This window comes from Muscardinus avellanarius, assembly GCF_963383645.1.
Source record: "Muscardinus avellanarius genome assembly, chromosome: 2".
In the NCBI taxonomy this organism is placed as follows: domain Eukaryota; kingdom Metazoa; phylum Chordata; class Mammalia; order Rodentia; family Gliridae; genus Muscardinus; species Muscardinus avellanarius.
In genome coordinates this window covers 2,483,912-2,555,806 of record NC_137787.1, presented here as the reverse complement: position 1 = coordinate 2,555,806, position 71,895 = coordinate 2,483,912, and the positions used below count along the sequence as shown (strand labels likewise).

The following is a 71,895-nucleotide window of genomic DNA, read 5'->3' as shown; positions in this document are numbered from 1 at the left end:
ATCTTTTTTTAATCTTCCTGCACCTTAATTGTTTTTTGTTGTCTTGTTGGATTGCCCATAGTGCCAGAATAATGTTCAGCATAGAAAAAATAGGTTTATCTTTGTCTTCTTCCTTTAAAGATAGAAAAATGTCAGCCAGGTAAGGTTATTCACACTTGTAATCCCAGTACTTGGGAGGTTGAGACAGGAGGATTGCAGGCCCAAGGCTGCAGGTACAAGACCAGTTTCAACAATGTAGTGAGGCCCTGTTTCAAAATAAAAAATAAAATAAAATAGGGCCAGGCATGGTGGTGCACACTAATAATTCCAGTACTTGGGAGGCTGAGACAGGAGGATCGAAGGTTTGTGGCCAGCCTCAGCTATGTAGTGAGGCCCTCCTCAGCTTAGTGAGACCCTGTTTCAAAATTAAGAATGAAAAATAGGGCTGGGTGTGTAGCCTGGAGGTAAATGTTCTTAGGTTCAATCACCAGTACAAAAAAAAGTACAAAAAAAAAAAAAAAAGGATGGAAGTGTAGTGTAGCTCTGGGGATGTTCTGCGGGGCTATTCCGTAAAACACACACACACACACACACACACACACACCACCCCACCCCTAAATGTCTCCTAGCACTTTATTTACTATTTTCTAAAACACTTGAATATGAACTATAAACTTAATGATATTTTATCCTTAATATCTTATAATTATAGTCTAAGAAAAAGGGCATTGGTCTATGGAACCAAAGTCGGGAAATTTAATATTGATAATACTGTTATTTATTTATTTATATTTTTGGTGGTACTGGGGGTGGAACCCAGAGGCTTTCTACCTCTGGGCTATCCTCCCAGACCTATTTTATAATTTATTTGGAAACAGGGTCTCACTAAGTTGCTGAGAGCCTCACCAAATAGCTGAGGCTGGCTTCGAACCTGTGTGATCCTCCTGTCTCAGCCTCCCAAGTGCGGGATTACAAGTGTGCCACCACGCCCGGCCTGTTATTTGTTATACCACACACATATTCACATTTTACCAACTGCCTCATAAGGTCCTAAGATCCTCTACCACTTTTTTTTTTCTTGATTCAGGACCCAATGAAGAGTCACATGTCACAGGTGGCTGTCAACCTTCTTTCTTCTTTAATTAAGAACAGTTCTCCAGCTCCTCCACGCTTCCTTTTTCTTTATCTTTTGGAGACTTTTTGAAGAACATAGGCCAGTTTTTGGAAGGAAGGCAAAACCTTCAATTTGAATTTTTAAAAAGAACACACAAACTTGTCCCTAACAGAATGTTTCTTGAAGAGTTTTGTTAGATATGTATATAGGACTAAGAAAATCACCTTCTCTTCCTATCTTGCAAGAATTCTATTCCTTACTCACTCGTGGACATTTAGTATCATCAAATATAATTTCTTGCATTATTTGGTCACCATGTGATTTTCTTGTTCTGTTTGCCTGGTGGGTTGCAATACAGTCCTAGATGTTCTGAAGCTAAGCCATCCTTGCATTCCTGGTATACATCTAACTTGGTCATGATTTACGTTTTTCCCAGGCATTTTGGGATTATATTTGCTATTATTTTACTTGAGATTTTTGAGCCTGTGTTTATAATTTTCCTTCTGTCTTATTTTGCTACCATATGAATGCTTGCCTCGTGGAAAGGGGGTATTTTTTTCTCCTTTTCTAGTACATGGAACATATTAGTAAAAATATAAACTTCAGTAATTTAAACTTTTAAAGAACATGTGTACAGCTGAGCACCACGGTGCATGCCTGTAAGCACAGTACTTGGGAGGCTGAGACAGGAGAACTGCAGGGTTGAAGTCAGCCTAAGAAACTTAGCAAGAACTTCTTTCAAGAATAATAATAAAACAGGCTATGGGGTGTAGCTCAGAGATAGAAGACCCTGGATTAAAAAAATTGTCCACCATATTTAAGATTTCAAACATGTTGGCCCTAAATTACTCTTTTGTTTTTGCTTTTCAATGTCTACTTACCAGGATTTATTTTTATTTCTAGTTTTAATTTCTTTCTTTCTTTCTTTCTTTCTTTCTTTCTTTCTTTCTTTCTTTCTTTCTTTCTTTCTTTCTTTTTTGGTGGTACTGGGGTTCCTGGAAACCCTTCTACCTCCGGGCTACACTCCCAGACCTATTTTTTATATTTTTATTTGGAAACAGGGTCTCTTAAGCCAGCCCAGCTGGCTTCGAACCTGCGTGATCCTCCTGTCTCCACCTCCCAAGCTCGGGAATCACAAGCGTGCGCCACCACGCCTGGCTTTCATGCCTTATTTCTTTATCAATCAAAAAGTAGAAGCTTTAAAAGCCCTTTGTAAAGAATCAGCTTTTGGTTATTTGTTTCTCCTCCTTGCTTCTTTACTTACAATTCCAATAATTTTAATTTTTATTATTTTCATCTTTTGTTTTTTGCTTTATACTGACTTATCTAAACTCTAAATTCTTAATTCATTAACTTTAAATCTTTCCTGTTTTCTAAGATGCATATACACTTACTATTTAAAATTCCCACTACTGTGTCCTTCATCCATGTTCAACAGTTTTTGTATATAGTTCTTGACACTCAGTTTGTTTATAATCTCCATTTTAATTTCTTTCAGTCCCATGAATTAGCAGTGTTATTTAGTTTCCAAATGTATGGATGTATTTTAGCTGACTTTAAAGTCCTGTTTCTAAATTCATTGTCAGCTACATGTTTTCAAATCTTGGGAAATTTTCAAGACTTCCTTTGTGATCCACTATGTATGTATGTGGTCAACTTAAAAAGCATACATATGCCAGCCTCAGCTACTTAGTGACGCCCTATGCAACTCAGTGAAACCCTGTTTCAAAACAAAGAATAAAAAGAAAAAAAGAACTGGGGTGTAGCTTGGAGGTAGAATGCTCCTGGGTTCAATTCCCAGTACTGCAAAAACAAAACAAAACAAATACAAAACGCATACATACATATGTGTTTGAAAAGAATGTGCAGTCTGTATTTGTGGGAAAATTGGATAATATATATTAGGATATATGTTATATAATGGCACTTCTGTATTTCTTGCTTTTTTTTTTTTTTTTGCAGTACTGGAGATTGAACCCAGGGCTACTCTACATTTGAGCGACATCCCAGCCCTTCTTATTTTAAAACAGGGTCTTGCTAAGTTACTGCGCACTGCTGGCCCGGAACCTCCCGTCCCAACACAGGGATTACAGGTTGGTGTTACCACCCCCGCTTAGGCCTACGCATATTGTAAAGCTTAATTATCTGCTGACAAGAGAAGGATGGTAAAGCCTCTGCCTCTGATTATGGATTTGTCACCTTCTTACAGCTGAGTCAATTTTTGCTTTGTATACTCAGAGGCTGTGTTGTGAGATGTGTGTGGGGACTGAACTCTAAGCTACACCTCAAACTTATTATTTTGAAACAGAGTCTTGCAAGTTCCTGAAGCTGGCTTCGAACCTATAATCCTCCTGTTTCGGCCTCCGAAGTACTAGGGTTACAGGCCTGCCTCCCCATGCCTAGCTTCCTATTAAGGCGCGCTCCTTTCAGTGAGCGCCTTCAGCGTGAGCACTAGTTCTTCAGCTGTGGGTAATCTTCTACGGCTCCCTCCTCCAGACTGTGATTATATGCATCCTGGAGACATTCAGTCAGCACTTCATGATCTGGTTGTATTTCTCATCTCTATTCTGCTTACTGAGTGATGTCCTAAGGTCTGTGTTCTAATTCATCAATTCTCTCTTCAATAATATCTAACGTATAATTTAAGTCACCTAATAATGTTTTGGGTTGTTATTTCCCTAACTATGCCTGTTGGTGCTAGGATGGCCAGATGGGTCCTTCTTAAACCCAGCGTTTCTGTTCTTACGCAGTGGTCCCTATTCCTCCTGTTGCCGTGAAGTCCGGCTACTTAGTGTAACGTTCTTTTCACATTCTCCTCGTCTCATCAATATGAAACTCCCATCGGTTTGTTCTAGTAACTGCTTTAAAGCAATAGATTTTTTAAAAGCCTTTTGTACTTTTATTTAAAAGCTTACTTTGGACGAGCGTGGTGGCGCACGCTTGTAATCCTGGCATGCAGGAGGCTGAGACAAGAGGATCGTGGTTCGAGGACAGCCTCAGCTACTTAGTGAGTCTCTCAGCAATTTAGTGAGAACTTGTTTCAAAATAAAGAAAAAAATAGAACTGGGAGTTCGTCTGGTGCAAATTTGTGTTTAATGGCATAAATAAATAAAGTTGTATGCAAGCACTAGTATCGAACGTATTTATTAAGAGGAGGGTCCCTGCATGTAGATAAAGTAGGTCTTCAGGAAATTCAGAACAGGGTCACAAACAGGTCATCTGTTACAGAGGGCATTTAATAGCCTCATTATTCAACTTCACCTGCAGTAAAAGATCGAAGATTAAATGAAGATAACAATGCTATCTCTTCTCACTAGTCACAAAAGGCGAAGGGATGGTGATCAGTGGCGGCGAAGCTTTCGGGGGCAGGCATCCTTTCGCTGCGGTAGGAATTTAACTTTTCAGGGAATCAATTTAACCGCAGAAATGACACCAGGGACGCACTCAGTGAGCCATCTCGATACGTTTCAGGAACAAAACACGTCTACAGAACCAAAAAAGGCTTTTCCTTGGTGTATTATACACATGGGTGGCAAATTAAATTATAATACATTTCGCTTCCAAGAAGTTTTCTTGACGGAGGAAAAAGCTCCCGAACACAGAATTTTAAAGCAAAACAAATGCACTCTTAACAAGGCAAAAATGTGCACGGAACGTCATCTGGACAGAAATACATGCGCATGTCAGGAGCAATTTCTTTGATGGTAGGATGGAGGGGCGGATCCTTTTTATGTCTCTTTGTCCTTTTATGTGCTTTCCAAGTTTTTTACAATGTGACGTTATTACTGTAATTAATCTAAAACATTTACGCCATAGGAAGCAGCGCTTTCTGCAAGAAATGCTCTGTAAAAAGGTGACTGGCCGCCACGCCAGTGCTCTGACCAGGGCGGCAAGGGCGCCCCTCGCCCGTGTCCACCTCCGTGAGCAGCCCGTCTTCACACAAGGCGCCTGTGCTGGCCGCTCCCGACTCTCCTCTCGGCCCCAGCATTGTGAACAATCCCATTTCTCAGGCGGCTGGTTCTGGGTGTTCTGTTAGGAAGTTCTCTGGTCTGAGCAGAGGTGGGGTAGAGTGATGCTCAGGGCGGCCTGGCTCTGGACGACCACGGCAGGTGCTGTTTGGTTTTTAATCTGAAATGTATAGCTGGTGTGATTTTGGCCCCCGGGGGACATTCGACAGTGTCTCGTCGCAATGGGTGGAGTGCCGTGGGCATCGAGTGGGTGGAGGCAGAGGATGCCACCAGCATGTTACGATGCACAGGGTGTCCCACAGTGAAGGACTGTGTGACCCCGAGCGTCAAGAGTGATGAGACAGATTCTGAGCTATAAAGGTACTTACGGGCTCTTGTTTTCAAAGCCCAGAAACTTTCGTAATTGTTTCTTACTCTTTAGCACGCCCCAAATACTATCGACACCTTTTAGCCAATGCATCACAATTAGATTGATTTTTGCAAATACATTTTAAGCTTTAAAGTATTCTTAGTAGAAATCATAGCATCGAATGGCTTAGGAAAGCTCCCCCGCTCTTTGATGATGGAGAGGAGAGGTTGGAAGGCCACTGGGAGGGACTGGAGACCCGGGAGGGAGCTTGTGTGGGGCATCACCGGTCCTCCTGGACAGGGTGGTCCCTTGTCTCCGCCATGAAGGTTCTAGAAGCCCGGGCCAGGCCCTGCAGTGTCCTTCCCTCCCCCTGCTCCGTTTGTCTGCGGAGGATCGTCGAAGTCGACGGGAAGCTCATGCAGGAGATTCTCCTGCGAGGGCAAAGTGAAGACACATGTTCTGTCTCTGTTCAAAGCAGTAACACATGAGAGTCTGCCTCATTTACGTCATTTTGCATTTCCGTTAGCAACATCCTCCGCGTGAAACCACCCGTGGGCTGAGGATGCCGCTGGACAGCTCCTTGGCCCCATCCCAGGGGCCAAGGAGACAGTGTGGCCTGAGGAGGACCCTTGAGGCTAGCCGCGAGCCCGTCCTGGGACTGAGAAAGACACCTTACCTTTCTGTCTCGCGTTCTTTATCTGTCAAACAAGGAGATGGTGTCCGAGTCCCACTAGATTCTCTGCCTCTAAAACGCATCCTCTGAAAAAGACGAGCGCTGTCAACTAGCGGCACAGGACACGCTATAAACTATTCTTTCAACACCGTTCCCCCTTCAGATTTGGAAATGGATTCAATTTTCTTTCCAAAGTTTTTCTAAAACACAAGTGGTCTGACTCATGAGTTAATATGGGTTTATTTGGGATGATTTTAGAAGGAAAACAAGTTCAAAGCATCGTTTGATAGGAAATGAAACCAGAAGTTAGTTGCATATGGATGTTGAAAATAAATTTGCAAATTTAAAGGTATGACGAATTTTGATTCTGCCTAGTGTTTCTTGAAGAAAAAGGAGGGGGTATAAAGAACAAAAGACTTCGGGATCTTCACATTTGGTTGTTGCGTTTTTATTTAATTAATAACTGTCTTTGGCCGTTTTTCATCTGGTAAAGTAACCTAACCAGGAAACAATCAGGAAAGCATTACTCAACATATTGCCAATAAATGAGAACACAGCAAATGAAGACATCTGAGTTCGGTTGTCCTTGATCTTTTCATGGACCATTAGGAATAATTTCCACAGGGTTCTTGCAGGTGGAGGAAAAAGCTGGAAATGGTCAAACTTTGAGTCAAAACAAGAAGGCAGAGCAGGGAACTGGTTGTGCTTGCACCGAGCAGGAGCTGCCACCCCCAGGAGGATCAAGTTCAAACCCACCGTCACGTGGCGCCAGGGTGCTGCTCTCGGCTCCGGAGGCTCTTCCCAGCTCTGGGGACGTCTGTAATGGCTGCTGGGTCTAAGGACAAGACCTTAGGGTTTGGGGGGTCGTTTTGGGACAGTTTAGCATGCAGAGTTACAAGGTGCAGGCCTCTTCCTTGAGGTGTACACTCTGTATAACATGGGACTCTGCACACACAATGGATTGAGCCCCATGGTGCGGGGTCATGGAGCACACTTGAGATGCCTGACCACATGACCCTTCAGATCCGGGTCTAGAGGCCAGAGGCAGAGAACTGCGGCATCCGTTTACACACAGAGGAGCCTCCCTTGCTGGAAGGGCCACCGGGCAAAGGCTGTGGGCTGCTGTTAGGAGTGGGGGCAGTCCCTGGCTAATGACCAGAAAGGAGTTGGGGACCTTGGTTACCCAGTCCTCAGGAGCTGAGCTCGGCCACCAACCTGAAAGAACATGGAAGTGGATTCTTCCCCATCTGAACTTCCAGATGTGACCTGAGCCCAGCTGACCCCCCACCCCCGGCTTCAACGTCCCCCTGAGCCCCTGTGAGGACCAGTCTCGTGTTGCCCGGACTTTTCACTCTCAGAACTCAGGTTCAGGGATGGGTGTGTTTTAAGCTGTGACGTTTGTGTTAATTTCTCATGCTATAATGAAAACGAAAATAATGCGGCAGACATAGGATTACTGTGTTTTAATTTTTGAGACAGGAGAAAGTTACTGTCCCCACACGCATGCGTCACCCCAGCGGGAGCTCGGCCTCTTGGGCCGACAGCTCCCGACAGCCTCCCGTCTGTCCGCCCTGGCATCTCTCGAGTCCACTTTGCACTTTAAACACGGGAGACAGACACGCCCCAGCATCGCAGGCCTCAGGTTTGCAACTGCTCAACACCATGGGGCCATACACTGCACTTTGGGACCATAATTTGATCAGCTGAGTGCAGACAATTGAATTAGGAGGTAGCCAGAGGCTCCCGGGCTCTTAGGATCTTTATGGTGTGGTTGTCTACGTCCCCCTCCGCAGGGGGTCTACGCCTGAGCACCGTGAACACAAGCCAAGGGGCTGCCCCTCTCAGTGCTGGGCAGCCGTCATGTTGGCCCGGTCTCTCCTCGTCCCTCGTGTGCTGGCCACATAATGAGTGTGAGTCGGCTACTGTCCTACCAAGGGATCTGGACCGGTTATAGTGGACAGAGGGAGAGAGCAGTTAGTCCTGAACCAAGACCAGGGACCAGCGAGGGCAAGGGCACTCTGTCTTCACAGGATACTTAGTAGATACAGTTGTCTTTTCTTATTTATTTGTTTATCAATTGTATGTGTTTAAATATGCTGTGTGGTTGTAGTTTTACTATTTTTTTTGATGAACAATGGTTGTCAGTTTTAATGTAGCCCATTGTACCGGTCTTTGCTTTATGGCTAGGACTGCTTAAGCAATATTTACACCACATGCACTTAAAAATACATTCTCTTATGGTAATTCCAGATTTAGATCTACATATGTGTGCAATTAGTTTCTTTGTATACTGTGAGGTAAAGGTCTAGAATCTTCTTTTTTCCATACAAGTATCTAATTGACCAGTACTATTTATTAAGGTAAGCCTTTTGTCACTGCTCTGTAGGGTTGCTTTAGCCACATATCAAGTTTATGTATATACTTAGTTTCTTTCTGGATTTTCTGTCCTATTCCACTGGCCTGATTTTTAAAAATTCTTTTGTCAATGCAACTGTCTTAGCCACCATAGCTCCTATATTCACCAGTGCAAGTCCTCCCAACACTAGGATTTTATTCTTCGATGTTACCTTGGCTGTTCATGGTCCTTTGTATATTCACACATATCTAAAAGTTATGAGCCCGTTAAATTCATTACCAAAAACATGTTGAGGGTTTGAACAAGATTAAATTGAGTCAATAGATCAAAGAACTGACATATTTTACAATTTTGAGTTTTTAAATCTATGAACATGGTATACCTCTTCATCTATTTAGGTCTCCTTAATTACTTTCAATAATATACTGTAAAGTTCCTTTTAGGTATGTTAGAATATAAAATATTATTGTAAATAGCATCATTTTTATTCCAACTTTTCATTGTTGCTTGTATATACAAATAATTTTTTTTAGTTTTATCTAGTGATTTTGCTAAATTTGTATTTTGGTTCTAATAATTTAAAAGTAGTGAACTATTTTTTTCCATGAGTATAATTATCTGCAAACAATGACATTTTAATTTCTCTACGTTTTAATCTGTGTACCAGTAATTTTGGGACTTATTCTTAACATAATACATTCTTGCCTTATTTTAAGAGATAGGATCTGCATCTGTAGCACAGTATCAAAAGTAGTGATAGTGGAAATATTTATATTTTCATTTTTGATATATTTATATTTTCCTCTTTTTTTGTTTGTGTGACATTGAAAATTGAACCCAGGGACATTCTTCCTCTGAACCCCCTCACTCACAGCCCTGTTTTATTTTTTACTTTGAAACAGAGTTCCTCCACGTTAAGACATGCTGTCCTTGAACCTGTGATTTACCATCTCAGCTTCCCAGGTACTGGGATTATAGGCAAGTACCACTTCACCCGGCTCTATTTTCATGCTTTTAATGTTTCAATATTTTTAGTATCTTATCATTAGCTATAACGTTGCCTATATTTTTTGTAGATGCTGTTTGCTAGATTATGAAAAGTTTGCTACAAATTTCTGAATTGGTGCTGAATTTTCAAGTGCTCTAATGCATTTAGGATTCAATTTTATAATATTGCTCTTTTTATCTTTGCAGTGAATTACTAGGCTTGCATTCTTGGAAGTTGTATGGCAGACTTTGGCATGATGTTTTACCCTTTCTATATATTGACGAATTCTATTCTCTGATGGCGTGTTTAGATTTTTGATCATATTAAAGTTTTTTTTTTTTTAAGTAATTCTTCAAGCTGGGCGTGGTGGCACATGTCTGTAATCCCCGCGCTTGGGAGGCTGAGACAGGAGGATCACACAGGTTGGAAGCCAGCCTCAGCTACTTAGTGAGGCTCTCAGCAACTTGGTGAGACCCTGTTTCCAAGTAAAGTATAAAAAATAGGTCTGGGAGTATAGGCCCGGAGGTAGAAAAGCCTCTGGGTTCCACCCTCAGTAACACACACACACACACACACACACACACACACACACACACACATACACACAGTAATTCTTCATAAGTGGCATGTATTTCAACTATGCAGGAGGCATGCATTTCTGGTCACCTTTTTATTTGTGATATAAGCAATTATTAGTGATCATTGTCTAAGATCCCCTATTTTAATGTCTTTTTTCTGTGTGTACAAAATTATGAAGTTATAATTCTATTATTTGTTATAATTCTATTATTTCTATTATTTCTATTCTATTATTAATGAACAATGTGAATGCTTCTATAAAAATTCTCCTTACCAGATTTTCTTATCCTGAGGTACAGCTTTTATAGGAAAAACAGGATAAGTACATACTCTATTATTTCCTTTTATTTATCAATTTTCTAGTGAGGTAGTTCTGAGTATCCTTTGAGGCTGATCAAGAAGACATTTTAGTGGTATAATTATAAATGTGTGTGTGTGTGTGTGTGTGTGATCTCAATCTCACCAGGGATGAATAGTAAAATCAGTGTTTTTCGGGTTTTTTTGTGGATCTGGGGTGGAACTCAGGGGGATTCTACCTTTGAGCTTCATCCACAGCCCTATTTTTTATTCTTTATTTTGAAACAGGTCTCACTGAGTTGCAGAGGGCCTCATTGAGTAGCTGAGGCTGGCAGGGAACCGGGATCCTCCTGTCTCGGCCTCCCGAATGCTGGGATTGCAAGCGTGCCCACCACATCCGGCTAAAATCAGTATCATTAGAAATCACATTCAGTGGCCACTTTCTGTTCTGTTCTTCACCTTTTTTTTTCTTTTTAGGTTTTTAGGAGTAATGCCTTAATTTTGTGTTATTTACATTATATATGAATCCTAAGTTAGAACTAAAATATAATACTATATTCAGAGAATATCAGCTTCTATCTACTGTAGGTAGATTTGTGAAAATGTATATTTTTATCCTCCCATTTAGAAATATAAATATATACTTAAATATTTTTATATTTCCCATTTTTTCAACGCATGGAAACACAGCATTTTGGAGGAACGGTGCTCGTCTTGGCTTTAAGACCATGGCAGTGTGTAGACACACTCCCTGCATCTATCTAGTCTGCTGTGTAACCACCATCTATTCAAGAGCCCCCTTTGGACAGGCCTTTGAGTTGTTCCCCGTCTTTTGTTATTATGACCAGTGTCATGACGGCTAGTTTTATGACTTTGTGTCTGCGTATTTTTCCCAGTGTACCTCTTGGAATGGATTCCTATTGGTGGAATTGCTGGGTCAAAGGTTAAGTGAGCGTGCAATATTGCTGAGTATTTCGAAATTCTCCAAAGGAGAATTTGCATTCTGTCCCCTCATCTGCAATGTATAAGGAGGGTGAATGTTTTTCCATGGTCTGGCCAAAAATATTTCATCAAACTGAAAAACCCAATATGTTTTCAGATTCCATAGTTGATCATTGTTCTCTGAAAAATACCTGGAACATTTGATTTCACATGCCCGTGCCATTTGATATACAAATAACGTGCAGCAAGAGTTAGCACTCAACCAGAAATTAACGAGCAGATTAAGAGGAAAGGGACTTAGACACGTTATGAAAACAGCTCTAGGAAGGAGAAGGTCTCCAGCCTCCATGGAGAGCAGTGGCAGTGTTACACCTTCCTGTGCACTGTGAGGGTGGCCCGTGGTCGGGTGGGCTAGATCTCTTTCCTGGCCGTGGCTTCCCGCTTCCTGTTCTTCCCCCGGCAGGCCCTGGAGACCTCTCCTGAGGACCTGGACTTGTACCGTCTGACCTTCCCACCCTGCACTGCAGATGTTCCCTCCTGCCGCCCCCAGCCCACGGCCCCCACTCCCCGTCTACCTTGCACAGTTGAAGGGGAACCAGAGACATTGGCTGTTCTTGGGGCTCGGGGTCAGGGCAGCTCGGGCGGGACCTGCTTGTCTGAGCCCGTGCTCTGCAGGCTCTGATTTTAGTCCTCTCTCATTTCAGCATTTTTACTGAAAACTCTGCCTGCTTGTGTCCCCTTTATGTTGCTGTCCAGTATAAATGTAAGATTGTTAAGGGAACTCAGGTTTGTCATAGAATATTTGGAAATAAATGAAAGTATAAAATTACAGAAAGAAAAAAATGTATGAATGCAGCCCGCAGATGCAGCGGTGAGCATCTTGGCCTGTTTACTTCTGAGTGTTTTCATGCTTCTGAGCATAATTGAGATCGTGGCGTACACGCACACTTGCCTTCTAATTGAGATCGTGGCGTACACGCACACTTGCCTTCTAATTGAGATCATGGTGTACACGCACACGTGCCTTCTAATTGAGATCGTGGCGTACACGCACACGTGCCTTCTAATTGAGATCGTGGCGTACACGCACACTTGCCTTCTAATTGCTTTCCTGCCTATTTATTGCTCTTTCTGAGAACACATGGCCTCGTTTATCAATGGCACTGCTCTTTCATAATTTCTTAATTCTTTATCCTTAATGATTTCCTTCCTCTTATATTTTAAAATTATAAATATTTGTCCCTTTTCTAACTATCATAGCTCAGTGCACAGATGATTTATGTTTATTACTTTTGTTCAAAATGAAATTTTAGGGATTGAATTTTCTTACCTCCAAGGTAATAAATTTTTATGAAAATCAGGAAATAGAGTGGGACAAACCCATAGTAATCCCCCTCACTAAGAAACGATGGGTGGCGTTCAGATTCTTTGTTATGTTTATGGGCTGTTTTTCCCTCAGTTCCACCTAACTACAGTTAGTGAACATTTTCTATACCCATGCATGCACGGCTTCAGCTTCACTCTCTCCTTAGCACACTGTTTCATTGTTAATATAGATATGACCTCACTTGCATTTAGAGAAGAGAGGGGTTCGGTTTTCACCACTATCATTCGGGCTTAAAGGGTCCTATTTTTGGAGTTTCTACTACACATGTGTGTCGCCAAACTTTAGCTCAGAATAGTGTCTCCTACCCAGACTTCAGCAGAGCATTACTGGGTCTTCTCACATTTTACTAACATGGGACATTACATACAACAGGCCTTTTCTTTAATGACTAGCAAGACCAAGCTTCCTCCTGACCCACGCAGCACGTGTACCCGTGTTCTCTCCCCTGACCCACGTGGCATGTGTACCCATGTTCTCTCCCCTGGCCCACGTGGCATGTGTACCTGTGTTCTTTCCCCTGAATCACGTGGCATGTGTACCCGTGTTCTCTCCCCCGACCCATGTGGCATGTGTAGCCGTGTTCTCTCCCCTGACCTGCTCGGCATGTGTACCTGTGTTCTTTCCCCTGACCCATGTGGCATGTGTACCGATGTTCTCTCCCCTGACTCACGTGGCATGTGTACCTGTCTCCTCTCCCCTGACCCCCTTGGCATGTGTACCCGTGTCCTCTCCCCTGACCCATGTGGCATGTGTACCCGTGTTCTCTCCCCAGACCCACTCGGCATGTGTACCTGTGTCCTCTCCCCTGACCCCCTGGGCATGTATACCCATGTCCTCTCCCCTGACCCCCTCGGCATGTGTACCCGTGTCCTCTCCCCTGACCCACGCATCACACACAGTCTCTCTTCTCCTTCACCTGCTTCTTGTCCTTCTAATGTCCTTTGAGGAGGAACTGTTTTCATGCGTCTTGGGTATTGCAAATATTGGTTCCATCTTGTCGTTTCTCTTTTTATTTTATTGTCAATATAAAGAAGTTTTGCATGTGTGTTTAATCTGTTGATTTTTCTCTTTATGAGTTTTTTCTTTGGGACTACTCCTAAAATTCTTCATCTCATCTTATGGTTATATAAATATTCAACTACAATTTCTTTTAGGACTTTCATTATTTTTTCTTTAATGTTTAATCAATTAATTTATTTTGTGTGGTACCAGGGGCATTCTACATCTGAGCTATGCCCCTGGCCCTATTTTTTAGAAAAGTTTAAACATGGTCTTGATAAGTTACTGCTCACTGCTGGTTTTCAACCTCTGACCCTCCTGTCTCAGCCTCCCAAATTCTGGTATTATAGGCATGTGCCACCGTGCCTGGCTAATGTTCAATATTTAGATCATGACTGAAATGATTTTAGCTTAAGATACAGATCAGTATGAATTCATAGATGTTTGCTGAGCCCCTCTTAGTAAGTTCCCCGTATATTTCCTGACTGGCGATGCCATCACCCTGTGTACTCAGTGTGTGTTCACACAGATGTGTGCACGCAGATGCGGATCTACCTAGATGAGCCATCGAAACCTTCGGAGATTAAAAAACAAACTGAGTCAGGGGCCTGAGCCGTGTCTGTGAAGATTCCACAGATGGTCTCTGTCCCGGACACCCGGCCCAGCATTGTTTTGGTCCCTGCGGGGTGCAGGGCAGCTCTCCCAGGTCCTCAGGACAGAGGTGATGGTCTCTCCGGGGACCCTGGCCTCATCCCCTCATCTTCTCAACTGTCTTCTTCCCAGGTCTGCCTGCAAGGTTCTGGAGGGGAGACGTTTCCTTCCTCTTCCTTCTGACCCCTAGCATACGAACTGCTCTGGGTGTTGGGCTTCTCATACTAGGCCCCAGGACAGGGTGAGAGTGCAAGTCACTTATCTTGGGGATCCAGGCAGGACTGCAGGTGCGTGCGAGGGAGCCTGGTAAGGACCTCAGTGACTGGTGAGCAGTGGGGCTCCTTCCCATGGGGCCTCTGGCCGACTGTAGAATGTGCCTCTGACTCAGCCCGCTGGAGGGGCGAGGGAGCTGGCGTTGAATCCGATGACTCCCGCCAGCCACTGGGGTGGGGGTGTCTGGTACTTCTGCAGAGAAAGCCTTAAGACAGTGTCACGGGGCCTCCAGCAGGAGGCCACGGGGACCTGGGAAGGCAGCAGCTGGGACCGCTCACTTCCACTTCATCCACTTCTTCCAGGCGTCCCTGACGGCTCGCTGTCCAGGTCCCACTGAGAATACTTTTGAGGTGGGGGATCCCAGGTAGAAGATGCCAGGGTCGAACAGCGCTGCTGGCAAGCCCTTCCCTGATTCAGTCCCAAACATAGTTCCTCCAAACTTCTACAGCACGTTCCAGTGCTGCCTCTTACAGAAAAGAAAAGACATATCAAAAATCTTTTCCAGCAGACTTTGAGCGACTACCCAGAAGCACCGGCTGCCTCTTGCAAACACCGAGGGGTGGCACTAGGTTGCGTGACCGCGAGCATCCTCAGGCCCTGCGCGTGTCCGTCCTGCGGCCCCCGTGTGGGTGTGGGCCGGCAGAGCCAGCGCTTCTCCAGTGGCCTGGGCGGGCCCAGGGTCAGCCTCGCCAGCCAGCCTCTTGGTCATGGCGGCTGCGGTGAGGAACTAGGGAAAAGTCCACTGTGTGACTCATTTGTGATCACAGGAATATTGGTTCTCATTTTCAGAGTTTTTAAACTCACAAATGACTCCCTCCCACAAGCAAACAATTGCCATTTTTATTCTAGAAGGCCAGCCAAGTCTATCATCCTTTTAATCGCTTACCGTATATTAATGGAATACGTGCATTTAATTTGGCTCAGGAGGAGGTGGGTCCCAAGGGGAATATGAGCTCAGTCTGTTTCCTTTCTTGCTGCACAAGCAAATCCCAGATGAGACGAAGGGAAGGCCCTGCTCGGAGCCTCCCCGTGGGGCCCGGCCCACGGGCCAGCGTGCAGAGGAAGGAATTTATACTCCACAGCCACTGGCTGTTCTTCAACTATTCGGGCGGGGCGTTTGCATCGCATATCTTAGTGACAGGGAGGCTGATAGATGAGATCATAAACTAAGGTCCGTTATCATCACTTCACCAAAGCGAAGCAGGATTAATTACCAGGACCCTGGGCTGGGAGCACCCTGGAGGTCGGGAGCTGACTGCAGGCCTTCCATCTCAGGAGATTCCTCCCATTTTGGTGGCTCCTGCTCGTGTGTCATCGGGGAGGCTTGGCTCCGTGGACCAGGACTCTTTGGGCCTAGGAGTTAGAGGCCAGGCTGAGCCACACTGCGGAGGCAGGAGCTGGTCACAAAGGCAACCTCTACAGCGTTCTCAGGAACCCTGGTACAGCTGGGCGCTGCTGGCCTGGCTGGGCGTCCACACACACTGGCTAACCTCATGGAGGCGCCCTGGTCACTCGGGGGCCGGAAGTGATATTTGCTGCTGGTTCTGAGCTATGACTGTCACGGGCTCCAAAGGAAGCAGTGGACAAGGCTCCCAGTCACGGAGACGCCACTCCTCATAGACAGAGACCGAAGGGGCGGCCATGCCAAGGGCCATCCCTGCCCCACCCTGTTGATTAGAGAAGCCCATCTCTGTCTCTCTCGATCCATTTCTAACAATGTTTTTGGCCTTGTGGCAATGGAGGTTAAGTTTTGGGGAGACCCAGGAAGTGAGGTGCTTTGTATCCAAAGTACCAACCTGGTTCAGAAAACCTTGCAATGGAGACTGAGAGTTGGCAAAATATCAGGGACCTAAAATTATATTCAAGGACAAGTAGATGCTTATATATAATCCGTCATGGGTTATAGGGAATGTAGATATGTGTCTCTAAAAATTGTGTTGAATGGCCGGGCGTGGTGGCGCACGCTTGTAATCCCCTCGCTTGGGAGGCTGAGACAGGAGGATCGCACGGGTTTGAAGCCAGCCTCAGCAACTTAGTGAGACCCTGTTTCCAAATAAAATATTTTTTAAAAAAAGGTCTGGGAGTATAGCCCAGATGTAGAAAGCCTCTGGGTTCCACCCCCAGTACCACCAAAAAAAAAAAAAAAGAAAAAAATTGTGTTGCTATTTCTTAGGCATGGAATAAAGAATGGTCTCTTGTCTTTTGTTGGTACTGGAGGCTGAGCCCAGGGGCAGTCTACCTCTGAGCTTCTGAGCCACACCCCCAGTCCTATTTTATTTAGAAATAGTGACTCTATAAATTGCTGAGGCTGGACTCCGACTTGTGATCCTCCTGTCTTAGCCTCCCAAATACTGGGATTGCAGGCGTACATCGCCACAGCCAGCCATGGAATGGGGTCAAATGGCGGTTGCCAGGAGCATGGACTTCAGTGCCCTTGATGTGTGTGTGTGTGTGTGTGTGTGTGTGTGTGTGTGTGTGTGTGTGTTTCCCTCCCACAAGCAGAGAGAGAGAGGGAGAGAGAGGAAGGGAGGGAGGAAAGGAAGGAAGAAGAGAGGGAGGGAGAAGAGGAAGAGTGTTAGAGCAAGTGCAAGTGCCATGCTAGGGCCCTTAGTCCTCTGGGGCTGGTGTTCGATGGCCAGAGGTCCCTGGGACCATCCCAGCTCCCACTTCCCTCCCTGGTACAAGCAGGTGAGTAACAGCTCTTACTTGCCTGCCTGAGGTCGGCGGCCACACCCGGGTCCCTGGGCAGGGCGGGGCCTGCACACATGCTTTCTGGTGGAGCCGCTTCCTGAGACGCTGGGGCCTGGACAGCTCATTTGCTTTTAGAGAACTGGGGCATTCTGCAGTGTTGTCAGGCTCATTCATTATCTATTTTTATATCAAAAACTAAAAATTTTAGGAATTCATAAAAATGGGAGGAAAATGTTGCTGTATGATACTGCGGACAGAGGCTTAATTTCAAAGCATGCACGGACATGTACTTTTCTAACAGATTGGAAGCCAGACGCTCCTCACAGCCCTTGCCAATGAGCAGCACCCCCTCCCCACCGCCAGCCCCTGCACCCAAGCTGCATGCCCCCCGGCCTGCGCTCTCAAGGGGCTTGTTGGCCCAGGGCTAAGGTCACATCCCGCCTTCAGGCGGCCACCAGGAGCGGGTGTTCCTGGACGTCGTGGGGCTCTTGCTCTCTGCTCTAGCCGACCCTCCTCCTTGCTGGGTTGGAGAAGAAAGAACCGCGGGCCAACATCTGAAGAGCCGGTGTCCCGAGGAGGAGCCAGAACCAATGCTCAGCGATACTCAGAGATACGCAGGGAGAAGCAAGTGCATCCATGAGGCTCGCTGCAGGAGGGCTCGCCACGCCCCTGCTGCACCAAGAAGGGGACACGCCTGGCCATCGACAGGCAACGAGCTTGGGCTTCAGGGGAGGAGAAGGGACCCAGCAAATACTCAGGTCATAAAGTGGCAATGCCAAGGGGAGCGATCTGCTGCCTGGACTCTCTCTACTCTCTGTGACGCTGCGTCTCTGACCATGTGCAAAGTGGCTGGAGGGTCAGCTTCCCCGCACAGGCCTTTAGAAAACAGCCAGCTGACAGGAACGCTGGCCAGGTAGAGGGGCGCAGTGACCGGGGTCAGGGGGTCAGTGAGCATGCAGGAGACAGAAGGAAAACGCTGTAACCAGAGACTTTTTTTTTTTCATTAGTTGAAGATAATCTGATTTATTGCCTTTTAAGAGCTAGCTTAAAAATGACTAGAACAGATATGCGTTCAGGAGGTGGCTGGTCAGAGAACAGAATCTAAGAATCCATGACTTTCCTGGATGTCTTACATATCAGAAAACCCAAGTTTATTCCTCAGCTTTGATATGTGTGTATAGAACAGACACATCTCTATACACACACACACACACACACAGACACAAATATGGGGTTATACAGATAACCACTTGCTATTTTCATGACCAGTTCATATATTAAATGTTTTGGGTATTTTTTCCTGAAAAAGCGACATCAGCTTCACAGTGTATTTTCTCATCAGCTTTGTCTTCAAATGAATGAAATGTGCCTCAATTGAAAAAACACATTTTCCTTGTGAGAGTAAGAGAATTCTCAAGCACGGAGCGCAGCAGCCAGCCGCAGCGCCGGGGCACGGCAGACCTCTTCAGGTGAGTACGGCTGCGGAGGGGTGGCAGCCTGCTCCTGGGCGGAGGAGCATATTAAAACATGCCAGTCTCCTGGGAAGGGCTCTCCAGTGCCTTGGGCGTGAAATTCTAACTAAGATCCCAAAAGTCAATTTGGGGAAACACCGTGATATTAAACTCACTCAGAAGAATGTGTGAGAAATAATCAAGACGGAGAAATAGAGTGACGTGATCCCCAGAACCAAACGCCAGGGCATCCTGAAATCAGGATGAGAAAAATAATGAGAAAAGCCCAATGCCAGCGTTAACAGAGACGGAGTTATGGGAAAGTGTAGATCATTCAGAAATGACTCGAGATATTTAAGCATTTATTACATGAAAGGAGATAATTAAATCCGTGTGTGAAAGATGGATTGTGTAATAAATGTTACTGGCATAGGTGGTTACAGTTCTTGAAAAAAAAGGAAGCTAAACTTGGATTCTTACCTCACAATGAAATAAACTCCAGATGGCTTAAAGAGATAAGCGTAACACAATTGAAATGGTAAAGGAGTTCCACGGACATACTGGTGAATATTTTTACACTCTGGGGGTGAAATAAGGCATTTCTAAGCATAACACCTCAGTCAGGAAACAGAATGGAAAAGCGATATAACTCTGTACAAAATGAGACTCTTCTGTTTGGGCCCCGGGAAGGACAAATGAGATACTGACGTCGCTGTCTGTAACAAGAAACAAAGAGTTCCCCTCTAGTTTATAAGCACACCACCCTGCCCAGCCCCGCACCTCCATCAGCACTTACCACGGACGGTCGCTTGTCCAAGCCTCCCCGTGGCCCTGCAGGGGGGAGAGGGGGGCCCCACCGCGCGTGGATATTGGGTAACCGTGACTCTGAGCTCACCTGGCCAATTATAAAAAAAAAAAAATACAGCCAGGAGTGGTGGCGCACGCTTGTAATCCCCGTGCTTGGGAGGCAGAGACAGGAGGATCGTGCAGGTTCGAAGTTTATTGTTTCCAAAAATAAAATAGGTCTGGGAGTGTAGCCCAGAGGTAGAAGGGCTTCCAGGAACTCCAGTACCACCAACAAACAAACAAACAAACAAATAAAAAAAAAACAATGTGTTCACAGAATTGGACATTTGTTGTGAGCAAGTTATGCCATTAACATAGACCAGATAAGCTGGAGTCTTTCCACAATGTCAGAGCTTATCAAATGACAGCCAGTCACAAGCAATAGCCCATTCACTGGTAGCAATTCACCAGGTACTCCTGGTTAAATTGGTTGCTATAAGCCGGGCAAACACAGATCCTTTTATTCCCTTCTTAATTGCTAGTATCTATGGCCCTCAAGTCACCCCATCACTTTTACTCAAAAGATAAGAGTAGGTTATAGAAAGACCAAGAAAGGGTCAAGGTGGCTGCAGGGCTACAGGAGTCCGCACTGAGAGCTCAGGCCGCATGCAGGTAAGCAGATGAGATTAAGAACTGGTCAGGGCACAGGGCCATCAGGGTGGAGGACTTACTCTGGGCCAGGGCCCAGGGGGAGGCAGTTCTGGGCAGGGGGCTCAGGCCGGCTGAAGCTCTTGGACAGTCTGCTTGTGGGTGTTGATGGGCCGGTGTGTGCCGCCCTCCCACCTGGCTTGGGTGGGGCTCCTCTCGCAGACCTCAGGTGAGGGTTCCATCTGGTGTGTTTGATAATGTCATGGCCTGGTTTCTCGGCTATGGTTTTCATAGGCCCATACATCCATGTGCTTCTGACTTAGTTTGGTAAGTTCGTGGATGGTCATTTTTAATCAGCATGATTAATTTATGTATCTGTTTGAACTTATGGTTGTGCTGTGCAGCTGGGGTTATTCTTTTCGATAGCTACTGTACCTCCAGCATCAGGTGGCCGTGGCCGTGGCTGTGGCCTTGCCCAGACAGGTTTCCAAGTTGCTCTGCCTTAGCATTGGCAGAAGGGATAGCTCGGGGCAAATTGGGATTTATCAATTGGAGTGGCTCGGGGCTAGGCACGGACCAGTGACCTTCTCCTACTCCCGCTGCCTCTGGCCCCAGCCTTTTCTTTCTTTCTCTCTTTCTCTCTCTTTCTTTCTTTCTTTCTTTCTTTCTTTCTTTCTTTCTTTCTTTTTCTTTCTTTTTTTTGTGGTACTCAGGATGAAATCCAGGGGCCTTCTACCTCCAGCTATAGTCCCAACTCTCTTTTATTTTTAATTGAAAACAGGGTCTCACTAAATTGCTGAGAGCCTCACTAAGTTGCTGAAGCTGGCCACGAAGCTGTGATCCGTTTCAGCCTCCCGTGTACTAGGATTGCAGGTTTGCACCACTACGCCAGGCTGGCCTCAGCTGTTTCTCCAGAGCTTGCTATAACCAGCTTACCCTTGCAGGCCATGGAGAAACGAGGCTTTCATCCCAGGGACTTTGTAAGTCCATCGGTGTGCAGTGGGTCGTAATGCTTGGGGGTGGTGAAAGCCACATTGGCAGAGGCAGTGCTCATGACAAGGCAGGATGCAATCCAGACCCCTCAGGTCCCAGGCTGAACAACCCCCCAAGGGACCAAATCCTTTGCCGCCTTTGGGTCCAAAAGGTTGGAAGTAGCGTGATGGTGCATGCTTCTAATGCCAATAGTTGGAAGGCTGAGACAGGATTGCAGGTTCAAGGCTAGCCTGAGAAACTTAGTAAGACCCCGTTTCAGAAAAAAATATATTTTTTAAAAGGGTTCTATCTCAGAGGTAGAATAGAACACTTCTGGGTTCAACCCCCAGTACCAAAAAAAAAAGGGAGTCTAAATTGTATCCCTTGCACACTCCCTGGGGACAGGACACAGAGAATGTTGGAACTGCAGGCAGCCTCCATGGTCCTGGCTGGAAACCCAGGACTGGGATGTGGGTGCGCGACCCACCTTGCTGGTCTTCTAGGGCAAGGGGCCTGTGGAGCCCTGAATGAACTTCTCCGCTTGGCCCGACCTGCACTGGAGTCATCTGGTCAGCTCCAGAGAACATGGCCACAGGGCTCCTGTGTCCCAGCTCCCCAGAGCCAGCCAGACAAGGCATGGCCGGCTTGTCCAAGGCACTGGGGAGATGACATCGCCCTCTTGTCCTCTGTTGGCGGGTCTAGTCCGTCAGCGGTGGGGCTGATCAGGAAAATGAGTGCCGACGGCTGGAACAGAAACACACCAGCCGGGAGTCGAGTCAAGCAGGATCTCGTTTATTTCTTTCAGGCAACCCAATTTAAAGCAAAAAACCGCAAGGGGATTTCCAACAGGAAACTATTCTAACCTATCAAGCTAAAGGTCACCCTTGCATGTGCAAAGCACATAACTTACAGCCAATCATTATCCAATGCACAAGGGGTTCACAAGCACAGAAGCATTATTTGAGCCAATAAGTGCCATAAACCAACTCAGTCCAAATGGGGCGTGAGTCCACTCATGATTGAGAATCTCAGAAAAGATGGGGAAGGATAGGGTGATGTACTGCAGCCTATTATCTGCAGCGATTCTTTCCCTTCTAGGAACTAAATTTCTTTAAGTTCCTACTGGCGGCGCTTTCTGGAAAGAATCTGATATGGACAAGAGCTTCTTGAGCTAATGACACTTTATTACAAGAACCCCCCAAAATTTATACCCTTCACCAGTAAAGTTAATAATAAGAGAAAAGGAGGGGAATGCAATCACTGTAAAACAATAGTGAATAACATGTAAACAAAGGTAAAAAAAACTAGTCCGGCTTTCGGCTGGCTTTCGGCTTTCAAGAGATTAGCTCAGGATCTTCTCCCGGATTTTGCAGATAGGCAGTTCCAAAGGGCAATCTTCCAGAAGAAACGGGCACGCCCAAAGGCTTGGAGGCCTCTCAGGGAATCTTCTTTAACTTTCTTGGATCTTTCCATCTTTTGGGCTCAGTCCGTATGGCAGGCATGGGGGGATGTGGTGATTCAGGTGGATGTGATAGAGTTTTCTCAGGTGTTGCCGTCTTACCTTCTAAAATCTGAAAGCTTAAGCAAACTCACAACACAGTTTGGCAGACAAACACCAAAAATACCATGTAGTTTTTAGATTTAGTTGTCAGATATACTTCCTTAGGCTTATTAGAAACCTATTCATCTTAAAAATAATCCACATTCCTGTCTCAGACCCTTTGCAATATCCTTTCCTGGGCCACGTGGCGCCCCTCCCATCTCGGGTAGGGCTCATACTGGGTGTAAAGGTCAAGAATCTTCCTAGCCTTCAGCTCCATTGTATTGGGCAGTATTAGTTGCTCATAAACTGGGTTGCTTTGATGTTACACCCAACGTTTGTCTTCCCGTATCTGGGCAGGATCACAAAGAGAGGTAAATAGAGGCATCGGGTCGCCTCCCCCTCTAGGTTAGTTAGTGATTAGGTTGAAGGTCAGAGATTGAGAGGAAATCTGCATTTGTAATTACTGACTGGAATGCCACCACGGCATCTAATTTCTAACTAAGTTCTATTACCATTTAAACAAAGCCAAGGACATTTAGAGGTTTGGACAAATTACCAGAAATTTTATTTTCCACGGACTCAGTTTCTCTCACAGTCCTGATCTTACATCACCGGAGCAATTCATGTGGAGAGTTAAAAGAATCATTATTAAAAGAATAATAGTTATGAAAGAATATCTAAAAGTGGAGCGTACTTTCGGCCAGCAACCACACCTTCTCTCGGAGCTATTTCTCACTTTGAGATTTCCCTATGGACTGCATGAATAATAATAATGCGATGCCGAGAGGGCGTGGCTGTAGCTGGTATCTGCAAATAAGGCTCAACATTATCAAATTGGGCTAGCAGGGGCAAGGGGAGTAGTTACGCCCTCCATATCCGCTCGGCGCTACATGGTGCAGATTCATTGGAAGTTCTGTCAGGCGGTTGAGCAGACCCCAACATTTCCCCCTTCCTTTTTATATATGAGGGCGAAATGCATGGTCCCTGTCTTAGGTTGTCCTCCTCTGAGGATCTTACCGTCATTGGGTACTCATGCTCGATAGCCGCTCATACGCCACCCAGCCCCTGTCTTAGGTCGTCCTCTGAGGATCTTACCGTCATTGGATACTCATGCTCGATAGCTGCTCATACGCCACCCCAGCCCCTGTCTTAGGTCGTCCTCCTCTGAGGATCTTGCCCGTCATTGGGTACAGGGGAGCAGAGGGGGGATGTTCATGGTCAGAACGCCAGTCATACTGATTGGGCTCTCTCTCGGGAAGCTTTGATATTGGATCTCTACTTGATGTATTTTCCTACAAACTGAACTAACTTATTGAGAATACAGGGGCCCAGGGTACAAACACTCAGGAGAGACACAAGGGGGCCCAACAGAGGGAAAAAGTAAGGCAAAAGCCCATTGAAGCTCACCCATAATGGGTTGTCTTGTAGATCTCACCGGCTTTTTTAAGGTCTTATTGGAGTTGCTTTAGCTTGTCCTGGACCAAGCCCGATTTCATAAAAACAGCATTTTTCCTGTAAAAACAAGCATATGCCTCCCTTTTCAGCTGTTAGTAAATCCAATCCCCATCCTTTTTGTAATACCACATCGGCTAGAGAATCTACTTGGGCTTGTAAGTCTCGGACGGTTTCTGAGATGGCCTTAATACCATCGATCATTTGGAGGGAGAGTTTCCTATGTAACTCAAAGACCATCCCAAGGCCAGCCACACCCATGGCAGTTCCGGCAGTAATCCCCAGGCTGATTAAGAGGGGGATGGCTTGTATTGCCTTCTTTTTTCATCCTCCCTAATAATCAAAGGAGGGGATGGGCATTGGTTCCTCCCCAGGGATAATATTTATATCGGGGAGCAGGGAGGCAAGGGTGCAAAGGCCTGTCCATGATGGGGGCAAGGATTCATATGCCATGCTATCGCCACAAACAAAAACCAACCCGGGAGGGGGACAAAGATTTTGGGGGAAGATTTAACAGTAATATTTATAGAGCAAAACTTGAACCATCAATGTTGGGCGCTCAGTAACAGGTATTGTTTATTGATATTTTAAATGGTTGAACAGATAATGGGAAGGGCATAGAGCAATTGGGGCGATCTAGTTTTGGGGACTCCTCTTGACTCATTAGGGCCAAGGGCCGAGGTGTTCCGGCTCAAAGACAAAGCCAACAATCTCTAGCTAATTCCGGGGGAGGTTTGATTAAGGAGATTGTAGGTTGAATGCAAAATAGATTCTGTTTGGGGATCGAGTGCCAAGTCCCCTCTGCTGTTGGGCAGAGCTATGGGATGATAATTTAACTCGGGGTTTTGGGAAAGGATAATTTGTTTAATTCATTTTTCTACTTCTTGTTTTCGAATCTCATCTTGGACTCCACCACCATCCGTATGGGTGCATTGCTGGACAACTTCATAGCAAAGACTATGAATGGCTGGGAAGAACCCTCCCCTCCACCACACACACACAGGGACAGGGTTCAGGATGCCCGTCCTTCTTAGGGATTATTTTGGGCTTTTTAACGCAAACCCATCTATTTTGCTATGGGGAGATGACCATATCAGGGGTTAAATCTATTATGTTATGGGCGACTTTATTTCCACAATCAACCACCTGGATGGTTTGTCCATCGACAGGGAGCACAGAAAAGGTACCTCCTCCTCAGTCACATTCTTTTATTTAATGTTTCCCTTGCCTTACCTGGGTCTCCAAAGCCTGGCATACTATACTGTATTTGCAGGGACAGGATGATGAACATTAGGGTTTTCATGACTGCCTTCTTTTAAAATAAAATACAAAAGGCTAATCTCAGGGATTTCAGTTATTTTAGGCAGGTGGTATTTAGGGTTAATAATGCTTTTCTTAATTGATCATGTGGGGGTAGCGACTCCCCCTTTTGTTTTTGTAGTTGAACTTTTAGGGTATGATTATATTTTTCTATTAAAGCTTGTCCTTTTAGGTTATATGGAATGCCCATAGTATGAATAATTTTCCATAATTGAAGGAAGGAGGCGAAATGTTGACTAATAAAACAAGGGCCATTATCAGTTTTTATTTGTTCGGGAATACCAAGAATAGCAAAACATTGAAGAAGGTGACTTATAGAGTGTTTTGTCTTTTCACCCAATGAGCTGAGGCCCAGTCAGCCCTGGAATAGGTATCTATGGAAACAAAAATATACTTGAGTTTTCCAAATGGTTGAAAATGAGTTACATCCACTTGCCATAATCCATTGGGGCGTAAGCCTCTTGGAATAACTCCGGACGATTGAAGGGGAGGTATTTCCAAGAAGGGTTGACATGATTTACAAGTGCGAACAATTCTTTTTAAATCCTTAGAAGGGATTTGAGGATATTCATGTTTTAATCCCCTCCAATTTACATGGGTTAATCGATGAAAATCCATGGCCTCTTCTACAGATAGGGCTTGAACTTTTGTTGAGGCCAGTTGGCCAGCCATGGCATTGCCATTGGACAATAACCCAGGTAGGTTTTGAGGTCCCCTAAGATGCTGAATATATATTGGATATCAATGTTGTTTAAGCAGGCATTTATTGGTATCATTAAAGGGGTAATAGGATTGGCATCTAATTTAATATAAGCATCTATTAAAGTAGGTAACAAATTTACTACATATAAACTATCTGAGAATAAATTTATAGACTCAAAAAATCCTTGCAGGGCTAGGGCTACGGCAAAAGGTTCTTTGAATTTGGGGGATCCTTTTACAGGTGGGAAGATGGTTTTTAGGGGCTGAGGATCCATTCCTTTTACAAAAGGGGGATAAATAACCACGGAGGCCCCTTCGCACCCTCCACTGGTGAATACAGTAATAAATTTGGGATCTGGGGTAAGTAAAAATTGCCTTGGGGGTTTCCATTCTAATTGTGTAAAAGAGCTCATCCACTTGTAGGGACCATAATGGCAGTCCAAGTCTCCTAAAAATCCCTCTAATGCAAATACTATTTTTGAATTATTTTTTTGTAACAATGTAAAATCAGAGAGGCGAAAGGGAATGATAATTTTATGGGGGTCTATTCCGAATAACCGATTGGCAATATTTCTGCCTTTTATAATGCAATCAGCCATTTGATCAGTGATGGGATATACTCTAGGCACTCCCCCAACGGCTAAATGGATCCAATGAATGGGTTCTCCTTCCTGAGCAAGTATGGCTGAGCATAGAGCATTTCCCACAAATATATAAAAATTAAGTGGCAAGTTTGGATCATATCTCCTCAATTTTGCATCATTAATGGATTCTTGCACCTTGATCAGCGTTGCCCTGCAAAGTGAGGGAAGGGGGACTTTGGAAGTAAGGTCCAATCCTTTTAAGAGATCAAAGAGGGGAGAAAGTTCTTCAGTAGAGATGGGAATCCACGGCCGAAGCCAATTTATTTCCCCTAACAATCGCTGTAGTTGTGGAAGAGTGTATTCTTGTATTACAAGCTGAGGCTTGGTAGGGGAGGCAGCGTCCACAATCTTGACCTCGATTTCCTGCTCATAAGGGTGTGCAGCATCCGGTCCCTCCTGTCCTTTCTGTGTTTGAGGTTGATCATGAAAATGTCATCAAATCCCATCTTGTCTGGATATTTAGGGACAACGGACACAAACTCGGAGGGCTCCATTGGAGGACGGTCAATCATTGCCTCTGTCTGCGCGTAGATGAGGTTCTCGATGTCCTCCTGCAGTCTGATGAGGCTTCAGAGGGACAGGCAGGTAGCCGTAGTGCTCCCTATTGCAGAGGTACATCTGGAGACCTGCTTGCTTGCTGGAGAAAGCGAAGGTGACGATGTCGTCAAAGGTCCAGGTGTAGTCCTGGTGCGGGGGTAGAAGGCCAGCTTGTCTGAGGCCTCCTTCCTGAGGTCGATCAGGAAGCTGGAGTGGACCATGGGGACAGGGAAGCAGCCTGTCCTCTTCCACTCTCGAATCTAAAGGTAGTCTGGGGTGCGTTTGTAGAAGCCCTGTGGCGTGATTCCACACCAGAAGTTGGAGTACAGGCCCCTGGACTCCAGCATGGGGGCCATGATGGTTTTATTTTCTGCAATCATGAGGCTGAGGGTCTATGGATTAGTCAGGAAATTGTCGACATCTATAAACAGAATGTAGTCTGACCATTTTCCCTTCGCAGTTCGCAGGGCTGCCTGCCGTAGTTTCATGACATGGGAAAACCGGGAGCTTGGCCAGTGCTTGGGTCCAGTTTCATCAGGATAAGATTCAGGCTCATCCATAGGTCTCCACGCCACATAGTGATAGAGTCTCTGCACGGTTTTCAGCCACTCCCTGAGGATCTTGGTGATATTATCCACATTGTGATCGGTGGCCACCCAGATGGCTATCCTGCTCTTGGGATAGTCCAGCCGCTCCAGGCAGCGTAGGAAGTGCGGCAGCAGGTGCGCACCATTGCGGGCCAGGACGGCCACGAGCACCGTGGGTCTCAGCAGGGGCGACTTGGGGAACACCAGTGCCTCCTCTTCGTCGTCCTCCAAGTCGGGCTTGGCGGCGAAGCACGCTCTGCAGCCGCTGCAGAGGGTGGCAGCGGGGTGTGCAGCCGTGTTCCGGGCTGGGGCTGGGGCTGGGGCTGGTGGGGAGGTGCAGCCGCGAGGCAGCCGGGGAGGCACAGCCTGCTGGGCCAGCCCTTCCACTAGGATATCTGCCTAGGGGGAATTGGGACCGTCCTCCGCCACCACCTTTCAGAGCTCTTTGAGATCCTGTGGTTCCCAGGGGTACTAGGCGGCTGTATGGTTTCCCCCAGGATTTATGTTGACAGTTCCTCCAGCTCCCACTTCGCCCACATATGGCGGCATAGCCGAGGGTACGGAGAAGGAATTGGCCGGGGAAAAGGGTTGTGGGGAGCCCTTAGCGTCCCCAAAGGGATCGGAGGGATCGGGAGGTTTCTTAGGGGCTTTGGGACTGGAGGAGGGTGTATGCTTGGCGGCCCCTTTTTCTGCTGGCTTGGGGCCACAGTCATCGAGTTTCTTCAGAGGTTGCAGGGAAAAACAGCTTTTAAGCACGAAAATGGTGGGGAGAACTCCCGGGGGGGGATCTCCCTTGCTCTGTCTGGGCTCGCCTAACCAGCCCCTCAACTTGATCCCAGGTATCCCAATCAAAAAGATTACTTTCGGGGAGCCATGGGGCAGATTTTAAAAGGTACCCCCAGGCCTGGGTGGCTTGGTTATCAGCGAGATTAAGTCCTCGGCTCTTGAGAACGAGTTGAAGGGATTCTAGCACAGGGTCAGGTTTAGAACTGGACTTCTCCATAATTTATGGGGGATACTCACCCGCGGACTGATTAGCCTGTCAGCCTTTCCTTCAGAGCAAGAAGCGGTGGTGCCTCATGACGGTGGTGCCTCACCGTCAGCGGTGGGGCTGATCAGGAAAATGAGTGCTGACAGCCGGAACAGAAACACACCAGCCGGGAGTCGAGTTAAGCAGGATCTCGTTTATTTCTTTCAGGCAACCCAATTTAAAGCAAAAAACCACAAGGGGGATTTCCAACAGGAAACTATTCTAACCTATCAAGCTAAAGGTCACCCTTGCATGTGCAAAGCACATAACTTGCAGCCAATCATTATCTAGTGTCCAAGGGGTTCACGAGCACGGAAGCATTATTTGAGCCAATAAGGAGAGTAGTTACGCCCTCCATATCCATTTGGCGCTACATGTTGCAGATTCATTCATCGGACGTTCAGGCGGTTGTGCAGACCTGCGCTCGACGCCACATGTGGCCGAGTCATCGGAAGTTCTGTCAGGCAGTTGTGCAGACCCCAACACTCTGTGGCACTTTGCATTTGGCTTCTCATGGGAATGGCCAGGTCCAGGTGGAAATGTGTGTTGTGGAAGATTCTGCCTTGGAGACATTTACAGTTCTGGAATTAATTACGTCCCTTTGCTAAAGAAGCCGGTGGACCTAGGAGTCCAATGCCAACTGTCCAGTGCTCCTTGGTGCCAGCCTAAAATCTAGACAGTCAGACAGAAACTGGGGTGGTCAGGATGAAGGGACTTTTGAAAATAAGTGACATATTTTGGGAGAGATTAGACTTGCAGAGACACTTCATAGATGGTAGTGTCCCGTGCAACCATGCTGATGGGGGCTCCGGTCTTCCTCTGGCCCACCACCCCAGCAGAAGAGGCACCTGTCCGGCGGGCCCTGGTGCCGGTCCTTTGGTGCCGGACTCTCCTGGGATGTGCTCCTGTGCAATCTTCATGAGCCCTGGCGATGTTTCTGCAGCCCCGGGGAAGGGCAGAGGGGAGAGAAACAGGCAAAAAGAGTTGCCTGGGGACCCAGAGGCACCCTGCTCCCTGGCCCTGCTCAGCAGCTGCCGCTCAGGGAGCTGGGCTCTCTGGGGCTCTGCATGGCTGGGCAGACAGTGCTGTGCCTTCCTCCAGGACAGAACGTCCACATCACTGAGATCTGGGGAGCAAGGGGGTCCTTGCTGGCTGTACAGTGCAGGGCCCCTCGGCCTTGGATGGCTGGCTGCCCCGGTGTGGGTGGTCCCTTCCCTTTCTTGCTGAGTGTGGACTCTTTGGGCAGAGACTGGCCTTCACCCAGAACCCCGATGCCTGGGCAGAGTGTGGTGCATGGCTGTGCCAGGACCTGCAAGGCAAAGGATGGACCTGCCCTCTGGTGTGCTGTTCCACAGTGCGCCTCATGACCCCACCCCTCTGTGTCCTCACCCTGGAATGCCGCTTTCTATGGAAATCACAGGTGCCTTTAACTGTAGGGTCTCGACACGGCACACCACTCTGGACTCTCCAGCTGGGCCTGGTGTGGGAAGGAGACGAGAGGGTCACAGGAGAAAGGAAGTCCAGGCGAGGGGCAGGGTGTGACTCAGGGCCTCCAGCCTCACAGGGCAGGGCAGGGCAGCAGGGCCGGGGGACGCCCCTGAGGTGGTGCCCGGCGTCACGGCAGGTCTGGGGTCTCCAGCGGGAGGTTGGGGGTGGAGAGGGGCTTGTGCCTGAGGTCCTGCCCTAGGCTCCTGCCAACCGAACTCATTCTGGCTCTAGCCAGGTGGGGACAGACCAGCCAGACAAGGCTGGAAACAGGACAGCGTCATTGTTTGAAGAGTGTTGAAGGGGGCCCTCAAGACACCCAGGTTTCACGGATGCAGACTCAGGGCCCGCGGCAGTGCTGGAGGGTCTTGTGTTTGAGTCTTTGGTGACCTTCAGCCATAAGCCCTAGACCCCCCAGAGGACGGCACGGACTGTTACGGTGGGGCAGCAAAACTGTACCAGTGTAGACGAAGCCGCGGGTTCTGGTTCTGAGCTATTTTAGAAGAAGAATAGCCCGCACTCTTCTGCTGCAAACTTAAGTAATTTTATTATTACAGAGGCAGAAAGTACAGTGAGGCACTGCACTAAAGGGATGGATGCAGGGAAGCAACTTGAAAATCAGTGACTGAAGCTTTTGGATACAGAGCAGTTTTTATAAAGAATTTTATTTTGAATCTTTGCTTAACCAATCATCTTCCTGACCTGATTAGCTCTGCCCCTTCTCTGGGGCAAGGCGTTTGATGTGGGGATCCACTATCTTACATTCTGTCTGACCAAAAGTCGTCTTCCTATAGGCATAAGCTCAAATCTTTAAGACCCTAAATGTGTTACATGGTTAGAAGTCAGGGATCTCTTGAAGGCTCACGCCATCCTCCCACATCCTAGCCTGTTGGCTAGAGTTTATTTTCCCTGTAAACTTCTCTTTAAAATGCAAAGGCCCTGGGCTACCTCTCTTTTCTTGCTAACCACCGGTGGTGCAGGGAACTCTGCAGGGTTCCTTCCCTGTCTGAAGTGCTGCCCAACACCCAGGCTCTGACACTTTCTATACTTTAAAATTAATGCCAAAGCATCTGAAGTCAGTACATCTTGACATTAGTATCAAAGACGTTTCTGAAATTAGTTCCCAATACTGGCACAGACTCCACTTCCATACTGTCTTTAGGGCCGTGGAGGGACGTGTGTGAGAGCATTATGGGAGAGAGTGGGCGGCTGGGGCGGCAGGTGCAGGGGCAGGCAGCCTGGGAAGGTGACCCTTTCTGCGGCCAGCTGCTTGCTGTGTTTCCAGCCTTCCACCTGGGAACACCTCACAGGGGAGCTAATCGGAGTCCTCCTCAGCCCTGTGGGATCCCGGTCCAAGGCCTCGGCTTTTGTTGTGGTGAAAGAGGACATCTTCCCAAAGCTCTCGCAGCCTGGCTCTTCCTGAGAGGAGGCCAGCCTCTTGATTGCAAATGGCTCATGGTGTTTCTGTTTGAGCTGGGTGGGCGCAGGGCAGGCTGGCCTGGCCACGACACCCACCCATCCCCACAGGAGGGCGCCTCCTCAGGGCTCTATCTGAATTGCTCTGGCTGCTGCCACAGGACCCTGGCGCTCACTTGCCTGTGTGTGTGTGTGTGTGTGTGTGTGTGTGTGTGTGTGTGTGTGTGTTTTACTGGAGATTGAATCCAAGGGTAGTCGACCTCTGAGCTACCTCCTCCAGGGTTTTATTTTGAAACAGAGCCTTGCTTAGTTGCTAAGGCTGGGCCTCAAACCTGTGGTCCTCCTGCCTCAGCCTCCCAAGTACTAAGATTACAGGTGCGCTCCTGGTTCGGCTTGCCTTTCTTTAATGTATATTTGTCCAGAAGTCTGGGGCATCTTGTTGTCTCTTCTGGGTCTGAGATATCTTGGCACGGATGTGGATTTGGGTTGGAGGAGAATTTCCCAGACAAAGAGTAGAGCTGAGAGAGGTTTATTTGGGGAAGCAAGGGCGCACATTCAAGGCAAAGGCAGGCTGCCAGAGTGAGCGCTCGAGAGGCCGGCCCTTGAGGGAGCGCACCTCTCGCTTTGTAGGAAGCGTTGTAAAAGGTGGGCGAGTGGAGCCTGTGTGCAGGGTTGATTCCTTTGATCGAGGCGTGCTGAGCAGGGGTAGTGACCCGGGTCTTCTCAGAATCTTCTGCCTGATGTTACCTGGCTGATGGACAGTGCTTAGAGCCTTCAGGTCGACCTTACCTAATTGTGGATGGCACTTGGCTTGTAACAATGTCTCTTGCCGGAGCCAGCCGGCAAGAGTAGGGGTTCTGAAGTGAGGCGTGAGGATGAAGAGTTTTTAACTCTAACGTGGGGGAGCCGCCAGCCTACTGTCTCTACTGGTCGACCCCTGTTCTGGGGTCAATATTTCCTACGGGTCGACGACTATGCCTGGGTCAGTATTCTCTATCGTGCGGACACTCCTGGCCAATGCAGCTTCTGGGTCAATCTTGTCTTTATTGTGCTGACCTTGGGTTTGTTTTTCCAGAGGTATTTATACACAGCTACAGGTCAATCAACATTCTCGTGGCACCATCACCAGAATACAATAAAGACCAATACAAAACACACATTACAGATAGGCCTATCAGTACCCTCGTGTCATCACCACCTGATCCTCTCTCAGACCTCTTTGAACTTTCCATAACCCCAAACCTCAAACCTTGTTGACTCTGGGCGAAGGACAGTCAGCTGAGGCAGAGACACCGACCCAGGGGAAGGCCTTAATGGCTCCCAACAGTCTTTCTCTAGACTTCTTTTACCAGTCTAAAAATACATTCTATGAGCTCACAAATATACAGGCATCAATTAACTGGACTTACTGTGTTCCGAGACTCATTAGCCCTTTTAAGAATTCAGGCTTGAAGCAAAACAGGCCTTTGGAGTGAGGGGAGGTGACCATGAGCTTTAATTTAAAAGCCATGGTCCCCCTTTTCTGCCCTGCTTGTCTCCTTTCTATCTATTGCTTTTATTTCTTCTATCCCACTTCATTCTCCTGCTGGCTTCTCCTCCCCTGTGAGCCCAGCAGGTGCACCCAGGGAGGGGAGAGGTCTCAGGTGTTGGACTCCATCTCCACCCCGGCATGCCCCGTCCAGTCCCCACTGTGGACACCATTACATTTCTTGATTTGTGGTTGATTTTCATTTCATAGAATTTCCTGGTTAAGAAATAACTGCCCAAGGTTGTGTATTTGTTCAAACCAAACAGCCACATCTTATATCAAGAATCTCAACTTCTGGGAAGATGGCGACCGAGAAAAGCGGGGCTTAAGAGCCCCGCTAACAACCAATCTCCATTACCACAAAATCAGCAACTTTCATAGCCATCAAATCAGCAACTTTCAGAAAACACCATCACCAGAGAAACAAAAAAATCACCAGGCTCCAGAGAGAAAGCGGACTGAGAACAGAGCTCAGAGCCACAGAGGAGATACACTGGCCTCACGCCTGAGGACGCGGAGGCAGTGCCATACTGCCGGCGGCAGCGGCGAGTTCACCGGACGGCTACAGCAAGCCAAGGTGAGCCGCTGCGGAGCAGCCAGGCGGGATTTCTCGGCGCAGGGAACATCTAAAGCTCCCAGTGGCTGAGCTCAGCACACGCTGCAGGGATTCAGAGTGAAACTCAAAACCAAGAAGAAATACGCCAGCCTCACAGCCGAGGGCGTAGCAGCGGCGCCATATTGCCACCGGCAGCAGCAGCAGCGAATTCACTGAGTCCAGTACAGCTCCATCTACGTACTCAAGAACAGTGAGTCAAATTGCGGGCCCCAGAGGAGAAATCCCAGTACTGTACTCCCTGGGACTTAACCCAGTGGGGGAGTGGCAGTGGCAGAGATATCACACTATAGGAGAACGTGCAACCTGGCACCCCCCATAGTCTAAAGCAGCCTCTATCGATTTCGTGGGTCGGAGACTCTGTGATACAAACCAGTAAAGGAGTAGTGGGGTCTGAGATACTACAGACTCGAGATCCAGAGCACCTTAAGTGAAGCCGTAGTGACCCAAGGGAAGAACCCAGAGAAGGCACAAACATCGGAAATCATGGGAAAGAGGAATAATACCGGAGCAATGAATGCCCACAACCCCACAACATCAGAACCTGATAAAACAGAAAATCAGAGATTTCTAGAAGATCAAATCAGGAAAATAACTGTAGAAATAATAGAGGTGCTTCGAAAAGAATTCAGAGAGAGCCAAAAAGAGATAAAGGATGCAATTAATGAAGTAAAGGCCTCAATTCAAAGCACAAACAACCACATGGAGAACAGAATCTCGCTCTTAGAAGATGACCATTCCAAAAATGAATGCATAGTTTCTAATCTAGAAAAAAATATCTGACAGCAGGAATCTGACATTGAAGAAATATGGGCCCATTTTAAGAGAGCTAACCTAAGAATAATTGGAATAGAGGAGGGAAAAGAAAGTGAAACCAAAGGGATCAACAATCTCTTCAAGGAAGTAATAGCAGAAAATTTTCCAAACATAGAGCAAGAGGTCGATACACAGGTCATGGAAACTTATAGAACTCCCTTTAGACAGGATCGGAGAAGAGGATCCCCATGCCACATAATTGTCAAAATGACCACTGTGGAAGCCAAGCAGAGAATCTTAAAGGCAACAAAAACAAAGGGCCAAGTGACATTCAGAGGCAAACCAATTAGAATCACTCCAGACTTCCCAAACCAAGTCATGAGAGCCAGAAGGGCTTGGAGTAACATATTCCAAACTCTGAAAGAAAACAACTTCCAGCCAAAAATTTCCTACCCAGCAAAACTTTCTATCAAATTAGATGGAAAAATAAGAAGCTTCCATGACAAACAGAAACTGAAGGAATTTATGTCTTCAAAACCAGCACTAGAGAAAATACTCAAAGAGATTAAGTACAAAGAAGAAATAGGTAACACACTCCAGAACTAGAGAAACAAGATTTTCCATCCAACAGACAACTAAGATTGGTTATCTGTGGAGATTCATTATTTATGTTAGTCTTTTACCTATCTCTAAAGGGTATTGTTTGCCTTTATTGTTGTTAATTTTTAGGATTTCTAGTTGGAATATTAATATACCTTTAGATATAGCATTTGGAAATATTTTATCCCATTCTATTAGTAACTGTTAACTCTGTTTACACTGTCATTGGATATACAATATTTTTTTATTTTTTAGGGAGTTTGTATACTCCTCTGTTGCCTGTGTCATTGAAATCATATCCAAGAAATCACTGTCAATCAATTTTGTGAGGTTTTATGACCCAGATTTTCTCCTAAAAGTTTATAGTCTTAAGATTTATACTTAGGTCTTTTATCTATTTTGAGTTAATATTTGTATATGGGATTAGGTAAGGGTCCGATTTTATTCTTTTTCATGTAATTATTATTTTTCAACAATATTTAGTTAAAAGATTATTATTTTCTCCACCAAATATTCGTGGAAACCTTGTCAAAAATAACTTGACAATATATGGAAGAATTTAGCTCTAGGCTTTTATTTAACTCCAATGGTTTATATATCTGCCTTTAGAACAGTACTACCCTGTTTCAATTATTGTAGCTTTATAAGGTTTGAAATCAGAAAATATACATCTTCTAGCTTTCTTCTTTTTCGAGATCGTTTTGGGTATCTAGAGTCCATATTCCATATTAGGATAGATTTTTTTCCTGAAAAATAAATATATAAATATATGATAGTTTCACCTAAAAAAATAGAAAAAAACATTCTCTGGTAAGAAAGAAAGCAAAAAGAAATATTGGAATGTTCTCTTTAAGTCATCAAAAGCTTGGTATCAGACAAATGAAACTGTTATGTGAAATTATCATTTTTAATTTTGGATAAATTGCTATAATACTAGATGTCAACCACTAAGCCAAGCAGAGGAGGGATGGGGAGGGAATGGGGTGGGGATCGGGTCGGGGCTGACTGGGCGATGTGTGCATGTATGTCTACAAAAGTTTGTATCCCACTATGATGTATGAATACAGTGCACCAATAAAAAAAAAAAGAAAAAAAGAAGAAGAAGAAAAAAAAAAGAATCTCGCCGGGTGTGGTGGTGCACACTTGTAAGCCCAGTCCTTTGGAGGCTGAGATCGGACTATCGCAGGTTTGAAGACATCCTTGACAACTTAGCGAGGCCGTCTGCAGCTCAGTAAGACCCTGTTTCCAAATAAGAAATAAAATCAGGCTGGTGGTTTAGCTCAAAGGTAGACTGCCTCAATCCCCAGTGCCAAAAAGAAAAGAAAAGAATCTTAGCCCTACGGTGACCACAGTGACCACCTACTGGTGGTCATGACTTGTCTCAATTGGCCCGAGTATGATGGGGTCAGTGTAGTAGCCAGGAAAGGAGGCCTAGATGCTGGACCTCTGTGGGGCTGACAGTAGGGCTGACCTTCCTGGGACTGGCCCAGTGGGGCTGGGGGAGCCTTTTTTGTTTTGGTGGTACTGGGGTTCCGGGAAGCCCTTCTACCTCTGGGCTACACTCCCAGACCTATTTTATATTTTTGAAACAGGGTCTCTTACGCCAGCGCGGCTGGCTTCGAACCTGCGCGATCCTCCTGTCTCCGCCTCCCAAGCGTGGGAATTACAAGTGTGCACCACCACGCCCGGCTGGGGGAGCCTTTGAAGACCTCCAGCAGACGTCTTGTATGAATCTTGTATAAAGTGAGAGTGTTTATACTTCATGGAAGCCCGCCCTCTAGACACCAGGGTATTGATATTTAAACGCTGGCCTGTGGCTTTGCACTGTAATTCTGGGAAGAAAGACGTTTCTTTTGGCTGCTTCCCGTGTTTTCTCCGCAGTGCGTTGGAAGTTTTGGACAACATGTCTTGGCTCCATTCTGTGATGGGTTCCAAGTAAACAATCCTCATTAGCGGCCTGCGATGGTCGCGGCGAACGACCAGCCAGCTGGCAGCAACGCGTGTCCTGCGGCCCGCCTCGCAGAACACAGACCCCTCTTAGGGGACTTGTGTGTCCACCACGGGGGCGTAGACCTGGTGACCTCATCTGTCCCTTGGTGGTCACCCCTGGGGCCACGGCCGCTCCCAGGAGGCCGGAGGGTGGTTGGGCCCCGGGCCCTTTTGGAGTGCGAGCATTGGAGCTTTGTCAATGGCTTTTCATGAGTAGTCAGTGAGCTCCAAAATCATGAGAAAAAAGCAGCATCTTCTCTCCTCAAGCAGGCAGTCCTCAGATTGGAGGAATATTTTTAAAGCTAGAAAATAAAAATTGCTGAAGTCTCAGAAAGATGCATTTGAAAGCGGGGCGTGGTGGCGCAGCTTGTAATCCCAGCACTTGGGAGGCTGAGAAAGGAGGATTGTGGGTTGCGGCTAGCCTCAGCGGCTTAGTGAGGCCCTCCACAACTTAGTGAAACCCTGTTTCAAAATAAAGAATAAAAAATAGGGCTGGGAGTGTAGCTCAGAGGTAGAATAGCAATCCCCAGTACTGGGGGGAAAAGAGAGAGAGAGAGAGAGAGAGAGAGAGAGAGAGAGAGACAGACAGACAGACATTTGAAATGTATTTTAACTCTTAACCCAAGCCTCTTCCCTCTGCATGCAAAAGAAAAACTCATGTTCCTTAGACTTGCTCTGCCAGGGCTCTAGAGCGGGAGGCTTCTCTGAGGCCCAGCCAGCTCTGCGAGGCGGGGAGGCTGCGTCTGGGGCACTGGGTCCAGCCTCAGCACACTTAGCCACAGCTGGATAAACTCACCTAACACAGGCCTACTTCAAAATCAAGGGTGGAGTCGGGCATGGTGCACCCAATACCTTGTGCACACCCCCTGGCAGTGCAGAGCCGGGTCATCTCCCCTCGTGGTCACAGGGCTCCGGGTGTCACCTCGGAGCCCCCAGAGAGAGGCTCTGCACCTGTCACCAGCCCAGGAAAGATCCAAGCCAAAGCTTTAAGTCTGGCCTCTCCTGAACGAGCATCACTTTCACGCCGTCCCAGAGATGTAAACCCTTAGGTTAAACCCTGAGGAGCTGCGGGCGGCCCGTGTGTGTTTCCGGCTCGGTTCCCACTGGGGTGGGCTGCACGGGTGGAGGGCGAGGCTGTGCGGAGGAGCCGGAGGTGGGTCCTCATCACCCCGCGGGCCTCACCTCGTGGCTCCTGCTGCGCTGCAGACTGTGTCTTTCCATCCCGAGGACCGGGTGCTGGAGCCTGGACCTCTGGGGTCCCTTCCGTGGTGGAATTTTCCAGCACTGTATCATGCCCCTCGAGCTGGGCAGACATGGGTGACAGGCAACACTGCGGCCAGTGTGTGTGCCCACGTGCAATCCCATTTCCCAATTTTCAGAACCACGTTAATTGCGTGGACTCACGGATCCTGGGGAAAGGGAGCCTCCGAGGGGGACGGCGGGTCAGCAAAGGGAGACCGTGATAGCTCAGACCACGGCCAGTTTAACATGGGTTAAGCACCGAGCCATGGTGTGGATCTGGTCCACAGGAACATCTAGGCAGCCAGAAAGGCCCGGGCCGGCCTTTGGGAGTGGAGGAAGCGGCAGGGACCTCTTGTGTATTTTTTTTCTGAAGTTTGGCTTCCATTGGCTCCTCTTTCTGTAACAATAACAGGAAGTTACACTGGTAAGACGAGATTCTCCGGGTGGTTCTGCATGGACAGCAGCTCTGGGAGAAGAGAGAGCAAGAAGGCGGGGTGGGGACACGTGTCCCAGGTGGTGCGGACCAGGCGAGTGTGGTTGTGTAGGAGGCGCTTGCTTCGGAGGCCCTCAGTGCCTGCCGGGCCAGTGAGCCACTTCCCCACAGGGGGCAGGGGAGTTACACTGGACCAGACCTTACATGACCCTGCTGTCTGTCTGAATGCAAGCTGCATTTTGCCTTCCCGTCCATGAGAAACGGGATTGGGCATACCACATCCACAGCCCGGGTTCACCAGGGCAGTGGGCGAGGCTGTGGACAGGCCAAAGAAAGTGCACAGAACCGGTGTGCAAGACGTGATTTACCGGGGAAGCTTGCAGGAGGACTGTGCGTGCTGCAAGGAGAGTCCAGTGGCCACAGGCGGCACATAGCTCCCCGTCCTTCGCCTCCTCGCCCTCGTGATGTTGCAGTCCCACCTTTTAGCGATTTGACAGCCCCCCTCCATGTTTCTGGGTATGATGTGCTTGGGTTCACTGTCTTGGCGGGGGCAGGGACAGGGGAGCATTCTGGAGACTTTACTGTCTTTCCCTCTGCTACCTGGGCCCTCTCAGAGCCTCGTTCAGGAGCACTTCTCCCACCAACAGCCCAGACTCCCATGAGCTCCTCGGGAGGCCGCTGGCCCTCACCCCTGCCCTCTGTTGCTGAGGCCAATGGCGTGCCCCCTCTCCTGTCCGTGTAGCACCGTCTCCAGAGGACTCAGGCATGCCTGTTTCCCTGGGTCCTTCTCTATCCCCTGCCACTGTAGCTGGAGGTCTCCCGCATTCAGCACGGTCCTAGCTTTATCTAGGTTGCCAAGAGACGGTCCTAGCTTTATCTCCTGCAACCCAGCCAGGATGGCAAAGGCTGATCCAGCTGAGTGCCCCCTCTTTGGCATCCACGTTCCCCCGGTGCTGTGGGGCCTGGGAGGACTCGCCCTGCTCTTCTCCTGGGAGATGCAGCCCGTTCCCGGTGGATCAGGGTGACCCTCATTCCTAGTCTGGTGACCAGGAAGGAGTTAGGGGAACTGTATTTTTTATTTTTATTTTTGCTGGTTACTGGAGTTCCTGGAAGCCCTCCTACCTCTGGGCTACACTTCCAGACCTATTTTATACTTTTTTATTTTTGGAAACAGGGTCTCTTAAGCCAGTGGGGCTGGCTTCAAACCAGCACGATCCTCCTGTCTCTGCCTCCCAAGTGCAGGGATTACAAGCGTGCGCCACCACGCCCGGCTCTATTTTTCTTTAAGGCTAAAATAAAATGCGTCATGGCTTGATTCTGATATTTCCGATTTAAAACCAGGTCTATAGGATTCTTAACTCAGTCTGATTGGTCTTTCATTTGTATCTTCTTTTTGAAAAATCCTATTCTTTCCAATACCATGTCTTTGATTTCTTACAATATATATCAAGCATTTCTGAGGAACGACGCCCAAACTGCCCACAATACTCACTACACAGATCTGTGTGTAGACTTTTGTCCTTAGGGAGTACCCCAAGAACCCCAAATGCTTTCTTTTGTTCCCAAATCTGTTTTAAAGCTTCTTCTGTACAGGTTTTATACATTTTTTTCACATTTTCCTAAGTACTCTTTTAAAAATTTTTGTTATTGGTGCACTGTATTCATACATCATAATGGGATAAAAAAAAACTTTTGTAGACATACATGCACACATCACCAGTGAGCCCCTACCTGATCCCCACCTCGTTCCCTCCCCATCCCTCCTTCCCATGCTTGGCTTAGTGGTTGACATCTAGTATAATAGCAATTTATCCAAAATTAACAATGGTAATCTCACATAACAGTTTCATTTGTCTTATACCAAGCTTTTGATGACTTAAAGATAACATTTCAATATTTCTTTTTGCTTTCTTTCTTACCAGAGAATATTTTTTTTCTTTTTTTAGGTGAAACTATCATACATTTATTTATTTATTTTTCAGAAAATATCTATCCTGATATGGAATATGAACTCTAGATACCCAAAACGATCTCGAAAAAGAAGAAAGCTAGAAGATATATATTTTCTGATTTCAAACCTTATAAAGCTACAATAATTGAAACAGGGTAGTACTGTTATAAAGGCAGATATATAAACCATTGGAGTTAAATAAAAGCCTAGAGCTAAATTCTTTCCTATATTGTCAAGTTATTTTTGACAAGGTTTCCATGAACATTTGGTGGAGGAAATAATAATCTTTTAACTAAATATTGTTGAAAAATAATAATTACATGAAAAAGAATAAAATCGGACCCTTACCTAACACCATATACAAATATTAACTCAAAATAGATAAAAGACCTAAATATAAATCTTAAGACTATAAACTTTTAGAAAAAAATATGGGTCATAAAACCTCACAATAAAATTGGCATTGATTTCTTGGATATGATTTCAATGGCATAGGCAACAGAAGGGTAAACAAACTCCCTAAAAAATAAAAAAATATTGTATATCCAAAGACAATGTAAACAGTGTTAAAAGTTACTGATAGAATGGGATAAAATATTTCCAAATGCTATATCTGAAGGTATATTAATATTCCAACTAGAAATCCTAAAAATTAGCAACAATAAAAGCAAACAATACAATGTAGAGATAGGTAAAAGACTAACATAAATAATGAATCTCCACAGATAACCAATCTTAGTTGTCTGTTGGATGGAAAATCTTGTTTCTCTGGTTCTGGTGTGTGTTACCTATTTCTTCTTTGTACTTAATCTCTTTGAGTATTTTCTCTAGTGCTGGTTTTGAAGACATAAATTCCTTCAGTTTCTGTTTGTCATGGAAGCTTCTTATTTTTCCATCTAATTTGATAGAAAGTTTTGCTGGGTAGGAAATTTTTGGCTGGAAGTTGTTTTCTTTCAGAGTTTGGAATATGTTACTCCAAGCCCTTCTGGCTCTCATGACTTGGTTTGGGAAGTCTGGAGTGATTCTAATTGGTTTGCCTCTGAATGTCACTTGGCCCTTTGTTTTTGTTGCCTTTAAGATTCTCTGCTTGGCTTCCACAGTGGTCATTTTGACAATTATGTGGCATGGGGATCCTCTTCTCCGATCCTGTCTAAAGGGAGTTCTATAAGTTTCCATGACCTGTGTATCGACCTCTTGCTCTATGTTTGGAAAATTTTCTGGTATTACTTCCTTGAAGAGATTGTTGATCCCTTTGGTTTCACCTTCTTTTCCCTCCTCTATTCCAATTATTCTTAGGTTAGCTCTCTTAAAATGGGCCCATATTTCTTCAATGTCAGATTCCTGCTGTTGGATTTTTTTTTCTAAATTAGAAACTTATGTGTTCATTTTTGGAGTGATCATTTTCTAAGAGTGAGATTCTATTCTCCATGTGGTCTAATCGGTTGTTTGTGCTTTGAATTGAGGCCTTTACTTCATTAATTGCATCATTTATCTCTTTTTGGCCTTCTCTGAATTCTTTTCGAAACACCTCTATTATTTCTACTTCATTAATTGCATCCTTTATCTCTTTTTGGCCTTCTCTGAATTCTTTTCGAAACACCTCTATTATTTCTACAGTTATTTTCCTGATTTGATCTTCTAGAAATCTCTGAATTTCTGTTTTATCAGGTTCTGATGTTGTGGTGTTGTGGGCATTCATCGCTCCATTGTTATTCCTCTTTCCCATGATTTCGGAAGTTTGTGCCTTCTCTGGGTTCTTCCCTTGGGTCACTATGACTTCACTTAAGGTGCTCTGGATCTCGAGTCTGTGGTATCTCTGACCCCACTACTCCTTTACTGGGTTGTATCACAGAGTCTCAGACCCAGGGAGTCAATCGAGGCTGCTTTAGACCATGGGGGTGCCAGGTTGGGCATTCTCCTGCAGGGAGTTGTGACTATGGTGTGATATCTCTGTCACCGCCACTCCCCCACTGGGTCAAGTCCCTGGGAGTGCAGTACTGGGATTTCTCCTCTTGGGGCCTCAATTTGACTCGCTGTTGTTGAGTGTGCTGATGGAGCTTTGCTTGACTCGGTGAATTTGCTGCTGCTGCCACCGTTGGCAATATGGCGCCACTGCCACACCCTTGGCCGTGCAGCTGGCGTATTTCTTCTCTGTTTTTGAGGTCTGCTCTGAGTCCCTGCAGGGTGTGCTGAGCCCGGCCCCTTGGACCTTTAGATGCTCCCTGCACTGAAATATGCCGATTTCAGCCTGGCTATTCTGCAGCCACTCACCTCGGCTTGCTGTCCGCCGCTCCTCTCTGGAGCCTGGTGGGTTGTTGAGTTCATTGGTCTGGTGCCGTCCGGTGAGCTCACTGCTGCCGTAGGCAGTATGGTGCTGCTGCTGTGTCCTCGGCCGTGAGGCCGGCATATCTCCTCTCTGGCTCTGAGCTCTGTTCTGAGTCCCCCTCCTCTCTGGAGCCTGGTGCTGCAAGGGAGGTAAGTAGTCTTTTTAAAATTATCACTATAACCTTTTTTCATTACATTCTCTGATTATCGTCTATATTCAAGAAGTATATTCATTTACCTGGCACATTAATAGTTATTTTACCATTTGTATTTGTTTTGTTGTTGATTCTCTTGAGTTTTCCAGGTATATGCTAATACCTAGAAATAGAGACAGCCACTTTATTTCTTTCCTATTCTTGGACTTCTCGATACTTCCTTGGTTTGATGGTGATATGGGATACCTTCAGTGCCCTGCCAGGTTGTCCTGGAGCTAGGGGTCATTCTTGCTTCTTTCAAATTCTAGGGATAATACAACCAGCATTTGTCCAGTAAATAAATTTCTCAATTTGTAGGGTAATGATACAGTACTTTATAAAATAATTTGAAAGTTGTGTGTCTAGAGCAATTTAAGTGGCATTAGAATTGCCAAGCTATGAAACCAGCCAAGATGTCCATCAACAGATGAATGGATTACAAAACTATGGGACGTATACACAATGGAATTTTACTCAGCCATAAAGAAGAAAATAATTGTGTCATTTGCAGGGAAATGGATGGAAATGGAGAACATTATGCTAAGTGAGGTTAGTCACAAGAAGTGAAAAGTCCAATGTTCTCCCTAATATGTGGAAGCTAGGGAGAAAATGGGGCAGAGGAGGGACTTCAGACCAAGAAGGAGAAACAGATGAGTAAAGAAGGCGCCCTAACTGAGGGGATGGGAGGGAAGCACCCTAATGCACATGATGTACATCCACAAACATCAAAGTCAACCACTACGCTGAGCATGAGAGATGGAGGGGAGGGGTGGGTGGGAGTTGGTGAATGTGTGCATGGATGTCTCCTACTCTGTACCCATTAAGATGTGTGAATACCGTTCGCCAATACATTAAAAACAAGAGTTGTCTGGATTTTGAAAATTTGGTAGAATTCTTTGCAGTCATCTGGGTAGGCCTTTGCTCTTTCATGGTTTTATTCTTTGATAACCTCTCTCTTGTCTGTGGAGTGGTCTACTTACACCGTCCATCTCTGCAAGGGTGGCTACGGCTTGGATGACTGTCCCCCAAGAGGCTGTGTGTTACAATCTCGGTTCCCAAGGTGGCTGTACTAGAAGGCAGTGGAAACCTTAGGAGGCGGGGCTTAGTGGGAGGAAGTAGGAGGCGGGGCTTAGTGGGAGGAAGTTAGGCAGTTGGGGTGTGTCTTGGAAGGGGATTGCAGATCCTGGCTTCTGCCCGTTCCTCTTTTGCTATCTGGCCAGGAGGTGAGTAGTCCGCTCCTGCCTTTTCTGTCTGGTATGTTCTCCAGAGGCCCAGAGCAACTGGTCTGTCTGAGCTGGGGCTAAAACCTCCAGAACTGTGAGCTAATAAGCTTTTTCTCTTACAAGCTCATTATCTCAGGTTATCGTGACAGAAAGTTGACTAAAACAAGGGTTAATTTGATAAATCATATAATCCTAATAAGTTACAAGTATTTTGAGGTTTGCGGATTTGGATAGGGTTTTGCAAAATGGTTTCTTTTTTTAAAATAAGCCATTATTTTGGTGTTTTTTCCCTTGTCTTTGGCCTTCGTGTTGGCTTTCCCCTTTCTTCATGATTAAGTTAGCGTGTGACTTGTGCTTGTTCAATAACTGGTATTTAATTACTTATTAGTTCCATTGTTGTTTTGTTTTTCCAACTAATTAATTTTGGCTTTTATCTTTATTATTTCCTTCTTTCTGCTTTCTTTTAGATTGCTTTGTTTTTCTGGCTTACTCGTTAGAATAATCTATTTGTCTTTTTTTCAGTGATTTACATATTAAACTGTGAATATTCTTTCAATTGCTGCTTTAATTTTATTCCCTTGATTTCAATGAGGCTTTCCCATGATCATTTTTCAAGAAATTCTCCAATTTAAGTTTGTTTTTTCCCCTTTAACCCTAGAGTTTTTAGTTGACAGGTTTTTCTAATTGTCTGGTAGAAGGCCCTTTTTGTTATTAATTTTGAGTTCTGTTTCATTATGAACAGAAAATATTGTTTGTATTAATTCTACTTCCTGGGATTTACTGAGCTTTGCTTTGCAGCTTGAAATACAGTCCTTTTTCAGCAAAGTTTGGAGTGACTCGCCCTCTCTGTTGTTGGGACCAGGATTTTATGTGTGCGCCCAGTGGAGCATATTGTTTAGGCTTCCTGTGTCCTTTCCGATCTGCTGTTCGGGGACGTCTGGAGCTGAGGATGGCGCTCCGATGCCTCTGCCTCTCAGCGTTTCTCTCCCTCTCCTGTCCCGTTGTTTCTGTTTCAGAGCACTGTTGCATGGTTTGCAATGCCAACATCCAAGCTGCAGTCTTCATTCTTTACTTCCATTGTGAATGGCCACATTTCCCTCGTTTAATGCTTTCTTACCTGCGTTCCACCTTCTCATCTACTGAGAGCACGGTCCGTGCTTCCATGCTTTCTGTTTGCATATTTATTTTTAATAACTTTTTCCTGCGTTTCTAAATCACTTTCTCCTGGGAGCATCTATCATATACTGCACGGAATTGGACAGGCTCTGTAACATATTTTTCTTTTAGTTAATGAGTTAAGCACTTTGATTGCTGTGACCAGCATGTTTGACTCTGACTCATCCTAATTAATTACATATTATTTAATGTATATTTACCATGTGGAATGTTTTCCATCTACTCACACTTGTTTGCAGTGTTCTACAGTTTCTTTGCTTGTTTTCGTGTTGCATGTTTGTTTGGCATTTAGAAAGGATTGCACTTTTATATAATTTTGTGGACAATATTTAAATGTAAATTTAAATGTTCACACCCCTCACATTTGTACATTAAATACCTTCCTCTGTCCTATGTCGCCTCCTTTATTTAGTGTCCTGCCATTTGGGTCAACAGTCTTCACTGTATCGTTGGCTCCCAGCTCTTAGCACCATTTTTAACTATAAGTCAAACCTTGAAGTTATTCTTTTTCTTTTTATCTTCCAATTTTTTCTACCTTGTCAAAGGATACAATCTTTCTGTATAGTTTTTTGGTTTTAGTCCTCTGCTTTTGCCGTTGATAGTCTTAATCTATAGGGTATCCATACATTTGGGAATGGAGACACTTTGATTTTTGCAGATCGACTGCCCTAGAAAGTATCCCACACACTGGCCCGTGGTTTTATACCCGATGGGAATTCTCTAGAGTTTAACACAGCCTGTGTTTGCTGAAGTTCACACACACGTTCCCCCAGAGAGCCCTGTTATTCCTCAGACTTTTTGCCAGGTACTTGGTGTTCTTTTACTTATTTTTTAAAAATATTTTTGCTTCTCTGCATTTCTGATTCAATATATTTTTCTGCTTAAGTTCTCAAATTCTATTTCTAGTTGTATGATTAAACTCATGAGTCTATCTTTGTATTGATTTTATTTTATCACCTCTAAAAAAACAAACAAAAAAACCCTCCAAGCCAGGCATGTGGTGCATGCTTATAATCCCAGTACTTGAGAGGCTGCGACAGGAGGATCTCGGGGTGGCAGCCAGCCTTAGCTACGTACGTAGTGAGGCCCTCTGCAACTTAGTGAGACCTTGTCTCAAAATAAAGAATAAAAAAATAGGGGGATATAACTCAGCAGTATACTGCCTCTGGGTTCAAGTTCCAGTACTGCAATAAACAAACAAACAAACAACCTTCAAGTTTTTTTGCAAAGATTTTTCATCTTATTTGTTCATCTAAACACATCAGTGATAATTATTTTAAATCTTGTGTCTGATGACTCCATTTTCTGAGTCCCTTTGGACCCTTTTGGGGTCAATTTCCTTGTCTAGGGTTCTTCTTTGGGGTCCATTTGTTTCCCATAGTTTTGATTTTTTTGTCTTCCTATAAGCCTGATTGCTTTTTATTGATTGCCAAATATGAAAAATTGAGAGGATGATGGAGGTCTAGAATATTGTTTTTGCAGAGAGTATTTACATTTGTTTCTAGAAGGTAGCTAGAGGCCTTAGAGTACCCAATCCTATCAGGAACTGAGTGCGCCTTGCAGGAGTTTTCTGTTTCTGGTTCATAAGTCCTATAACATTCAGGTTTCCCAAGAACTCCTGGTTGGTGGACTCCAGTTTCCCCTCTTCTCTCTGGAAGTCGGCAGTGCTGCTCAGCCTCCTACCCTTCCCTTTTGGAATGGCTGCAGGCTCTGTGAGAATCCGGGCTGGTTCCTTCCTTCCCTGGATCCGTGCTGCTGCCTGGTGTCTTCCAATGGACTGTTTCGCTCAGCTTTTACTTCTGTGGAAAGCTTGGAGGAACGACCTATTTTCTCATTCCTAAAAGTGGAATCTTTGGTGATTTTCATATTTTCATTTTTCAATTTTCCCCCGTAGTTCACATGTACTTATTTTATGGCGGTAGAGAAGGAAGATACTAAACAATAGATAGCTGCCAGGGGGATGGTTGGCGAGAGTCCTGAGCCTGCGCTCCGCACCTAAGTCAATGAAGGGAATCGTGGCCCCGATGGGGAGGCCTTCGCGCTCTACTCTATGCGTCTCTCTCCACCAGTATTTGGGAAGAAAACAGAAAGACTTAGACGAAAACATTTAAGGAATGTATATGGGCTCCTCTGTCAGCCAGATGTCTGTACTGTTGCCCTGAACGATCCACCAAGAACTTCGTGACTTTCTGAGAGTTGGTCTGATACTTGTACCTGGGGAAGATGTACCGTGGACGCTGGGGTCACCTGCATTGTCCTCAGGTACATTTTTTGAGTATTTCTTTTCATGTATACAGATCTTTCACCTCTTTTAAAATTTTACTCGTCTTTCCTCCTTTCATTTTTGGATCAGTCGATGTAATTTTACAACATCAATAGCACATTACCCTGAGATAGTGTGCAACTTGAAGCCAAGTTAAACATATGGCTACGTTAACGTTGTGCTGCTGAAAACCTACTTGGGAATGCCTTCTATTCCTTTTGAGGCAGCTCTAGTTGTACATGGATTTTTAGCTTGCGTGTTGAGCACATGACTCAGGGGGTCTGAACAGACAAGAAGGAGTCAGATCTCTCCTGAGGGAGCAGGCAAATCCTCAGGTTGTGCGGGAGTTGTTTTTTTTTTAATAATACCTATTTCTACAGTAATATTAGTCCTTCTCAAGGGCTTCCAAATACCTTACTTATAGCATATTTCTATTATAATGGGACTGAACCTATAATAATGATATAGAATTAAGTTGACAATCTACACCTGCACATTTATCATCAGTTTAAGGTTTGAAGGAGACTGAGTTTACTATAAGAAGTCCAGGGAAGTCTTGACAGTGTGCCCTGCCGTGTGCCTCTGTCCACCGAGGTCACAGTGGCCATTGCAGCCGGTCGTGCTGATCCCTTCGTGGGCAGCTCCTGTGTGCCGCCCGGGCTGCTCTCAGAGGCTGAGCAGCCTGTTGTCCTGCTTTCTCGCTGGAGGCTCAGGGCTGTGCGGTGCTTTGGTGGCTCCCACATGGGATAACACAGGTGAAGAGCTTGGGGGCTGTAGGCAGGTGCCTGGGCTCCCTCGGGCTCAGTGCCAACAGTAGCACCCCACAGATGGTGCTGGGAGTTAAAGAAGACACCGTGATAATGAACTTAGCCCCTCGGCTCGCGGGACATCTGGGCTGGCTGTACTGTCCCTGAAAATCCTGAACGGCCTCCCTTACGTGACCTAGAAGAGCAGATCTAGAGCTCCTGGAACTTTCTCCTCCTGATGCCACAATGTACTAAATGATCAATCTAAGAAGTATTTTCCCGGAAGAGCCTTCATATCAGAGTCAGGGCGTTTTGAGGTCCTTGGTCAACACAGGCACAGTGGTGCTGAGCCGGGCACCTTTTTATGGAAGTGAAGTTTACAGCGGTCTCGCCAGGGCTCTGGAGGAGGGCCGTGGCCTGATGGACACAGAGGCCTGCGGCAACCAGGGCCACAACACTGCTTCTCTTGGAGTGCCTGTGGGCAGACGGGCTGTCTTCCTGAAGACGTTGGCAATGGAGTCACAGGTACTGTTTCATCCAACAGTGATTCAATATCTAAAACTTGCAGATGGAGAAGGGATTTTTGTGGTCGTCTCTTTGTGATAATAGTAACTGGACTTGTCTGATGTGGCTCTTCTGTGAGATTGCTCAGGCTCGCCACGACAGCAGCAAGCCTCACCTGGAGGTCTGAATCGTACTTCCCAAGACAAAATGAACCTAAGTATCAGTGTCTGCGATGTGGTCCTATTCTTGTCTATGTTAAAATGTCACTGAAATGTCTTCCACTCACATTTTTTCAGGAAGTTTTACTCACGAAGGACATTGGTCTGTGCTTTCTTGTAAGGTTTGGGTTTCATAAAATGAGCTTGGAACTTCCCCTCTCTATATTTTCTAGAAGAGTTTGTGGGATACTGGCAATGTTGTTGGGAGCCATTGAGGCCTCCCTGGGTCGGTGTCTCTGCCTCAGCTGACTGTCCTTCTCCCAGAGTCAACAAGGATTGGGGTTATGGAAAGTGCAAAGAGGTCTGAGAGAGGATCAGGTGGTGATGACACGAGGGTACTGATAGGCCTATCTGTAATGATGTGTTTTGTATTGGTCTGTATTGTATTCTGGTGGTGGTGCCACGAGAATGTTGATTGACCTGTAGCTGTGTATAAATACCTCTGGAAAAACAAGGGCGGGGTCGGCGCAATAAAGACGAGATTGACCCAGAAGCTGTGTTGGCCAGGAGTGTCCGCGCGATAGAGAATACTGACCCAGGCATAGTCGTCGACCCGTAGGAAATGTTGACCCCAGAACAGGGGTCGACCAGTAGAGATAGTAGGCTGGCGGCTCCCCCACGTTAGGGTTAAAAACTCTTCATCCTCACGCCTCACTTCAGAACCCCTACTCTTGCCGGCTGGCTCTGGTACAATATTACTCCCTTAAAATAAAATAGGGATGGGGTATCACTTGGAGGTAGAACACCTATGGTTTCAATTCCTGGTCCCCCCCCAAAAAACCCTAGGCCAAGAACCAAAATATTAATTATAATCTCTGCCTCTCTCCTCCTGTTTAGGGAAGAGGCGTGCTTGCCCACAGCTGAGGCTGACTTGACCTTCAGCCTGTCAGGCTCAGGGCGGATCACAGCGTGGACAGCTATCTGAATGGTCCTCCACAAGCCCAGAATAACTTCTGGATAAGATCTCAGTGGGAAAATAGGGTTAAGGGCCCGTGTTCGGTCTGCATCGTTACAGGGCACAGTTCTGTACGGGGAAGCGGACCCCGGGTTACGCATGTCCATCAGCAGCGCCTTACTGGAAGCAGTTATCAAGTGTTCTGCAGATGTGAGATTCCAACAAGGTGGTGACCCAGGTCCAAGTCAAAACGCTGCAGGAAAACTTCACCCAGCCATCTAGACTCTTCTCCAGAAATGACTCCTCTGACGATCATCAGACCCTGCATGAAAGGGGAGGCAGCTCCTTTGTTCCCACTCGCTGTAATCCGTCTGTCCGTCGCTCTGGGGTGCAAGCCCCACTTTGCTGGGTCCCCCTCACTTCCTTTGCACTCTGTTCTCCTGTGATCATTAGCATCCGTTTCCCCTAAACCTTTATAACGTTCAAGTCCTCCTTTTATACCCTTCCCAGAAAGGCGGGGACTTCGTGAGCTGCTGCTGGAAGCCAGGGCCGCCGGCCTTAATGTGGAACACATTTCACTGTGGAAGCCAGGCCATTAGGAAGCGAGCGTTCCTCGGAAGGCATGCCAGGCAAGATCTGAAGTGGGCCAGACCAGTAAATCTGCACCTGCCTGGGGCCGCTAGCCCAGCGGTGCCTGTGAGCTGCCGTCCACGAGCAGAGGAAGCCTGTGGGGTAGCATAGCAGTGTCATGCGGGCCTTAGCGCACCTGCCCGTCTGAGCAGGGCATGGAGTGTGAGCCCCCTCCCATCTCCACCTAGCCAGGAATGGGTGGGGGCGTCCGGCCTCGCCTGCGCTGGCTCACATGAGTCTCCCTGATGGTATGTTTTTGAGAATCAAATGTCACCATGAGCAGGACACACTGGCAAGCTGGGGATGCTCAGCTTCTGCCTCCTGAGTGCCTGCCGTATGCTCGGTCCTGAAGGGCAGAGATGGAAGGCTTGGCCCCTTGTCCCTGGGAGCACAAGTCTGACTCAGAGCATTTCAGCAGGGCTGCACTCTCCTGGGACATTGGGCCGCATCTGGCTGCTGGGATTCCACACTGGGGATGTGGGGCTTGCTGCTGGGAGCCCGTGAGTGGACACTGGATGCCAGTAAACATCCTACAATGCTCAGTATAGCCCCCAGGATGGACCTGGCCTCAGACGTCAGCAGTCTTGAGGTTGAGAACCCCTGTTCTGGCTGAAGGGCTGTACAGGTAAACAGGCTGTTGAAAATCTTCAGGATGAGGGTCCTGGGGCAAGGGACCCTCCTTTTGGTACAAAATTACCATGACCTTCTTGAAACCACCAAGACTCTGCCTACTTGACAGGGGTGCCCAGGAAGATCTCAACCCTGTTCAGCTCCCATGAGGCATATCACCTTCCCAGAACAATCCACGAGAAAGTGTGCATTCAAAGTGTAAGAGCCGCCGTGTGCCAGACACCAACGTGTGTGTGTGTGTGTGTGTGTGTGTGTGTGTGTGTGTGTGTATGTGGCCACTCTTGATTCATTTTAACCCCACAGGCCCTGGGAGAAATGCCGTGGTTTATCCCCTTAGACAATCAATGAGTAGTGAGCTTGGGCTCCGGATTAGTCAACTTTTTCATGCCTGTGACCAGTATGCTTGACAAGCACAGCTTAGAGGGGGAAAGATGTGTTGAGACTCCCTGCTGCAGAGGTTCAGTCCATAGTCAGCCGGCTCCAAGAAAGAAGCCCTGCTGGCAGGACAGGTGGCAGGGAAAAGCTGCTCTCAGCCATGGCGGCCATATACAGAGGTGGTGGGAGGACAGGAGGACAGGCCAGGACATACATGCTCCATGTGGAGCATGTCCAGTCAGGGTTCAGTGCCCACCTCTGAATCTGCCGCTCTGAGACCAGGCCTCCAAGACACCAGCCTGGGGGCCTCCCAGTACTGCAAAAAAGAAAAAAGAAAAAACTTGCTGCCCGTGCCGTTGGGAATGAGCTGTGCCAAGCTGAGCAGGTGGCCACGTGCAGTGTGGCTCCTCCTGCCTTTGGTCTCACAGACAGCACTCAGTTCTGGGGTGGCGCAGGTCAGCACCCATCACACAGCTCTTCAGCGAGGCTCTTTCATACATTTGAAAGAGAATTGGGTTCTCTTAGCAAAGACTGCATTTTTTTCCCCTGAGAAACTTCTAAATGATTTTTCTGTACAATATTAAGATTCACCACCTTTGTGTTACAAAATTGTATAGGTTTTGACAAGTCCATGTCATGTGACCACCATTACAGTACCTCACAGAATACTTTCACCGCCCTAAAAGTCCCCTGAGCGTCATCTATGACTCTCTTCGCTGTTTCTTCCCAGCCCCCGGAAACACTGACTTTTTTTTTTTATTAGTCATCTATAGTTTTGCTTTCCTGGCCTGTTATAAAGTTGGAGCCACACAGTGGGCAGGCTTTTCAGACTGGCTTCTTTGACTCGGCAGTAGTCATTTCAGGTTCCTCTCTGGTCATGGCTCGGTGGCTTACTTCTTTTTATTACTGAACAGCACCCCATTTACGTGGACGCGGCAGCGTGTTTATGGTTCACCTGTCGAAGAACGGCTTGCCCGCCTCCAGGCTTTGGCAGTCCCGGTGTAAACATATGTGTGCTTTCAGTTCAGATGGATAAACACCCAGCAGTGCAGTGGCTGATCCTGTGGGAAGAACGCGTTTAGCTTTGTAAGAAAACGCCAAGCCGTTTTCAAACTGGCCTCGCCGATTTGCATTCCTGGGCTCCGAGTCCTTATTAGCATTTGGGATTGTCAGACTTAGGGAGTTTAGCTATTCTAACAGGTGTGCAGCGGTATCTCTTTGTTGTTTTAATTTACAATTCCCAACTTTTGTGACAGCATCTGAGTATCTTTTTATATGCTAATTTACCATCTGTGCATATTTTTTTATGAAATGTATGCTCAGATTTTTTTTTAGCCATATGTAAGTTAAGTCGTCTTCTTATTTTTGAGTGTCAAGAGTGGTTTTTTTTTGTATATTTTTGGATACAAGTCCTTTGTCAGATAAACTAATTTACAAGTATTTTCTACCAGTCTACGGCTTGTCTTTTCATTCTATTAATGGTGTTTGTAGCAGAGCAGAATTTTAAAATTTTAATGTAATCTAACTTGCCAATTTTTCTATAATCAATTGTGCTTTTAGTGTTATATCTAAAAACTCATCCCAAGCTCAAGGACACCTAGATTTTTCTCCTCTTCAATATTCTAGAAATTTTATAGTTTTGCATTTGACATTCAGCTGTGTGATCTATTTGGAGTAATATCTGTGAAAGGTATAAGGTTTGTGTGTGGCTCTTTTTTTGAGGGTGGAATGTAGGAACACCCAACTATACCAGAGTTCTGGGGGAGGAGGGAGTTGAACCCAGAGGTGCTCTGCCACTTAGCTGTATCTCCATTCCTTTTTATTTTTTACTTTTGAGACAGGGTCTTGCTAAGTTGCTGATACTGGGCTTGAACTTGTAATCCTCCTGCCTCAGCCTCTCGAGTTGCTGGGATTACAGGTATAATCAGATGATATACAGATAGTGGAAAATGAAATAAAACTATTTACACAAGACATGATTATTTATGTACAATATTCCAAAGAACTAACCAAAAAACAAATAAACCAAAAAAACCTCCTGGGTCTAATAAGTGACTATAACAAGGTCACAGGATAAGTAGGCAGCACAATGTCTGGCCCAGCACTGGTTTTTGGAAACAGCGTTTTTTCCATTGAATCAACTTTTTCAAAGATCAACTGAGTATATTTGTGTGGATTTATTTTGGGCTTTCTATTCTGCCTCGATGGTCTATTTATCCTTCCTTCTGATAACACTATACCATCTTAATCACTGTCACTTTGTGGTAAGTCACTAAACTGAGTAAGGCCAGTCTGTTGGCTTTCTTGAGTTTTGCTGACTTTCCATTTGGACTTTAATCAATTCGTTGATGTATACAAAATAAAATGCTGGGGATTTGATTTGAGATTGCATTGAATCTCAAATTGAATAGATCAAATTGATAAGAATTGGCATCTTTTTGATTCCTCCATCTGGGCGTGGTGGTGCACGCTTGTAATCCCAGCATTTGGGAGGCTGATACCAGAGGATCGCAGTTCTCAGACAGCCTCAGTTACTTAGTGAGGCCCTGTTTCAAAATAAAGAATACAAAATAGAGCAGGGGGTATAGCTCAGAGATAGAATGCCCCTGGGTTCCATCCCCAGACACACACACACACACACACACACACACACACACACGCACAGAATATTGATTCCTCCAATCCATGAACATAGACTACCACTCCGTTTGATTTGATTTTATCAGTTTTCTAATTTTCCATATAGAAATCTTGTCCATACTTTGTTAATCAGTACTTAAGTATTTTGTTTTTGTTAATGTAAATTATGTTGTTTTAATTTAAAATTCCAATTGTAAATCACTGGTGTATGAGAAAGCAATTAACTTGTGCACATTAACCTTATATCCTTGTGACCTTGTTATAATCACTTATTAGATCCAGGAGGTTTTTTTGGTTTATTTGTTCTTTGGTTAATTCTTTGGAATATCGTACATAAATAATCATGAATCATGCCATGTGCAAATAGTTTTATTTCATTTTCCACAATCTGTATATCGTTTATTTCTATTTCTTGTCTCAGTGTACTACTTAGCATTTCCAACACAATACTGGATATAAGTGGTAAAGGAGACGTTTCCCAGTCTTTTTTACTTTTCTCTCACCATGACCACAATTTCTGACAAGTACACCTTTGAGGAAGCCAGGTTTCTTGGGACTCAAGATGTCATAGGATTCAATCCATGGTCCTCCAGCTTCAAGGCAGAAACTGTGGCAGCAGGGCTGGTGGCAGAGAAAAGCCACATCTAGTCATGGGGGCCAGAAGCAGAGAGCGCAAGAGGAGGCACCAGGAACATACACAGTTCCCAAGGCCATCCCCGTGACCCTCCTCCCTAGCCACATCCCACCTCTGAGCCCTCCTGCACTGGGGACCAACCACGCTTTCAACAGTGAGCTTTGGGGGTACGTTCCAAGCCCAAACCATTACAAGCATCCAGTTTCTCCCAAGAAGTATCATGTTAGCTGCTGTTGGACTATTGTTGTTCTTTTTCAAGCTGAGAAAATTCTCTTACATTTCTAGTTTGTGAAGAGTGTTTTTTTTTTTTTTTTTAATAATGAAGGGATAGTGGTTTTGCCAAAAGTGTTTTCTGTGTCCATTGATGTAATCACATGATCATTCTTTAGTTTGTTGATATAATGGATTACATTAATCAGGTTTTGAATGTTGGGCCAGTCTTGCATGTCTGGTAAATCGCACTTGGTTGTGGTATATAATTGGGTTTTATGCACTGTTGGCTTGGCTTTACAATACTTTGTTGAGGGTTTTCGCATGTACACATAGGAGATGTTGGCCTGTAGTTCCTTTTTCTTGTAATTATTTATCTACTTTGAGTATCAGGATAATATTGGCATATAGAATGAACTAGACAGTTCTGCTTTTCATTCTTGGAGCATTGGTAGAGAGCTGGCAATATGCGTTCCCTAAATGTCTTCTAGAATTTATCAGTGATACTATCTAGGTCTGATGAGGACTTTTTGTAAGACTTTTTTATTTGTTTCTTTTAACATACTTATAGGCTTATCCAGATGATCTCTTTTTTTCCTGTAGGAGTTTGGGTAGTTGTGTCTTGCAGGAAGTTGGTCCATTTTATTTCAGTTCCAAATCTGCGGACATCAGTCACTGATAGCATTCCTTTATAATCCCTTCACGATGACGAAGTCAGTAGAGATGGCCCCCTCACGTGTCTGATGTCAGTGACGTGTCTCCTCTCCTCTCGCTGGCTAGCCTGGTTATAGGTTTGCTAAATTTATTGACATTTAAGCATCTGCTCTTTGTCTTGTGGATGTTTTCTGTGGATTTTCTGCTTTCAGTTTCACTGGGTTTTGCCCTAATTCTGGTTACTTCTTTTCTTCTGCTTACTTTGGAAGTCCCTTGCTCTTCTTTCTCTAATTTCCTAAGGCACAAGCGTATGTAGCTGGTCTCAGTCCGTCTTCTTTTCTATCTTGTGGATCCTGCATGACAGCATCCTCTGAGCATTGTTCTTCTCTCTCACGGGTCTCACAGGCTGTACTTTCATTTCCGTTTATTTCAAAGAAATTCTTATTTTTTTTAGACTTTTAAAAAACATATGTGTTACTTAACTGTGTATGTTTAATTTCTAAATATTTTGCAATTTTCAGGTGTGTGTGTGTGTGTGTGTGTGTGTGTGTGTGTGTGCGCATGGTACTGGGGATTGAATCCAGGGACATTCTATCTCCCAGCTCTACCCCCAGCCATATTTTTATTTTTATTTTTAAAACAGGGTCTTCACCAGGGTTTATGAGTGTCTCACTACTTGCTGAGGCTATCCTCAAACCTGCGATCCTTCTGTCTCAGCCTCGCAAGTACTGGGATTAGAGGCTTGTACCACTGCACCCGGCAGGGTGTTCTTTCTTACCACATGGTTTTCCTTTCTTAAAGCACGCATCCTGAGCCTCCTGGACCAGAGGAAGGAGCAGCTGCATGGGCGCTTGCCACCGCAGCCCCTTAGAAACAGCTAGACGTGGCCTCCTTGTGCCCGCGTGTTGAGCGCGCATCTCGCTCCCTCTTTCCGGCAGCCTTGTTATCTTGGAGCTGAAGCACTGGAAGGCCAGCTGAGAGCCGCTGGCACCTCCTGGGCGGCTCCTTGCCATGGCTGTTTTCACACACCCTCCCTCCACAGCGGTGCCTCTCGGGTCAGCGATCCTGTGGCGTTGGTGTCCTGTACCTGGTCTCCACCACGATGCCCATCGAGAGGCTGGAGCCATTTACACCCAGCAGGGCTTGCTCTTGGCTCCTCTTCTCAGAGCCAGTCTTGCTCAAGTGACACTTGGTAGTCAGGAGTAATGGAAAATTGGACCCTTGTTTTGAAGCCCCCACCGGTTTTATTGGAGATGGTGGGAAGGTGTCAGTCCCTCTGTGATGCGGGTGATTCGGATGCCAGACCCTCGGCCTGAGAGGCCTCTTTGTGCCCCAGCAACTGCTGTTTGCCCTGTGGACCCGTCTTGTACTTTATGTTGTGGCCTCTATTGCCTATGGGACTTCCAGAACAAATCAGGTGAGGGGAGTCAGTGTGCAGGGGTCCACCGTAGACTCATCAGCGGCCCCAAGGGCTGGCTGTCCTGCAGGCCGAGCCTGGGAGGAGCCCTCCTTTCTGCATTCGCCCCTCCTTGTGTGACTGGCCCAGAGCACTGAGGTTGGAACATTGACTCCTGCAGCTCAGTTTCAAATCAGCTTCATAAATTCTGAATTTGGCTGAGTGTGGTGTGCACGCTTGTAATCCCAGCACCCAGGAGGCAGAGAACAGAGGATTGTGGTTCACAAACAGCCTCAGCTATTTAGCGAGGTCCTTTGCAACTCAGTGAGACCCTGTTTCAAAAATAAAAAGATTTTTAAAAAATAGGGCTAGGGGTATAGCAGGTACAATGCCCCTCAGTTCAATTCTCGGTACCGCAAAAAAAAAAAAAAATTTTGAATTTGTATTCACTTGGACTCAACATGCACTTAGCCCCTGGGAGAGGAGAAGAGGCTTCTTAAGAGACAGGGGTCTGCTCCATGGTGGACAGGTGAGTTCATCCCCTTGGCCCGGCCAGTTGGATGCCCCAACATGAAGCAGAAAAAACCTCTGCCAATGGGCTTTGAGGTGGGGTGGGGACCTCCCAGGGCAGGTGGGGACCTTCCAGGGCAGTTGTTGGGGGAGACTTGAGGTTCTGCTCTGTTTGGAGAAGGCAGAACAAAGCCAGTAGAACCTGACACGTGCACTACCCCTGTGCACTCCTAAATGGCTGAGGCTGCGCTGACCTCTCCTTGGAGCCAAACCAGGCTGCGGGCTCCCGGCACGCCCGGCAGAGGCACAAACTCAGAGGAAGCCTGTCCACAGCCTGTTGAGCGGCTCATCGCTGTAGCTGTGATATGTCCTGTCCTCTCGCCTCCCCTAGCCTTGGCAAAGTACCTTCTCTGCCGCCGCCGTCGTCGTCGTCGTCGTCGTCGTCGTCGTCGTCGTCTTCTTCTTCTTCTCCTTCTTCTTGGTGGTACTGAGGTTCCTGGAAGCCCTACTACCTCCGGGCTACACTCCCAGATCTATTTTATACTTTTTTATTTTCGGAAACAGGGTCTCTTAAGCCAGCACGCCTGGCTTCGAACCTGCGCGATCCTCCTGTCTCTGCCTCCCAAGCGCGGGGATTACAAGCGTGCGCCACCACGCCCAGCAGCCTCCTTCTTTGTGTTAGAATTTTTTAAATGTATTTATTTGCTGGGTGTGGTGGTGCACGTCGTAACCGCAGTCCTTGGGAAGCTGAGACGGGAGCGCAGGGTCCCGGCTACTTAGCGAGGCCTCCTCACTAGTGAGGCGATCTCACTTAGCGCGGTATTCTCTGGTTCCATCTGTTTTCCTGTAGGAGACATACTCGTGTTGCTCTTTATGGCTGAGTAAGTTCCATCGTGTGTAAACACCAGTTTTGTTATGTGCTCATCTATTGATGGGCACCTAGGTTGGTTCCACAATTGGGCTATTGCGAATTGTGCTGCTACGAACCTGGGCGAGCTTGCATGTATCACTATAGTATTTTGACTTTAATTCTTTTGGGAAGAAGATACGGAGGAGTGGTGCAGCCGGCTCTATGAAGATCAGTATGGAGGTTCTGCAAAAGTCTAGAGATGTGCCTTCTTAGAGACTGGGAGAGCTGGGCGGAGGGCGCACACTTGTAATCCCAGCATTCGGGAGGCTGACACGAAAGGATCATGGTTCCTGGCCAGCCTCACCTGCTTAGTGAGGCCCTTTGCGACTCAGTGTGGCCCTGTTTCAAAATAAAGAATAAAAAATAGGGCTGGGGGTGTAGCTCGGAGGTAGAATGCCCCTGGGTTCCATCCCCAGTACTGCAAGAATAAAGAGAGCGAGAGCAAGAGACAAGAAGGAGGAGAAGAGGAGGAGGGGAGAGAAGAGGAAAGGAGAGGAGAGGAGAGGAGAGAGAGAGACAGAGACAGAGACAGAGACAGAGACAGAGACAGAGAGCCAGTCCTGCCCTCGCAATGAACCCTCCCACTTTCCCGTCTGCGGGATGGAGATGACAGAGACCAGCCACGCACGTTTTGTCAAGGGCGCAGTGGAGCGGGCAGTCTTCCACTCTGGAAGGAGCACAGACGACCCAGCCACTCTGGAAGGCGGCAGACGCCGTCCTGTGGCCCAGCAGGTCCCTCCTAGGAGGTGCCTGTGAGAGACAAAAGCTGACACCTCGCAGACGCTTGGATGCAGATGCGGCAGCAGCTGCAGTCATGATGGCGACGGGCAGACACAAGCCAAACGCCCCTCGCCTGGGAGTAGATTGGCAGGCTGTGGTCCGTCCACACAGTGGAACAGCGTTCAGCCACGAGCAGGGTCAAGCTCTGGATACACGCAGTGGGCGGGCGCCCGGCCAGCGCATGGCTGGCGTGAGAGCGCCGGGCAAAGGCCGCGTGTTGCAGGATCCATTTAGAAGGTGCCTGGAAATGGTGGGACCGAAGGGCAGAGACCACACTGGCGGTCCGTGGCAGTCAGGGGCAGAGAGGGAGCTTTGCTGGGCAATGGAATTGTGGTCTTGGCTTGGTAATTATGCCCTCGTCACAACACCACAAGGAGTGAATTCATTAGCTGCTCGTTAAAAATAAAAAAGGATTGTGTTACTAGAAGCCGGGACCATGGTACCCTGTAGGGGACGCTGGGAGGACCCTGGCTGCTGGACTCTGCCCTTTGATCTAGGTGTCAGTGACACTGACCGTGTGCGTTATGTGAAAAGCCACCATGCAGCGCCCCTCTAATTTGTGAGCCTTTTTTGGCATATACACTATTCTTTAATTAAAGGTTTATTAAAGTACAAAAGAATTAGAAACACATAAAATGATTAAACCGTGTGACCCCTTGGAGTATGTAAAGCACTCCCAACACCCATCTCTGGGGACCCCTGGCTTCCTGTGAGCTCAAGGGTGCCACCTCCCTGTGTCCTGGGGCTGCGATGCGTTGGCTGGGTGGGCCAAGGCCCTGAGTGGGCTCCGGATGAACTTGGGGTGGGACCTGGGGCCTCCCCGTTTCTGGGTCATTGCTCTATTTTACTTGAAAATGGGCTCCTGATGCGGGCACGAGGGCAAATTCTTCCTGAGCTGGCAGAGAATGGCATGGGGCTGCCTGGAGCAGGCCCCTTGGGCTCCAGGCAACACAGCCTTGTCTCTCCTGGGTTCCCAGGCCCAGCACGATGCAGCCATGGCTGCTGGCCACTGGCACAGCCCACGCCTGCACACCTAACCTGCCCCACATCCGGCAGCTGAGAATGGCAATATGTGACTGTACTGGTTGTCTAGGTAGCAGTGGGTTCTCGTTGGAGTCCCTCAGCCAATTGGAGCTGGCCAAAGACTCACCTAGGCTGGACCTCCATTGCACAGCCGGCAGTTGCTGCCGCTGTCACCGGGAGCTCAACGGAGGCCCACACGCGGCTTCCTGCGTGGCCTGGCCCCTCACCGCTGGTGGCTGCGGTGAGAGAGGTTGCTGCTCGGAGCATGTGACCTAAGAGGCAGGAAGTGGGAGCTGCAGCCAGCGAAGGCTCAGCATCCTTACCCCCTCTGCTGGCCCAGGGTCTGCCAGGTTCCAGGGAAGAGGAAACCGTCCTGCTTCTTGAGAGAGAGAGGGTCAAGGTTCACTTCCAGAGAGTCTGCGGAATGGGGGAATTATGGCCATCATTTGGAAAAGTACAATCTGCCCTCCCTACCTCTAGTGAACTAGACCAGATAACCCTATGGTGGGGCCCTTTGGACAAAGCATAGTGGCCCTGTGGATTGCACAGATATCAAGCTCACCCGTGTGTCCTGCCCGGCCAGTCGCCATGACGGTGCTATGGGACAGCCTGGGTCCCGGGGGGGAAAAAGACCAGGGCTCACGACTGACCAGACCCTTTGACCTCAGATCCTCATCTGAGATGGGGCAGGACCACCCAGAGCCCCCTCTGTGAACATCACTAATTCCCCTGCATCCAGAGGCCTAGGGCTCACATAGACAGAGCCACTGGCTCTTGGGAGGCCTGGTTGGAAACATGTTCTAAGTACTGGTGTGACTGGGAGCTGCAGGCCACAGGCCCTCAACACACTCCTCGCTGACAGCAAGTGAAGTCCTACTACCGGGGCCTCTGGTGGGGTGCGGATGATCGGCCACCTCGCATGTCTGCTGCAGAAAGGGAGGAGGGTGAGGTGGGCCGAGGGGGCTGAGCCCCTCTGACTAATGTGCGCAGCAGAAGGCTCGCGGGCCTAGGTGTTAATGAGTTCCTCCGCTGCCGCAGGGGAAACAGGGCGGCCCAGCCCAGGCCCGGGTAGATAAACGGCATGGCGTGGTGTTAAGTCCTGCATTTAATGGCTTGATTAACGGGCTGGAGGGAGAGAGGCGGTAATGGAATGTGCAGGTGGCTCCGTGGGGCCGGGACGGCTCCGTGGGGCCGGGACGTCGGGACATGGTGCAGAGGTCCTGCACATGAGCGGCCTCCCTGGCTCCGGCGCAGGACACTGTTTCTGTGGCTCTCCCCGGGGCGCCGGGCCCCAGGCGGTGGCTGTAGAACAGTGGGGAAACCTGGCCCCAACTTCCAGAAGCTCATAGGCTAGGGAACTCAAAACTGAGAACCCTGAAAATTTTGCCTGAAAAGAGCTAGTTCCAGCAATGTTGCAAGATGTCAGAGGCTGGCGGGAGCCTGGGTGCAGGGAGAAGCCCCTGCCTGTCCAGACAGTGCTTCTGGAAGGTTCTAAGGATCCCGTGAGAACACAGTGAGGTCCTCCTCCTCTCCTTTTAGTGCTCCCGATTCAGTCCAGCGCTCCCCACTGCCCAGGCCTCTTGCCCCAGAGCCTCCTGGCCTCTGTGCCCCTTGCCTGGGAGGCCGAGGCCACCAGGACATCTGCACCATGGCCACGCCTGTCCTCCCTCCTGCTTCGGCTCGGGCCCCTGTCATCTCAACAAGAGCGTCATCCTCCTGTCCCCCTCTTCCCAGCGCATCCCCCAGCACAGGGCCATTGTCAGCCTTCCCTCTGCTCAGAGGCTTTGTGGCTCCCTACTGAGGCTGGCCCGAGCCCACCAGCTGGGCAGCTGTTCTTTTCCCATGCATCCTTCCTCCTACACAGACCAGGCTCAGCTGGACCACCTGCCGGGGTGCTCAGGCACACTCCACTCTACCTGGGGTGCTCGGGCACACTCCACTCTACCTGGGGTGCTCGGGCACACTCCACTCTACCCGGGGTGCTCAGGCAAGTCCCGCTCTACCCGGGGTGCTCAGGCACACTCTACCTGGGGTGCTCAGGCACACTCCACTGTACCTGGGGTGCTCAGGCACGCACCCCTCTACCTGCTGTCCAGCCTCTCTCTGGATTCCCCTCAGATACATCTCATCTGCATCCCTCTGTCTCCCTGACAGCCCCGAGGTGGTGAGGACTCTTGCTGGACTTGGCTGAGCAGGGGACAGGACTCCAGCAAGATCTCCGTCTGGCAGCCCTAGGGGACAGGGGCGCACAGGCAGCTCGTGCCTTCCGCCCCCACAGGCACCGTCCAGGGGACCGAGCAGAAGAGCCCCCCTTCCCGGTTTCACGGCGGTCTTCATAAGGGGAGGGGTGGTGTGCTCTGGATCAGTCTGAACAGAGCCAGTGCCCAGGACTGGGCTTCCTGAGTCCCAAGCTCAGCTCTTAGGGAGCTCTGGCCATGCACTGCGCCTGGTGGGAGAAGACGGTGCTGTCCTTGTCCACAGCTGGCACGCCTGAGTCTCGGGGATGGTAGTGGCCTCTGCTGGCCACACAGCTGGCTCCTGATGGAGCCACACACCTGCAAATGACCTCAAGGTCTGTGGTGTGGAGTACAGTGCATGGGATTGGGCCTGGCTCTTCTGTGGCAGCCCTTGCCCTGGCCAGACCTGGCCCCCACCTGCCTCCATCCCCTGAGCCCCCCTGCCATGTGCTGCCAGGACCCCTGCATCCCCAGGTGTCCTCTCTGGGCTGAGGCCCAGTCCCTCCCAACCTGTGACCGCGGTGTCCAGGTGATGTGCTAAACACAGGCTCGCACCAGCCCTCCCTTCCTCCCTGGCCACCCCTCATCCTTGCAGGCCCTGTCTGCCTGGGCCTCAACTCTGAATTTCTCTGCTCCTCCAACAGGGAACTGCCCTTGCTCAGCAGGCCTCTGCACACAGACCCGCAGGCGACACTTGGACTGGCCCCTCGCCTGGCGGCACTCCAGGCTGGCCAGACCCCGTAGGAGGCAGAGCTGTCTGGGCACACCCCTCCTGGCATGGCTATTTGTCCTCACTGGTCCAGAGCCTGGGCAGGCCTGCCCGGGCTGGGATGGGGTCTGCAGGCCTGGCTTCCATGCAGCTCCCGCCAAGCCTGCCCCAAAGCGAGGCTCCGTCCTCATGTGGGGAGTCCCCCAAACTCTTCTGCCTGCTTCACAAAGGCAGTGGGGACCTCACATCCTGGGTCCCCAGTCACGCTCCTGCGGTGCCATCTTGGGCCCAAGGTCCGTCCAAGGCCAGCTCTGAGGGGCTGTGGTGGGTCCTGAGGGCTGGGCTGGGTTCTGTTTTGCTCTGGACCGGTGCATGGTGAACCAGCGTGGGAAGCCGCTCATCTTTGGGGGGGGGCTTCTGAGCCATGGGGGGCACAGCAGAGGGCACCAGCCAGGAGCCCAGAGGATCCGTGCCACCCTGGTCCTGACCTGTGTCTCCACTGACCTGCCCCATGCCTCGGTCTCCCCATCAGTGGGCAGGTAGTGGCCACTGCAGGCCCTGACCTCCTGGTGACCCTGAGGATTAGGACCCTGAGCAGCTTTTCCCAGCCCTGTGGGGTGCAGGCAGCCCAGACCACGGGCAAGCGAATGGGTCCTTGTGACCAGCGGTCACAAGACAGTGTGCTGGTCCCTCTGTGGCCCCTTAAAGCCTGGCTCCTGGGCATTTTGCCTCTTAGTAATAGACACGGAGGTCCTGGGGAGGCGAGGCCTAGGGAGAGAGGCACTGATTGCCTGTGTTGGGCTGGTGGAGGGACGTCGGACAGAAGGCAGAGGTCCTTGGGTGGAGGAGGTGGAGCCTTCACCCTGCCCAGCGGCCTCCCCAGCACCAGGCGGCTGCCTAGCGTGGCTCCAGCACACACAGTGGCCAGGCCGCGGGCTGCCCTTATGTGTGAACATCTGCCCACCCTGCACAGCGGAGTTTCCAGTCCCCCGAATGTCACTCTGTAAATCCACTCAGTGACCCCGCGAGTCCTGAGGGGCTGGCAACTTTATGAGGTGCCACCTCTTTGATTGATGGGGCCGGCAGGCTGTGCAGGCGGGGGCGAGGTGGGACGGAAAAACAAATGTTGGTGTATGCACACGCAGGTACACACACCTTCACCCCATACACACATACACACTAAATACATGCACATACCTATACACAGACTCACATAAACACATATGTAGATTTATGCACAGATACACACATCCATGGATACATACACACACATGTACACAGAGACACAGCATATACACATGGCCACACACATGCACAATTGTGTAGACACACATTTATACACAGATACTCATGTATCCATCTACACATTCATATGTGTACACACTTGCCCGCACACTCATGCATGCCCCACAGAGGGCGTCAGCCTTCGCCAGGTTATACATGGACTTCCTCTCCGAGTTTACTTCATGGGTCATGGCTGCTCAAAGCAGAATATAAAATTAAAATGTTAAAATGTGTGTGTGTGTGTGTGTGTGTGTGTGTGTGTGTGTGTGTGGTACTGAGGACAGAACCCAGGAGCATTTGACCTCCGAGCTACACCCCCAGCCCTATGTTTTATTCTTTATTTTGAAACAGGGTCTCACTAAGTTGCAAAGGGCCTCACTAAGTATCTGAGGCTCTCCGTGAACCACAATGCTCCTGTCTCAGCCTCCCGAATGCTGGGATTACAATGTGTGCCACCACGCTCGGCTAAAATATTGAAACATTTAAGTGGAAATCTAGACCTACGCCTTTGCAGAGATAACAAGCCCACAGTGCATGGCTTTCTCTGTGCTGGAGTTTTGCTTTAGCTATTAGGTCACTGAGTGGGCGCATTTACAGGAAATCTATTAGCTATGTCCGTGAGAAGGCGCAGGAAGCAACTTCACTGAGCGCCGCTGTGTGCTGGAGCCTCACCACACCCTGCCTTTGTCGTCTCATTTCGTGCTCACAGCTCCTCTTTGACATTGTTTCCCACATTGTCCAAGTGCAGTGAATTCCCGTGAGTGAGGACGGGCAGGGCGGGAGCCGAGCTGCTCGTGCCCGTGCTGGCGTCTGCTTGGTCTAGTATGTCCCAGTGTGGATGACACCTGCCTGTTAACTTATGGCAAAATATGGTCACGTGCCTAAGAACTCCCCCCGACGTACCCAGTTCTCAACAAGGGCATGAGTCATGATGCAAAGTACCACTCTTTACAGCCCTTCCCTTGGCAACATTTGGTCTTGGAGAAGCAGCCGGTTTGTGGCATCTCCACAGCTCCCATTTTATAGTGTAGAGCACGAGGACTGAGGACTTCCTGATCAGTACCTCCTCAAGCCCCATCCAAGGCTGCAGGTCGAGCACACTCTCCAAAGGTTCTTAAAAGAAGACTGAGATGTGTTTTGCTCAACTCTTTGATTAAACTGGTGGGTACGCTATCATCAAACTCAAGGTCATGTAGAAACGGACCCATGTGTGGCGTGAAGATTGTCAGCCTGGCCGTCACTGCTGGTGAGATCGAGAGCCCGAGAGAGTTTGTGCTCATTGGTGCCGTGGCCTGGAGCCAGACAGCCGCAGCCAGGGCTCTCCCGCGCGCATGAGTGGTGGCTGTTCTCTGACAGATACTCAGGTGATATGTAGACGCCACTGTCTGTGAGTGGGTAGGTGCTGGCCAGGGCAAGGGGCAAGTCAAAGGATTTACCTGTGGATAGTGGGGAGGGAATGGGCTGGTGAGGAAGGGGCACTGTTGGAGAGCCCCCATGACCAAGCAGGCAGTTGGCGATGGTGCAGAGGTGGGGATGAGAGGGACTGATGGACCAGGAGGAAGGAGGAGTGAGAGGCTCCAACTCCAGCCATATGTGAGATGCAGGGAGAAACCCAGGATGATTCCCAGGCTCCTGTCTCAGAAGTTGAGATGTAGGACCTTGGAATCTCTCTTGAATGCAGGGTGAAATGAGGAAGAAGTACAGTCGTAGAAACCAAGGAATGGGAAACATTCATTCAGAACAGAATAAATGCACCACCCTGCAATCTCTACCTGGAAGGAAAATTTAAAAGTCACTGAGACATGGAAGCAGAGATTCTTCAATTTCCTACCGTGGCTGGAGAAGTCCCTTCTCCAGTATACTAAAACATCATTTCCTCCTGATTTCCAGGCAAGTGGGAAAGTCCAAGAAATAGTCTGAGCCTGAAACAGGAAGCAAGAATCTGGAGAGGTGGTCAGCTGCTAGATAACCTCTGCTTATCCCTGGTGGCCTGGGTCTGGATTTTATAGGACTTGTATAGGCTCAGACCACAAATGTGGGGGCTTGAGGCAGGTCTCAGTCAAAGGAGAGAACGTCCATAAAAGCTGAACTCAAATAGATTAAATTGTGGGGAAGCTTGCCCCATGTAGGAGATGATTTTGCTCTGTGTATACCTGTAAAAAGAAAAAGTATCTGTATCAGTCTACTTTCCATGGCTATTACAAATACCCAAAGCTGGGTACTTAAAAAGAAAAGAGGTTTACTTAGTTCACAGGTTTGGAGGCTGAATGCCCAGGATCAGGTGGCCCCATATGTTTAGCCTCTGGTGAGGGCCATCTTATCTGCCACAACAAACAGGGCAGAAGCAGAAAGGGAAGCAGCCATGAGCAGGAGGGGCCAAGCAGGGAGGTAACCTCACCTTATAGCAAGACCTAACCAGGACCCCATGAGAGCTTTTGATAATCTAATTACTTTCCAGCAAGCGCCACCTCTTAAAGGCCCCTCCCCCTCTCCCTGGGGTCACGCTGGTGACCCAGTTCCTAGCACATGAGCCTCTGGGTGACAAATCATATACAAATCATAATGCTATCCTCCCCAAAATCCTAACTTAAAGGCGATATTTACAAGAGTTTGGGATGAGGATTCATGCTAATCATGGGAGAGAGACCTAAAAATTTAGTTTAAACATGTCTCAGGTGGGTCAAGTTCCCAGATACCTGAAATATGCAAATGTAGGAGAATAAATTCTTAAGCTCAAGCCTCAACAGACCAAGTTCTAATCAAAGTGAATTAACTATCAGATGACATAGTCCAACCAGAAATAAGCAAGAGTCAGCCGTAGCTACAACATGTAGGCTAGAATCCACGAGAATGGAAGATGGCATCGCTACCTGATGACGTAAGTCTTATGTGTTTCAGGAAGTAAAAGAAGATTTTTAAAATGTGATGGCAAGAAATTACTAGAGAAATAAGCAGGTACAATATAAACCAATAAAACTCGGGAAACTATAATTGATAAAACCAGAAACTCAGCAAATACAGAGGGCAGATGACTAAATATAGCTAGAGAGAGATGAAGTAAAGCGGAAGGCAGATGTGAATAATGTAAGTAGGATAGAAAAGTAAAGGAAATGGACAAGGAAGACCGTGCAAAGACATGAGGATGGAGAGGGAGGAGAGAGGTGGTTTTGAAGTAACTGGAGAGAATTGTCCACAGTTTGTAACTCTATTATTCAAATCAAGAAACTCCAGTGAACGCCAAGCTGAATAAATAAAAAAGAATAATGCTCTGGGAGCATCCTGGTGAATTCAGTTAGGTCAGAGATGGAGGGAAAAACAGACTTCCTGAAGGGGAGCAGTTTGACACCCAGTGTTTCAACAACATAAGAAGCCAGAAGATGGAATCACATCTTCAACACACTGGAAGACATCCTGCTTACTCTAAAATTCTACCCCCAGAATATCTCGCTTCCATGGTGAAGATGAAATAAAGACTCAGACAAACAAACATGGAGAGAATGCACAACCAATAGGAATGGTGGCCAAAAAAGAGTAACATGAGGGTAAGTCTACGTGCTGGCTGAAAAAACAATATTAATAATGTGTAGTCTGTGGGATGACAGGAAAAGAGCCTGTCCAAAGACGACGAGGTGGGAGAGTGCCAAGCGGGAAGGGTTGTCAGAGTTAAAAAATCTAAAGTCCTTTATTATTAGAGAAACAGGTGAAGATATTATTTTTAGAATGTAAGTTAGAACGCCCGGCGTGGTGGCGCACGCTTGTCATCCCTGCGCTTGGGAGGCGGAGACAGGAGGATCGTGCAGTTTCGAAGCCAGCCTCGCTGGCTTAAGAGACCCTGTTTCCAAATAAAAATATAAAAATAGGTCTGGGAGTATAGCTCGTGGGAGTGCAGCCTGGAGGTAGAAGGGCTTCCACGAACCCCAGTACCACCAAAAAAAAAAAAAAAAAAAAAAGAAAGAAAAGAAAAGAAAAGAGCAAGTACCCCAAGGAAAGCTGTGATAGCTACATCAACACCAGGAAAACGCAGGCTACAGAAAAGCATTACTAGGAATAAAGACGGTCACCTCACGTTGAAGAAATGTCAAACATACCAGGAAATGGGACATTTCAGTCTTGTGTGATCTAATAGTATGGCTTCAAGATATATAAAGTGGACACTAACAGTATAAATCATTAAGATGACTACATTATGATAAATTATAAAAATTAATAATATAAGTTGAAACAATCACCAGTCTAATGACTTTGACATGTCACTCATAGTGATCCACAGGTCTACGAGACAATGCTCAGGGGAGACATACAAGATTTGAACATCAGAGCTAAAATCCAGGTCCAAGGGCATGTGTAAACACCGCACCCCAAAGTTGGAAAGTGCACATTCTTTCAAGAGCATAAAGAACATTTCTAATAACTGACCATCAAAAAGTTGGTTGAGAGCTAGGTATAGAGGAGCCCACTTGCAATCCCAGGAAGTGGGAGGCTGAGAAAGGAGGACTGCAGATTTGAGACCTGTCTCAGCTACTTAGACTCTCAGCAACATAGCAAGAACCTACTTCAAGAAAAATATAAAATGTGGGCTGGGGGTGTAGCTTGAAGGTAGAATGCCTCTGAGTCCAGTCCCCAGGACTACCCCCCCCACACACACAGAGTTGGATCAGAGGCTGGTCAGTGTCAGAGTAGGTGTCTAGAATGTGCCACGCCTGGTTTCAATCCCCAGTACTACATAAAAAGAAAACTTGTTTCAAAATAATTATTTAACCATATTCCAAGTAAGTTATAAACCAACATAAAAATAAAACCAATCAAAGACCCTGCCTCTAATTCTAGCAGAAACTCACTGATGGACTGATAGAATGACTGTGTGTGTGTGTGTGTGTGTGTGTGTGTGTGTGTGTTATTGGAGACTGAACCCAGAGGCATTCTATCTCTGAACTAAATCCATTGGCCCTGTTATATTGTTTATTTGGAAATGGAGTCTTACTAAGTTGTCAAGGGCCTCGCTAAGTGGCTGAGGCTGCCCTCGATCCTGCAAACCTCCTGTGGTAGGCTCCCAAGCACTGGGCTTATGGACTCCTCAGCCGTCTCTTCCCGATGGACTAGAGGAGGCTTTTGCTGTGGTCTGGCCTCCGCTGGGCCTCCCTCTCGCACACTGTTGTTCTCCAACTTTTTACCTTTGTTCTGCTCAGAGGTCCATGTGCCACACACTCACGCAGCAAACAGCCCCCGACGTCTCTGAAATGAAGACCCACCCACGACCCCTTGCTGTCCTCTCTGGCTCTCACACAGGTTGGCACAGACATTAAATGCTCAGGGCCCAGAAAAGTTAGGACCATTGTATCCTCCCTTGTCCCCAGGTGAGAAGACCCAGCGGGCTGTCCCCAGGCCTCACAGGGGCAGACCTGTCTTGATCCTACAGGGAGCGACTCAGGGCTCCTGCCACCCTCCTGCTGGGTCTCCCCTTCCACCCTGGCCTGAGATTAGAGAGCTCCCTGGTAAGGCTCTGCTCCCAAGCTTCAGTTTATAAGCAGACTTAGTGAAGATCCCTGGAGGTAACCTCTGCTTCAAAGCAAAATGTGTGATGGCTGTGGCCGCCCTGCAAGATCTGAGGATGAGAAGAGATTAGCACGAGCTGCACGGGGTGGGGGTGCGCGCCGGGGCACGTGCCCTCGCTCCGTCGCATTGCGATGTGCTAGTTGCATCTCAAGTTTTAGAAACACTAACTGCAGCGGTGAGCCACTCAACATTTCCCGAGGGTCTGTAAACCTCGGGCGCCAGTGAGATGAGGCTGTAAACGCGTCTCCTCGATCCTGATTTGAGGGAGCGCTCTGCTCCTGTCTGAATGGTCGGAGTCAGACGGGGAGGGAACTGGTCAGCAGTGATTGTGCTGTCCTGGGGCAGGTGTGAAGGCTTGGAAGCACAAAGGGAATTGTGTGTGTGTGTGTGTGTGTGTGTGTGTGTGTGTGCGCGCGCGCACTGTGACAGCTTTGCTGTGACTTTTAAGCGGGAGCCTGAAGGATGACTACCAGTTTTCTGGGAGCAACTGCAGAGAACCTTCTGCAAAGAATAAAGACAAAAGCCCCATGCGCGGTGTGCGATTTCACAGCTGGTTCCTGGGTTTCTTTGTAGACCAGGGAGCAGGGAACGGGAGGCAGGCTCCCCGTGCTGAGCAAGCGGGGTCTACAGAGCGCTCTCCAGCAGAACTTGACACGCTTCCTTCCTATCCGGGATCACCTGGGGGATCAACTTGCAGCTTTAGAGCGGGGTCTCCGCGCCTGCCTGCTCTGTGCTCCTGGCCGAGGCCTTACCTAATCTCCAAAGTTCCAGGACAGCAGAGCCTGAGCAGGGTCCTCCTCTGCAGGTGAGACCAGGAGGCCCGGGTGAGAAGGCTGTGGGCCTCGCTCTTCACAGAGCAGCGCACCACCCCTGCGCCCGCGAGCCATGTTCTCCTTGGAAGATACAGACGAATCTCACAAAACGGCATCACGCCCTATGGTAGTGTGTATTATAAATGTGGGTCCTAATGATTTTCACTTTATCTGTTTTGTATACATTTCTTTATTTCTTGTTGTTATATAAGAGCGACTGTAAAAGGCGCAAACATCAGGCATGGTGGTGTACACCTGTAATCCTAATACTTGGGAGGCTGAGAGAGGAGGATCGCAGGTCGGAAACCAGCCTCATCACTTTAATGAGCCTCTCAGCAACTTAATGAGACCCTTTAAGAAAATAAATAAGTAAAAAGGGCTGGGAGTATAGCTCAGAGGTAGAGCTATACTGAACAGTATTGGGGCACTGAAC

At 47.5% G+C, this 71,895-nt stretch overlaps 1 pseudogene across 1 annotated transcript; it reads right to left on the bottom strand.

Moving 5' to 3' along the window:
* Positions 1 to 18,659: 18,659 nt before the first annotated feature.
* Positions 18,660 to 38,620, bottom strand: LOC308279891 (procollagen galactosyltransferase 2-like; annotated as a pseudogene). The gene is made up of 6 exons: positions 38,488 to 38,620; positions 29,925 to 30,044; positions 29,767 to 29,855; positions 28,417 to 28,608; positions 27,077 to 28,287; positions 18,660 to 18,749 (listed from the first exon to the last, which is right to left on the bottom strand). The product of its transcript is annotated as a procollagen galactosyltransferase 2-like (transcript).
* Positions 38,621 to 71,895: the final 33,275 nt, after the last annotated feature.